Raw genomic sequence first — 57893 nt, forward strand, 5'->3', positions numbered from 1 at the left:
TCCCATCACTTCATGGGAAATAGATGGGGAAACAGTTGAAACAGTGTCAGACTTTATTTTGGGGGACTCCAAAATCACTGCAGATGGTGATTGCAGCCATGAAATTAAAAGACGCTTAGTCCTTGGAAGAAAAGTTATGACCAACCTAGATAGCATATTCAAAAGCAGAGACATTACTTTGCCAACTAAGATCCATCTAGTCAAGGCTAGTGGTTTTTCCAGTGGTCATGTATGGACTGTGAGAGTTGGACTGTGAAGAAGGCTGAGCACTGAAGAATTGATGCTTTTGAACTGTGGTTTGGAGAAGACTCTTGAGAGTCCCTTGGACTGCAAGGAGATCCAACCAGTCCATTCTGAAGGAGATCAGTCCTGGGATTTCTTTGGAAGGAATGATGGTAAAGCTGAAACTCATGCACCACCTCATGCGAAAGAGTTGACTCATTGGAAAAGACTCTGATGCTGGGAGGGATTGGGGGCAGGAGGAGAAGGGGATGACCGAAGATGAGATGGCTGGATGACATCACTGACTCGGTGGACATGAGTCTGAGTGAACTCCTGGAGTTGGTGATGGACCGGGAGGCCTGGCAGTCGAACACGACTGAGCGACTGAACTGAACTGAACTGAATCACTGTGCTGTGATTATATACATATATGCTTTATATATGTGTGTATATATATAATTGAATCATTGTTTATACATATATAAATATATCATTATTATGTTTATATCACATATAAATATATATTCACATCCATATATAAGTAATCATATATATGGGCTTTCATGGTGACTCAGCAGTAAAGAATCCCCTGCAATGCAGTAGCTTCAGGAGATATGGATTTGATCCCTGGGTGGGGAACATTCCCTGGAGGGGGGCATGGGAACCCAATTTAGTATTCTTGCCTGGAGAATCCCATGGACAGAGTAGCTTGGCAGGCTATAATCCATAGGGTTGCAAAGAGTCGGACATGACTGAAGCAACTTAGCACACACATACAATCATATATATATTCGTATTTTTATATATTCATATATATGTAAATTCTTTAGGTGATGGTGTCATTGTTCAGTCACTCAGTTACGTCTATTTGTGACCCCATGTGATATAGCACGTCAGGCTTCCTTGTCCTTCACCATCTCCCAGAGCTTGCTCAAACTCATGTCCATTGAGTCAGTGATGCCATTCAACCATCTCATCCTCTGTTGTCCCCTTCTCCTCCTGCCTTCAATCTTTTCAGCATCAGGGTCTTTTCTAAGGAGTTGGCTCTTTGCATCAGGTACTGGAGCTTCAGCTTCAGCATCAGTCCTTCCAGTGAATATTCAGGACTGATTTCATTTAGGATGGACTGGTTTGATCTCTTTGCAGTCCAAGGGACTCTTAAGAGTCTTCTCCAACACCACAGTTCAAAAGCATCAATTCTTTGGCGCTCAGCCTTCTTTATGGTCCAGCTCTCACATCCATACATGACTGCTGGAAAAACCATAGCTTTGACTAGACAGACTTTTGTTGGCAAAGTAATGTCTCTGCTTTTTAATACACAGTCTAGGTTTGTCATAGCTTTTCTTCCAAGGAGCAAGCGTCTTTTGATTTCATGGCTTCAGTCACCATCTGCAGTGATTTGGGAGCCCAAAAAAATACAGTCTGTCACTGTTTCCATTGTTTTCCCATCTGTTTGCCATAAAGTGATGGAACCAAATGCCATGATCTTTGTTTTTTGAAGGTTGAGTTTTAAACCAGCTTTTTCACTCTCCTCTTTCACCTTCATCAAGAGGCCCTTAGTTCCTCTTCATTTTCTGCCATAAGGGTGGTGTCATCTGCATACCTGAGGTTGTTTATATTTCTCTCTGCAATCTTGATTCTGGCTTGTGCTTCATCAAGCCTGACATTTCGTATGATGTACTCTGCATATAAGTTAAATAAGTAGGGTGACAATATACAGCTTTGACAAACTCTTTTCCTAATTTGGAACCAGTCCATTGTTCCATTTTCAGTTCTAACTGCTGCTTCTATTGTGGGTTATTTGAGGTTTTTCTTGTTCCCTGAGGTAGGTATATCACTATAAACTTCCTTATTATAAGTTTTTGTTTTTGCTATGTCCCATAGGTTCTGGATTTTTGCACTTTCGTTTCATTTTTTCATTTGTCTCCAGGTAGTTTTTTGTCTCCTCTTAGAGTTTTTAATTTTAATCCAACTTTTAACCCTTTTGGGTGGGATGTTTCTCTCCATGTTAAATTATAAAGATAGTTCTTTTGAAACACTAGATCATGATTTAGTTTCCTTACTCTATATAATAATGTCATGTTATATATATAATTACACAACTCTCTATATAATGTTGTAGTTTGAGGTTACCACATCTATTTGTGCTAGTTGTTGAGAAAGAGAACAGACTCTTCAAATTTGTTCTTTTTACAAAGGATTATTTTCTGACTTGTTTCCCTTTGGCCAGAATGAGGGAGCAGTAAGGCTGATGCGATTGGGCAGGGGCAGGGAATGGAGATACTGTAGGACAGGATAACCATGCTATGGAGAAGCTGACAATCAGGACTACAGTCGCACACACTCAATGTTAACAATAAAGAAAGAATATTGTGCTGGATGGACAATCCTGTTGGGACTTTTAGTTCTGACGTCAGTCATAAGTACCTTGTCTCCAAAACTCTTATGTACCAAGAACCTATAGTACTTCATTTCCACAAAGAATGCTTTCTGAGCATGACAATTGAGCACACACAACACTGTTAAAATAGTGTATTTTTAAAAGGACTCAATAATCCATTTTATGGCCTTCTTCAAATTAGTTTAGTTTTTAAAATCTAAGAGCATATAACAGTTAAAAAGGATTTAACTCTCTTAAATGGTTGTGCCTTTTATCTTACCTACTTTTGTTTTTCTTTAAGAATAATTTCCTTCAGGGAGGAAGAAATATAGGTTTTTCTGACGTGGGGAAAGGCAAGAGGATGGGAATAGAAATGCAAAGCAAGATTTCTATCTTAAAAAAAAATTTTGACCCCACTCTCACCCCCTGCAATGGAAGCGTGGAGTCTTAACCACTGGACTGCCAAGGAAGTCCCTCTATTTAAAAATTTTTAATTGAAAAAGTATTCTCAATGATTTTCTTATCAAGCAAATAGTCTTAGAAAAATGTGGTAAGCTTCACAAAAAGTTCATTGTTTCGTTGAGGGGTATGAGAAGGAATGGACAAGGAAATGGTAACCCACTCCAGTATTCACACCTGGGAAATCCCATGGACAGAGGAGCCTGGCAGGCTACACTCCATGGAGTCGCTAAAGAGTCAGACATGACTAGGCAACTACACAATAAACAACAGGAGAAGCAAACTCCATTTTGTAGGAAAAAAAAAAAAAAGAAAAAGACGGCTTTAGAGAATTCTAATTCGTCAAAGAAAAAATAAAGGGTATTTTATGTTATGTGAATTATATTTCAATAAAGCTATTTTAATGTAAATTATATCATCTTACTCTCCAGCTTATAAATAATCATTTCTCAGTTTTTAAATTAAAAATCAAATTCCTTACCAAAAAAAAAGGAGGTGGGGAGAAAAGATGAATCCAGAAACTCAGATTCTAGTCCAAGCTCCTCAACTAACAGATCAAGGGTCACTCAGGGTCTCTGTGCTCAGATTCCCCTGCTACCATGGGACATTTTATGAGTATGTGCTTCTCCAGTAGGCTTATCTGCTGGGGGGTGGAGGTGTTCAAAGAATACAGCCAGGGAATCATTTGTCACCCTGTTTCCCTGAGATCTGCTTCTAACATGAACTCCATTCTGAGCTGGGGTCCTTTTAAATCCACTCATTAAGCTGAAGCTGTCACAGGCTCAAATCCCTGCAAGCTAAGCCTATATGGTCACCACTGAGAACACAGCCAGGACCAATGACTGAACCATCAGCTCCTGTCATGCTCATTAGAAAGGAAGAGCCTTTGGACAGTTCTTGGAGTTTTCTCCTTTTTCCCATCAAATTGGCAAAGAATCCAGGACATTATTGCTTATCAATCTATGGTCCACTAATTCCACTCCTATCTTTCCACCATCCTGTCCATCAAAATCAGGTAGGAGAGAGAAGACTCACTTTTTCCGAGGCCTTGTCAAAGAGCTCACTTTGACTCTGGAACAATACAAGTAACTAGCCATCATGATTCCTTGAGCTGCATGACTGCGCAAATCCGTCCCCCATACAGACCTCACTATCCCCATCTGTGAAATGGGCAGCTATCAGACTAGATTTCTAAGGGTCCTCTTAGTTCTATTCCTTGAGGCTGAAGCTGGGAAACATCCATGAAAGGCCAGAGTAGAGGCTGAAGAACACATGGGAAAATGAGCAAACAGGGTAAGAGAAGGGGAAAGAAGAACAACACCCCCTGACAAATTCCTTCCCAGCCTGACTCTCCCAGGAAGCTCTCCCTGAACCCCACCTGCATGGCCTTCTTTCAGACTGCCATTTAGCCCTCAGCCCGGGCCCAGAGCAAGGCCTGGTCCTGGCTGCATGCATGTGATGAACTGAAGAAGCAAACTTCTGAGAGAGAATCTGTGAACAAAGTGAGCTGCCTCCCCTGCAGCGCCAGCAGGTGCTGGGAAAGCTCCGTGGAATCAAGCTGACATGGTGTGTGAATCAAAGACGTGTGAGTACATAAGCCAGTGCGTTGGTGAAAGAGGGACCAGGACTAGGCAGCTGCATCCCCAGAAGGGGGCTTGGGAAGGCACAGACCAACTGGTTAGTTCTGGGGGTAAGACCAGGGGCTGAGGTCCACAAGCAGTTTGCAGAAATGGAGTTTTGAACACACACTAAATGCCCCTGATGCCTGAGTCAGGAGCTGAGGTTTGGAGGGAGTCAGGAAGAAGGTGAAAAGTCAAAGAGTAGAGGAATTTATGAAGATGCTCCTGGACTCCCCAGCTCGGCACCTTGCTAACTCCTGTTCATCCTCCAATGGTCCGCTTACCAGCCTCTGACTGCCAGCACTAACTACATTCTCCCCTTACAAACTCCCAAACCCCCAGTGTGGCCCCTTGCCCTCCTTCCATCATAACTTTAGCTAAATAACTATTCAGCATCTGATTGATCTCTCCACAGGGTCTACTAGTTCTTTAAGGGCAGGGATGATGCCCTGTTCATCACTGAATGGACAGCGCCAGCCCTGGACCTGGCACTGGAGAGGTACTCAGGATATATTTGTTAAATGCAAGAATGAATGAAAGAGACGGGAGCTCCCTGTGTTAGGAGCTCTGCCCTCTCACTGCCAAGGGTCTGGGTTTGATACCTGACCAGGGAACTAAGATCCCACAAGCCACACAGCCAAAACAAAAACAAGAATAACAGAAAAAGGCAAAGAGAAAAGAATGAGTGCGAGAGATGGAGGAGGGGTGCAGGTCTGGAAGACCTCCAGAGACTAGGCAGTCCTCCCAGGGTCCCAGTGGGAGTCAGCCTGCTCAGGACAGATGGGTGAGGAGTAGCATGCAGGCTGGCACTCTCTGCCACACTGTCTGTGTAGTTTAGCCCCAGATCCTTTGAGAAAGGGAGAAACCAGGCTGATAGACAGCTGTCTGGAACAATTCCGTGTGTCACTGATTCTGTGCCCTGGCTTGAAGGCCACATTGAAGGAAGCTTGGGAAATTGTTTCAACCAGCTTGCCTTGCTGGGATCTGACATCATGCTGCCCTCTGCTGTGGTTTGGTGATTAAGGAGTTTGCCTGTGGCTCACTCTCCATCATACCAGCCCAAATGAGGCACATTCTTACTCCAGTTCACACATGGAACCAAAACATCCTGGCCCTGGTTTTACTTTCCCTCATAAGCCCTTGTGCTTCCCTGACTCAGGGTCCTTCTGAAATCCTAGAAGTTTGTTCCCAAGCGGTGTATTCCATACACAGCCTGCAGTGGGATTACAGTAGAGATAAATAAAAGATTAGTTTCCAAGTTTCGGGACTAAATAAAGGATCAGATTCTTAGTGATTGGGAGATAAAAGGAATTTTTGGGTTTGTTCATGGATGAACCAATTCAGAAGCAGTTTGGGGCAGTGGGTGGAACCTAGAGTTGTTTTCCCTGGGGTTTTTCTTTTGTGGGTCTCCCTCACTACCCACCCTGGCCATCTGGTTTCACTTCTGAGACAAGCTGAGCAAGCTGGGGCAGCAGTGAGCCCAGCGAGGAGGCTGAGTAGAGCCTCCGACTGGGCTGGGTGTTGCATGAGGAATGGAGGAACACAACTGGACCTTATGCTGGATTGGGAGGGTCTCTCCAGTCACACTGGAGCATCATGTCCAGGTAACACTTGGCTTCTCTGGAGAGCATTTTGCATGACAAGCATAACTCTCCAGAACATCACTAACAACCTATGATATTCCTCAGGCATTGGATATACTTATGCTTATCTGTCTTGCTTGTTCGTCTTTACGACCTGACAGATTTGGTACAGCAAGTTAGCGGGGAAAGTAGAATAATATTCCTGGAAGCAGAGAAAAATGAATATCTGAATGGGGAAGGGGCACCACAAAAAATGAAAGGAGAGAAAAAGGGCAACTTGTCGGGGACTGGAATGTAAAAGTAGGAAGTCAGGAAATACCTGGAGTAACAGGCAAATTTGGCCTTGGAGTACAACATGAAGCAGGGCAAAGGCTAACAGAGTTTTTCCAGAAGAACACACTGGTCATAGCAAACACCCTCTTCCAACAACAAAAGAGACGACTCTACACATGGACATCACCAGATGGACAATACCGAAATCAGATTGATTATATTCTTTGCAGCCAAAGGCGGAGAAGCTCTATCTAATCAGCAAAAACAAGACCGGGAGCTGACTGTGGCTCAGATCATGAACTCCTTATTGCCAAATTCAGACTTAAATTGAAGTAGGGAAAACCACTAGATCATTCAGGTATGACCTAAATCAAATCCCTCACGATTATACAGTGGAAATGAAAAACAGATTCAAGGGATTAGATCTGATAGAATTCCTGAAGAACTATGAACAGAGTTTCGTGACATTGTACAGAAGACAGTGATCAAGACCAACTCCAAGAAAAAGAAATAACAAAGGCAAAATGGCTGTCTGAGGAGGTCTTACAAATAGCTGTGAAAAGAAGAGAAATGAAAGGTAAAGGAGAAAATGAAAGATATACCCCATTTGAATGCAGACTTCCAAAGAATAGCAAGGAGATTTAAGAAAGGCTTCCTCAGTGATTGATGCAAAGAAATAGAGGAAAACAATGAAATGGGAAAGAAATCTCTTCAAGAAAATTAGAGATATCAAGGAAACATTTCATGCAAAGATAGGCACAATAAAGCACAGAAATGGTATGGACCTAACAGAAGCAGAAGATATTAAGAAGAGGTGGCAAGAATACACAGAAGAACTGTACAAAAAATATCTTCATGACCCAGATAATCACGATGGTGTGATCACTCACCTAGAGCCAGATATCCTGGAATGCAAAGTCAAGTGGTCCTTAGGAAGCATCACTACAAACCAAGCTAGTCGAGGTGATAGAATTCAAGTTGAGCTATTTCAAATCCTAAAAGATGATGCTGTGAAAGTGCTGCACTCAATATGCCAGTGAATTTGAAAAACTCAGCAGTGGCCATAGGACTGGAACAGGTCAGTTTTCATTCCAATTCCAAAGACACGCAATGCCAAAGAATGATCAAACAACTGCACAATTGCACTCATCTCACATACTAGCAAAGTAATGCTCAAAATTCTTCAAGCCAGGCTTCAACAGTACATGAACCACAAACTTCCAGATGTTCAAGCTGAATTTAGAAAAGGCAGAGGAACCAGAGATCAAATTGCCAACATCTGTTGGATCATGGAAAAAGCAAGAGAGTTCCAGGAAAAAACATCTACTTCTGCTTTATTGACTATGCCAAAGCTTTCAACTGTGTGGATCACAATAAACTGTGGGAAATTCCTAAGGAGATGGGAATGCCAGACCACCTGACCTGCCTCCTGAGAAATCTGTATGCAGGTCAAGAAGCAACAGTTAGAAATGGACATGGAACAACAGAATGGTCCCAAATAGGGAGAAGAGTACGTCAAGGCTGTATACTGTCACCCTGCTTATTTAACTTATATGCAGAATACATCATGAAAAATGCTGGGCTGGATGAAGCACAAGCTGGAATCAAGATTGCTGGGAGAAATATCAATAACCTCAGATATGCAGATGACACCACCCTTATGGCAGAAAGTGAAGAAGAACTAAATAGCCTCTTGATGAAAGTGAAAGAGGAGAGTGAAAAAGCTGGCTTAAAACTTAACATTCAGAAAACTAAGATCATGGCATCCAGTCCCATCACTTCATGGTAAATAGATGGGGAAACAATGGAAACAGAGACAGACTTTATTTTTTTGAGCTCCAAAATCACTGCAGATGGTAACTGAAGCCATGAAATTAAAAGACACTTGCTCCTTGGAAGAAAAGTTATGACCAACCTAGACAGCATACTAAAAAGCAGAGACATTACTTTGCCAAAAGGTCCATATAGTCAAAGCTATGGTTTTTCCAGTAGTCATGTATGGATGTGAGAGTTGGACTATAAAGAAAGCTGAGCACCAAAGAATTGATGCTTTTGAACTGTGGTGTTGGAGAAGACTCTTGAGAGTCCCTTGCACAGCAAGGAGATCCAACCAGTCCATCCTAAAGAAGATCAGTCCTGGGTGTTCACTGGAGGGCTAATGTTGAAGCTGAAACTCCAATACTTTGGCCACCTGATGCAAAGAGCTGACTCATCTGAAAAGACCCTGATGTTGGGAAAGATTGAGAGCAGGAGGAGAAGGGGACAACAGAGGATGAGACTGTTGGATGGCATCACTGACTCAGTGGACATGAGTTTGAATAAGTTCCGGGAGTTGGTGATAGGCACGGAAGCCTGGTGTAATGCAGTCCATGGGGTCACAAAGAGTTGGACATGCCTGAGCGACTGAACTGAACTGAACTGAAAAAGCACTTGCCCTGTGCCATGCTGTGTCCTAACAATCACTAGCTATTGTTCAGAACCCTGAGTCCAGGAGACCACAGGAAAAACAAGGACGTATCCACCAAATTTTATTTATAAAGACAAGGGAGTCCAGCATGACCTCCATGTTCCAATGGCTAAAGTTACCAAGATCTCCTCCTTTAAAGCATGAGAGTTCAGTTGGCTGAGAATTTAATGACTGTGGGACAAACAATTCCCCATTGGCTTGAAATAACTAAAGGTTGCTCTGGATGGATTTGTGTTAACAGGATACATCTAGAGTGGTAGTAGTAGTTGTTGTTGTTGTTTCTGTTTAGTCACTAAGTCGTGTCCAACTCTTTGTGACCCATGAACTGTAGCCTGTCAGGCTCCTCTATTCATGGGATTTCCCAGTCAAGAATACTGGAATGGCTGGCATTTCCTTCTTCAGGGAATCTTCCTGACCCAGGGATCAAACTCACATCCCATATAGTGACAGGCTGATTCTTTACCACTGAACCACCAGGGGAGCCATGTAGTAGCAGTAGTAGTAGTAATAACCAGTAGTAAAGAAAGAGGAACATCATTTTGTGAGAATTTATCAGGCAGAGTTGTAGGTACATTTCATGTGTTAACTTGTCTAATCCTTATAAGAAGCACACAAAGTTAGTAGATCTTGTTGACTGTGGGAAGAAGGCCCTGGGAGGAAGAGAAAAGGACCATCATTTTTTAACTGGATTTACTTTGAATCTTTAAGAAGAGCTCAAGGATGTCCCTGTTGGTCCAGTGCTTAAGAATCCACCTTGCAATGCAGGGGACATGTGTTTGATCCCTGGTTGGGAAGCTAATATGCCACATGCCACAGAGTAGCTAAGCTTGTGTGCCGCAACTAGAGAGTCCATGCACACAAAGGTCCCATGCACACGACACTGCGTGCCACAAGTAAGACCCAACAAAATCAAATCAGTAAGGGTTTTTAAAAAGGAGAACTCGAAAATCCTATCTAATTCATGAATTTGGCCTGAATGATGATGATGACAGTGATGAACTGTGACTGTGAAGTAAAGTAGGATGATCCAAAGATAAGTTGCAACCAATCATTTACTTGCAAGCTTCATTATCACATCCCAAAACATCAGGATGAAATATTTTAATTTCCATCTAATACATGAACATTTGCAAAGATCTCTATGTTTAGCAACATACAGAGAAAAATTCCAAACATTTGACAGTTCTTCACTTTCCACTCAGTTGTTTTGGGAACCATGTAGTGTCTCTCTCTCTTTCTCTTTCTCTCTCTCTCTCACACACACACCCACACACCCCACCACTATCTCAGCCAGAGTATCCTGCCTGAGCCCCAGCCAACCTGACTCCTGGTTGCCCTTCCTCAAAGATCCTGGCCTGAGGTTTATGGTAGAAGTTGGGCAAAGCGACTTAGAATCTGCACCAGGATAATTGGTGATGAGCAGCCTTGGCAACCTAGACTCCCCCAACATTCCCGTTATACTTGAGATGAAAGGGGAAATGCTCCTGACCTGGCTGCTTTCTACATTGGCCTCACAGGTCAGAGCATTGAAACCTAAGAGCATCAACCAGATGAGGACTGGGCCTCTCATCTGGTGCTGTTGTTCAGTCACTCAGTCATGCCTGACTCTGCAACCCCATGGACTGCAGCACTCCAGGCTTCCCTGTCCTTCACCAACTCCCAGAGCTTGCTCAGACTCAAACCCTTTGAGTCAGTGATGCCATCCAACAATCTCATCCTCTGTTGTCTCCTTCTTCTCCTGTCTTCAATCTTTCCTAGCATCAACATCTTTCCTAATGTGCTGGCTCTTTGCATCAGGTGGCCAAAGTATTGGAGCTTCAGCTTCAGCACCAGTCCTTCCAATGAGTATTCAGGACTGATTTCCTTTAGGATGGACTGGTTGGATCTCCTTCCAGTCCAAGGGACTCTCAAGAGTCTTCTCCAACACCACAGTTCAAAAGCATCAATTCTTTGGTGCTCAACTTTCTTTATAGTCAAACTCTCACATCCATACATGACTACTGCAAAACCATAGATTTGACTATATGGACTTTTGTCAGAAAAATAATGTCTGCTTTTTAATACACTGTCTAGGTTTGTCATAGCTTTCCTTCCAATAAGTAAATGTCTTTCAATTTCATGGCTGCAGTCACCATATGCAGTGATTTTGCAGACCAAAAAAATCTGTTTGTCACCATCTGTTTGTCATGAAGTGATGGGACCAGATGCCATGACCTTCATTTTTTGAATGTTGAGTTTTAAGCCAGCTTTTTCACTGTCCTCTTTCACCTTCATCAAGAGGCCTTTAGTTCCTCTTCACTTTCTGCCATAAGGGTGGTGTCATCTGCATATCTGAGGTTACTGATATTTCTCTCAGCAATCTTGATTCCAGCTTGTGCTCCATCCAGCCCAGCATTTTGCATGATGTACTCTACATATAAGTTAAATAAGCAGGGTGATAATATATAGCTTTAACTTCCCAATTTTGAACCAGTCCATTGTTTCATGTCTGGTTCTAACTGTTGCTTTTTGACCTGCATACAGGTTTCTCAAGAGGCAGGTAAAGTGGTCTGGTATTCTCTTTAAGAATTTCCCACAGTTTGTTGTGATCCACACAAAGGCTTTAGCATAGTCAATGAAGCAGAAGTAGATGTTTTTCTGGAATTCTCTTGCGTTTTCTATGATCCACTAGATGCTGGCAATTTGATCTCTGGTTTCTCTGCCTTTTCTAAATCCAGCTCGAACATATGGAAGTTCTCGGTTCACATACTGTTGAAGCCTAGCTTGGAGAATTTTGAACATTACTCTGCTAGTGAGCATAGAAACTTAAGAGGATCAACCAGATGAGGATTAGACCTCTCATGGTGGCAGCCAGTGAGGAGAGGAGGGACCTGTCCTTCCAGATGACCCCCCTCTGGGAACTCCAAAGTGGGAACTCAACTCCCAGAAAACAACTGGCAACAAGGTAAGGCCTCTTTATTTACTCTGAACTTCTCAATTCTGGAGCTATATTTCCCAGAGTAGGCGCTGGACCACCTGCAGCAGAATTCCCAGGAAAGCTTGTTGAACCTATGGATTCCTAAGCCCCATTTCAGACACCGTCGGTCAGCTCCCTGCACTAGGGTCCAGGAATCTGCATGTTGAAAGGGCTCCATAATCAGCCTTATGCTCCATTAAGACTGAGAACCACTTTTTTGGGGGGGCTGCCCTGGGTCTTCATTGCTACACCCAGGCTCTTTGTCACAGCACATAGGTTTTCTCTAGTTGCAGCACATGGAGGCTTCTCCAGTTGTGGAGTACCGGCTCTAGAGCACACTGTCTCAGTAGCTGCAGTGTGCAGGCTCTCCAGTTGGCAGCGCTCAAACTTAGCTGCTCCACGACATGTGAGAACATAGAGTTCCCCAACCTGGGATGGAACCTGCACCCCCTGCATTGGAAGGCAGATTCTTAACCACCAGACCACCAGGGAAGTCCCTGGAAACCACTTCTTCAGAGATGTATTTCACCAGGTTGTAGTTTCATCCATTTCTACAGGTTTCATGTTTCACTCTGCTTCAGTTCAACAAAAATTCATGGAGAGCCTGCTCCAGACCAGACGTTGTTCCAGGCACAGAGTGGGCAGCACTGTCAGGGACCCTTCCTGGGTCCTGCCTTCCTAGAGGATGCAGTGATTTCAGTCTCATGACAATGCCAACAGCCCCAGCACGCTAGGACTCTTTTTTTTTTTTAACAAATGAGAAAACAGCACTTAGAGTGTAAGCAACTTACACGGACTGCTAAGTGATGTTTCTAGAGCTAGAATCCACTGCCCTCATTTCAGACCCACATGCTTTGCACTGGCCCTCAGAGCATTAAAGGCTCAGCTGGTGGAGTGAGAGCTGCAAAGATCCTTAGCAGACAACCAACTGGAATATACAAGAGGTTTTAATTGTCATTTCAACTCTAACCAGTTGCCCCTACATGTAAGGGAAGGCTCTGCAACTATCCTAAGATCATGGCATCCAATCATGGACGAGCTGACTCATTAGAAAAGACTCTGATGCTGGGAAAGATTGAAAAAGGAGAAGAAGGGGACAACAGAGGACAAGATGGTTGGATGGCATCGCTGACTTGATGGACATGAGTTTAAGTAAGCTCCAGGAGTTGGTGATGGACAGAGAAGCCTGGCGTGCTGCAGTCCATGGGGTCACAGAGTCAGACACAACTGAGCGACTGAACAATAATAACTGAACTACCAATACAACCAGGATCAATGAAAAAGCTGCTGCAATTGGTTAATCATGTCTACAGGGGGTATAGAACCAGGGAGAGGCTGCACGGACTACATATGCACACTGGTCCTGTATATGCACAAACCCTCCATTCTTATGTATGTATGTACGTATTTATTTTTGGTTGAGCTGGGTCTTCATTGCTGTGCACAGGCTTTCTCAAGTTGTGGTGAGGCGGGCTACTCTCTAGTTGCAGTGTGCGGGCTTATTACAGTTGCTTCTCTTGCACAGCACAGGCCCTAGGCACTCACGCTTCAGCAGTTGCAGCACGCAGTCTCAGTAGTGGCGGCTCATGGGCTTAGTTGCTCTGAGGCATGTGGAATCTTCCCAGGCCAGGGATCCAACCCATGTCGCCTGCATTGGCAGGTGGACTCTCATCCACTGTACCACTGCTGCTGCTGCTAAGTCGCTTCAGTCGTGTCCTACTCTGTGCAACCCCATAGATGGCAGCCCACCAGGCTCCCCCGTCCCTGGGATTCTCCAGGCAAGAACACTGGAGTGGGTTGCCACTTCCTTCTCCAATGCATGAAAGTGAAAAGTGAAAGTGAAGTCACTCAGTCGTGTCCGACTCTTAGGGACCCCATGGACTGCCCACCAGGCTCCTCCATCCATGGGATTTTCCAGGCAAGAGTACTGGAGTGGGTAGGGAAGTCCAAATCCTCCATTTTATAGATAAGGAAACTAGGTCCAGAGAGAAATGTTATCCAGGTCTCAGACCTGGGACTGGACTTGAACCAAGGTCTCTAAAATTATAGTCATGGGCTCTTTATACTATCCAGTGCTGTCTTTCCCATGCAGCCAAGATAATTAAACTGAGAAATGGATCAAAGCGTCAGGAATCAAAGACTTTCTGGTACTGGTGCCAAGGGTCCTGTGGAGGCCCGAAGACGGACGAGGCTGAAATGGTAGGAGATCCCAACAGGACCAGCAGGGGGGCTGCTGCTGCTGCTGCAGCTCTTTAGTCGCTCAGTCGTGTCCGACTCTGTATGACCCCATGGACTGTAGCCCTCCAGGCTCCTCTTTCCATGGGATTCTCCAAGCAAGAATACCAGAGTGGGTTGCCATTTCCTTCCCCAGGGGATCTTCCTGACCCAGGAATTCAATCCGTGCCCTCTGCTTGGCAGGTGGATTCTTTATTGCTGAGCCACCTGGGAAGCCTAACTAGGGAGGCAGTCCCTCCCACTTCTGCCCTCCCAGCGAGGGAAGGAAGAAACCCACATTACTGAGCCCTCACCTGTGCGAAGCGCTGTGCTAACTACATCATCCCCTTTAATCCTTTGAATCACCACATGAGGAAGCTCCAGTCAGAGGAGGAAACAGAGTTGCTTGGGGGGCGGGGGGGGGGGGTGGTTAAGTGACTGAGCCAAGCTCACATAACCCAAACCAGGGCAGGCTGCCAGGTATTGGTGGCTCTACACCCCACCTATGACCACACGGGGGCTTAGAGCTTTGGGTCCAAAAGACCTTATTTTGAGTCCCAGCTCTACCACACGCTGGCTCTGTAACTTTGGCAATGCCTTGACCTCTCAGTCTTTGCATCTGTCAAATGGAGAGATAGCAAGCCTTAGCTCAGAAGGTTGCTACTATGGTATTAAAAGAAAGCATATAGGAAGCACTAAGCCATAGAATATAGTAAATGCTCATTAAACGCTAGCCCTTGCTGTTGCCCTCACCACTGCCTTGGGCAGGCCACCTGAACACCTGGCACCCAGTGCTGGCCTGGATGTCTTTCTGGAGAAGGTCTCATCTTAAGATCATCTTGTTCCTACAGCTGGAGTTAGCAGCCCTGCTTGCAAATGTATTCAAGTATCATACAAATCACAAGGGAGTGAGTATGTGGAGAAATTGCTGCTGCTGCTGCTGCTGCTAAGTCACTTCAGTCTTGTCCGATTCTGTGCGACCCCACAGATCGCAGCCCACCAGGCTCCACCGTCCCTGGGATTCTCTAGGCAAGAACACTGGAGTGGGTTGCCATTTCCTTCTCCAATACATGAAAGTGAAAAGTGAAAGGGAAGTTGCTCAGTAAGTGTCCGACTGTTTGTGACCCCGTGGACTATAGCCTACCAGGCTCCTCCGCCCATGGGATTTTCCAGGCAAGAGTACTGGAGTGGGGTGCCATCGCCTTCTCCGCTGTGGAGAAGTTAGGAAGCCCATTACGCACAGACAGACTCACCTCAGAACAGCTGCCACAAGATGGCAGCCTGAGAAGTGGCCGTAAGTCAGCAGAGCTCTTCCAAGTCAGGCCACACCCTGTCAGACGGGGTCTCCCCCAGCTCTGTTCACACTCACTGTGATGAGCAAGGACCTCTTCAGGGTACTTCCTGAGGTGGTCACTGCTTTCCTGACCTCACTAGGGACTATTAGGACATCAAAGAAGGGTGTTTGGGGTTTTAACCTAAGATAGTGAAGCGTGGTGCTTCTATTTACTAAGAGTAAATAAAAGTGATATGTTTCTTTCAGATGACTCTTTGATAAACGTATGGTTACCATGGGAGAAAGCGGGATGGGGTGAGGGGTAAACTGGGAGATTGGGATTGACATATACACACTACTACGTATAAAATAGATAATTAATAAGGAACTACTGTACAGCAAAGGGAAATCGACTCAACCTGTAACGGCCTATATGGAACAAGAAGTTACACATATGTATATGTATATGTGTAACTGATTCACTTTTCTGTACACCTGAAACTAACACAACACTGTAAATCAATTATACTCCAATGTAAAATTTTTAAGAAATAAACAATAAAATGCATTTTTTCAATTAAGGTCCCCAAAACTGTGGTGTTGGAGAAGACTCTTGAGAGTCCCTTGGACTGCAAGGAGATCCAACCAATCCATTCTGAAGGAGATCAGCCCTGGGATTTCTTTGGAAGGAATGATGCTAAAGCTGAAACTCCAGTACTTTGGCCACCTCATGCGAAGAGTTGACTCATTGGAAAAGACTCTGATGCTGGGAGGGATTGGGGGCAGGAGGAGAAGGGGACGACAGAGGATGAGATGGCTGAATGGCATCACTGACTCGATGGATGTGAATCTGAGTGAACTCCGGGAGTTGGTGATGGACAGGGATGCCTGGCATGCTGCGATTCATGGGGTTGCAAAGAGTCAGACACAACTGAGCAACTGAACTGAACTGAACTGAATAATATACCTAAGTAAAAAGTGTTACTAAAAGGCAGTAGTTTCCATTTTGTTTTTGGAAATCAGACCCAAAGAAGTCATGAACTTAGAAGGCCTGAGATGCACCCCCCTACACACACACACACACACACACACACACACACACACACACACACACACACACACACAGTTGGTCCCAGTATGTGCCGTACCTCCTCTGATCCCCTGATTCAAGGAGGAGGAGCACCCTCAGCCTCATTCATTGCACAAACTAACGTTTATTGTGTTTTATATGCATTATCTCATTGACTCCTCCTCACAAAACCTTATACAAGTAAGATTGCATCATTATGGTCCCCATGTTAGAGGCTCAGTGATGTTAAGTAACTTGCACACAAAGTTCTCAGTCACGAGTGGCAGGTCCAGAAGGCAGGCGTAGTTCCTCCTACTCCAGTACTTGACTTCTAACACCTCCAAGATCAGACATCTCCTGCTGCTCAAAGAATTCCTCAGTCAGTTCAGTCACTCAGTCATGTACGACTCTTTGTGACTCCATGGACTGCAGCACTCCAGGCTTCCTTATCCATCACCACCTCCCGGAGCTTACTCAACCTCACGTCCATTGAGTCGGTGATGCCATCCAACCATCTCATCCTCTGTCATCCCCTTCTCCTCCCACTTTCAATCTTTCCCAGCATCAGGGTCTTTTCAAATAAGTCAGTTCTTCACATCAGGTGGCCAAAGTATTGGAGTTTCAGCTTCAGCATCAGTCCTTCCAATGAATATTCAGGACTGACTTCCTTTAGGATGGACTTGTTGATCTCCTTGCTGTCCAAGGGACTCTCAAGAGTCTTCTCCAACACCACAGTTCAAAAGCATCAATTCTTCTGTGCTCAGCTTTCTTTTTAGACAGACTCTCACATCCATACATGACCACTGGAAAAACCATAGCTTTGACTAGACAGACCTTTGTTGGCAAAGTAATGTCTCTGCTTTTGAATATGCTGTCTAGGTTGGTCATAAATTTTCTTCCAAGGAGCAAGGATCTTTTAATTTCATGGCTGCAGTCACCATCTGCAGTGATTTTGGAGCCCCCCAAAATAAAGTCTGTCACTGTTTCCCCATCTATTTGCCATGAAGTGATGGGACCAGATGCCATGATCTTCGTTTTCTGAACGCTGAGTTTTAAGCCAACTTTTTCACTCTCCTCTTTCACTTTCATCAAGAGGTTTTTTAGTTCCTCTTCACCTTCTGCCATAAGGGTAGTGTCATCTGCATATCTTAAGCATGCATAAAGCCCTAGACAATGAAGGTAGGAAGTGGAAAAATGCATGGTCTCAGACCTTGCGTGCTAAGTCACTTCAGTAGTGCGGAACTTTTTGTGACCCTATGGGCTGGAGCCCACCAGGCTCCTGTGTCCATGGGATTTTCCAAGCAATAATCCTGGAGTGGGTTGCTATTCCCTTCTCCAGAGGATCTTCCTGACCCAGGGATCAAACCCAGGTCTCCCACATTGCAGGTGGATTCTTTACCATCTGAGCCATCAAGGAAGCCCCTCTCTGCCCTCAAGGGCCTTCAATCTACTGAAGGCAAGAACAACAGTCAGAATTGCCACCATGTGGCTGGGATAGTTTTCTTAGAGAAGAATCTTAGGAGAAAAAGTTCTGAAACAAAAGCTTTCACCAAAACCCCGGGGCCTAGGGTTTCTTCACATGGCCCACTTCCTCCAGAATCCCAGAAATCCTTCATTTTGGCTTGTGCTTAACTGGAATAGGCAATGGGGGAAGGCTGGGCCATGCTCTGATGACCAAGCTGTCATGATGTAACCTTGACTTGACCTTGCTGTCTACCCACAGATGTCCTGGTCTGGAGGAAACACAATCTGTCATTTAGGCAGGAGCCGATACCAAGAATGGGGCTGGAATCATCGTGTTTACCCCTGTGAACTGCAGTCACATAGAAGCACTTTCAAAGGGCAGCTGATAAAATTGCTGTTTTGACCCTCCTTTTAGCTGAAAACCAGACACCGTCAAAATAGCTTTTCTTTTTATTAGCTACATTATTGGAGAAATGGTGAGGGATTGATTTCATAATTGATTCTCCAAATAAAGATAATGTCTGTAGAGCAAACAGGCAAGAGCTGACCAAGGATGGATACACGTGTGTGTGTGTGTGTGTGTGTGTGTATCTGCCTAATGTGCAGCTATGTCTCATCTCAGCACATGTGGTCTGCTCAGACTCTGTTCATCCTCCACAGATAAGACCTCTTTGCCCCCAGACCTCATGGAGTGCAGTCAACCAGGCTGCCTGGAACCATCCCTGATTTCAGTTTGAAAAGTAGCAAGCTCTAATGGAACAGCCCTTATATCAACAGTCTCTAGAATGAATTAAACACTTAAAATAAAGTTATTCATTTAAGTATTCAACCAATATTCACTGAGGCCAAGGTGCAGGGAATACAAAAGTCATCAAAAAAGCTAGTTCCTGCCCCTGGATAAGCTAGTAAGGGAGGCAGACATAAAACAAATAGTTATGTAAGCAAATATAAAGTGCCATTAAATTACAAATAAAAAGAATAAATTATCAGAGATGATAGTAGCTTGGCTGAAGGGGTGGCAACAGAGATGGACAGGATGGACAGGCCCATAGAAGCTGAGACTGAGTGCTGACTGTAAAGATAGTTCTCCCCTGTCCCTGACCTAGAACTGCAATATTCTGTGGTTTACATCTTGTCAGTCCGTTGTTTATTCAGATTATTTTAAAATCATAGAATCTTAAAGACCTGCAATCTTTAAAGTCATGGAATCTTAGTTTTTTTTTGTTTGGGTTGTTTCTTTTTTTCTTGTGGGATCTTAGTTTCCTGACCAGGGATGGAACCCAGACCCTGGCAGTGAAAGCACCAACTCCTAACCACTGGACTGTCAGGGAATTCCCAAGGAATCTTAACTGTTAAACTGTGGTCCCTAGGGCCTCAGGTTTCTATGGGACACCCTGATATGCTCTGGGAATCTGAGACCTGTAGTCCTCACTTTTAACCAGTGCAGTCCCTCTCATTTATTGGAAAATCACCAGTTTTACAGATGAGAAAACTTCCAGTTCCTTGGGGGCTGAAACCTCCTCTCTTCCTAGAAGGCACATTACTTTTCCAGTTCAGGGCACACTCCATCTTCCTAAGCCACCATTTTGCATCCGCAGGGCCCTTCCTCTGCCTGGTGGGCTGCCATTAGGACCTGGGGGGCAAGCCCACCCCACAGGCCATGAGGCCTCATGTGCCGTTTGTAGTCGCTTCTCAGGTCATCCCTGTCAAGCCTGTGGTGTCAGAAAGCACAGACCTGCACTGAGAGCCAGGTCACCCTGAGCTGTAGGGCCGCCGGCCAGAGGCCCCTGTTTATTTTCCTTCCTGGACACACCGGTGACGCAGTGTTTGAAAAGCTCCAATGAGGCTGGAATGAGAGTCCACAGGAGAATGGACAGTCACCTCACAGAGGCCTGCTGGTGATTTGGAATGTCCTTCAGAAGGCTTTTTAATAAACTTTGTTTGTGGTCTGCCTTGATGAGGAACACATTTGCCTGGGATCGGCAGGGATGTTTGGTTTCTAGGCTTCCCTTTCTTGGCCTTAGAAGTTCTTGGTGGCAGTGGCTGCCTGCAGGCCCTGGGGACTCCCCTGTGGAGGGCTGACCTGCCTCCAGCTTTGTCCCCGTAACTTTAGTCCTGCTACACTCCTGGCCCCTGGTGTCCCTGATAAACTCCAGAGCTCAAAGTGCAGGGTCAGAAAGGTTTGAAAGTTCAACAGGAAAAAAAGGTCCCATTACCTTTTCTAAGAACCTTCCAGGCTCAGCACTGGAATTTGTTTTTTTTTAATCCATCAAATAATGTCTCTTTTCCTCCTGGCTCTCCCTGTTCCCTGCTTTCCCAGCCTACATCAACTGTGAGAATTAGTTTCAGTAGCTTACACACATAATAGTTCCTGGCCAAGAATCCCCACTAGAAAGAGGAAAACATTTACAGGCCTGCTCCTCCAACTGGGTTTATCTGCCAGGCAGGAGTAGGCAACAACCAGCTGCTTTCCTAGACACCCCATGTGTGCTAAGTGCCCTGAAACTCTGTGCTGAACTGTTCTATTTGGCCAAAAAGGGATGAGCACTCAGCCCATGTGCTCTGTGGCCTGAGATACATGCACATAGATGAACCTCCTGGAGAAGGGGTACTTCTTATTCCCATTTGACTCAGCGGTGCACAAAGCAAAAAGTGGTCCAGGGAAGACAGGTTTGCAGTAATCTGAGGTCAGGGGACAGGAAGGAGGCAGCAGGGCCATGATCCTGCTCCATTTATTCAGGGTGACCTCCACACAGCCCAATGGAGCATATGCCCACACTGACTGAAACATTTGCCAAAAACAGTAACAGCATGGAGGAGGGGCAACAAGAAAGCAAGCTGTAAGAAGCACACTACAATTGACTAACAGCAAAGTCTGTGACCTGCTAGGGGTCAGGGCGGTGCCCAGGATAAGGGTTTCCTGCTGCTCCCTGGAATCACACAAACTGCCTACAGTGGATTTAAAACCCAGCTCTGCTGTGTGCCCTGGAGCAAGTTGCTTAGCCTCTCGTCTTCAGTTTTCTCCTCTGTGCAATGGGGATGACAGTACTTTCCTTGAAGAGCTGTTTTTGTTCATTTTTTTAATTTGGCTGCTCCGGGTCTCAGTTGCAGTATGTGAGATCATCAGTCTTCACTGTGACATGTGGGATTTGTAGTTGCAGCATGCGAACTCTTAGCTGTGGCATGCGGGATCTGGTTCCCTGACCAGGAATTGATACCAGACCCCCTGCATTGGGAGCGCAAAGTTTTAGCCACTGGACCACCAGGGAGGTCCCAAAGAGCTGTTTTTATGGTTAGAAAATAATATATGATGTATATATGTATACAAACGCATAGAAAGAAAACTGAAAGGATAAATCCCTAAGTTGGGAGACAGGCAAGAGAGTGGGGAGGGAACTGAAGGTGGGAGAGAAGGAGGGGCTTCAGCTTTCTTTCACCAGGCAGATAAAGACAGCGTGGGGGGAGAGAGAGAGAGAAAAAAAACGGTGATTCATTTAATAATACGCTTAGCGCATTGCACACAGTAAATCCTTAATAAACAGTAACTCTTGGTACTCACCTTTTTCTCTAGAGTCTTAGATCCTTATGTGGTAAAGGACCTGTCACCATGAAAAGTCCCTTGTAGTAGTCCCTTTGGATTCTGACCTGGGGCAGAGGAAGGAGTGGTGGTCAAAGGGCCCCTGATCCTTTCTTTATTTTGGTTCAAAACCACCAACAGGAGAGGAAGCTGGATGTGTGGACACCCCGTGGGTTACTTTCTTGTTATGAAATCCGAGCGAGAGCAGTTCCCGCCTGGCTAGAAAATGTGCGGCCTCCCTTCCGGCCTCGGCTGGAGCCCCTCTCAGGCTGTGCTCTTGCCAAACCCAGGCGGCCCCCCTCACAATACCATCCTGGAGGGGCAGCCCAGATATGCAGTACAAAAACACCCCCGCAGCAGCCCATTTCATAACATCACGTGTCCAAATAAATGGAGCTGTTGACTCAGGCTAATTCAATGAGGGGCCTTTCCTAAAGAGCAATCTGTGTGAAGCTAAGAAAAACAGGATTCTTGGTGGACTTAGGCTCCTAATCCCCAGCTTCCCCAGCAGAGCCATGGCCTGGAAGAGCTGGGGGGCCTCCCAGAGATGCCCTGTGATGAGCAGGCCAGAAGGCTGCATTCTTGTTCTGCTGCCTGCCTCCAGGCTTGCTCATCCCTACAGGCTAGTTCATTCTGCCAGGGCAGGAGGATGGGGGCCTCAAGGCTGCAGTGGGGCCAGGACCCAAGCTGAGGGCTTCCCTGGGGCTGCACACCTGAGCTGTGGGCAACTGGGGCTGGTGAAGGCACCCCACAAGCCCCTCACTGTTACCTCACATGGGCTTACTTTAACCCTAAGAGTTGGGTACCATTCAAGCTGTGATTACCCAGGCTTACTTTCCAAGGGGAAATTAAAGGGAGAGATGGGTTTATGGGGAACCCCCCCTCCACACACACACACACACCAACACACAAAAGAAAAAGGAGGAAAACAAGAGGGTATGTGTTATAAGCATCTGCAAAGGGGCTGGCCCCCTGGCCAGGCCCACACTATCTTGCATCCACATCTCTTCTGTGAGTGCCTGTGAGCGGGGACCCTGTTCAAGACCTCTTTCCAAGTCACCTGGGGGTCAGTCAAGATCCAGGGCTTGTTGTGAGGAATAAATCTTGAAACTTGTGCCAAGGGCTTGGCCCCTCGCCCAGCCTGCAGCAAATGCTTCATCAGTGGTCTAGCCCTGCCCATGAGTCTTACAGGGCCGGCAAAGAGTGGGTTGGAGCTGTGGCTCCTGCCAGAACATGGGGAGTTTATAAACAGGGTAAACAAGACAGACATTAGAAAAGGGCCTGGGACCCTCAGCTAAGAACTAGGAGAACTGGAGTTCAGAGCATAGAGCAAGATTACAGAAAGGGCCAGAGAGGGCTTCCTGAAGGAGCTGAAATTCCCAGAGGGGCGATGTAGGGACAGGCAGGATTTGGGCCCATAGAGAGGACAGAGGATGACATTCAAGTGCGGAAACAGCCAACACAAAGGTGGGAAACCAGAAAGGAGTCCAGCAGGAGCAGAATGTCTGCAGGGGGCCAGTGGGAGAAGAGGTTAACATTTCAGAGGAGACGCTGGACCTCAAGTGGCCAAACAAGACCCTTAATGCAGGGATGGGGCCCAAACAGGAAGTGCTGCAGATAAAACAGGAAGCTTCACCTTACTGACTGCCCTGTACAGCCAGCCAGGCCTGCCCCCTCGCCTCTACTCATGCAGTTCCCTCACCTCTCTCACCTCCTGGACTTATCCTCCCATCTGCCCTCATACACACTCAAAACTCGCCCTCCCCAAGAAGCCTTCTGTAAGGGTTTGGGAGTCAGACTGGGGTTGAGCAAGTCACTCAACTTCAACAGACCTCCTCTTTATACTCACACTTGCTTAGCTGTGACATGGGAAAAGTACCTACTTCTGTGGCTATACTGAGATGAAATTAGATAACATACGTAAAGTGCCTCATAAGTGTCTGACACATAGTAAGGAGGTTCTCAGTAAACACTGGTGTTCTGAATGGGTTTCAAGCCATGTAAACTCCAACCTTTCCACCCTGTGAAGCCCTCTAATCTTTCCTTTTCTCCTCACACTTGTTGGCATAGCCCCCCACCCAGAACACCTTCCCTACTCTCAGCCTAACACAGTGCCCCACAGAGGCCCAGCTCAGCATCCTCAGGCCTGACATCACATGGTCCTAATTATGCACACCACATTATTGACTGTTCCCTCAGAGGTCAGACCTAGTTGTCCACTCCTTGGAGGCAGAGAACAGTCCACCTTCCTTCCACAGTAACCAGGATAAAGCTGGGTACATGCTGTGTGCTGGGCAGGGACTGCAGCTCAAATATCTTCAAAGACCAGGCAGGTCACACAAATGAGGGATGCAAGCCTGGTGACATACTATAGGGCATGGTGGGGCCTGTGGCAACCTGGCCAGCCTTGCTGTGTGTTGATTGGTTGACCAAGTTGCACAGGGAAGAGGCTCTTTAGAGACAGAAGTCCTGGATCTGTTGGTGGACAGGTGACTATAAGCCAAGTGGCTTCCCTCTCTCTGGACCACAGGGACACTATCTGTCCAGAGAAGCCAATAAATCCTTTCAGGAAGTTCCTAAGCTATGAAAAAGATCAAATGAGTTGGTGTTTCTGAGAACACTTTGAAAGCCTGAGGCCCCATGGGATCTGAGGGACCATGTGCCGAAGTCTTAACATTTTCCCCAAACCAGGCCCCATATCTCAGATGATCAGGAACGGGTGTACTGTTAGCAGAGCTTAAAAGGCCCCTGCTGCCCAGCTGGGAGCCGCCTCCTATCTCCCCAAGATCTCTGGTGGCCCTGGCTCCACAAGAGGGTGGTAATTGGGTCCCTCTGGAAAACAGCAGAAGCGGCTTAAGGCAGCTGGAGGCGGCAGAAACCCTATCCCCTCCAGAGCCCTGACATTCTCATCAGCTCCCTTCCCACCCACCAGCCATGGCTGCAGCTTCCTGGGACCACCTGGCTTCCTGCCTGCCTCTGTTCCCATGGCTCCCTACAGCTCCTCTCCACTGCCTTGGCTGAGGCCAGTGACTGGAGCTGCTCCAGGGCTGTCTTCACTCCAAGGTCTTGGTGGCAGCTGCCAAATGGCACAGTGACCTCCTCAACCCCAGTTCCAATGTCGCTCACTTTCTGAGGCAGGGGGACACTGAGCCCCAATCTTCAGCCCAGCCTGACCCCAGAGGCCAGCTGTCACTGGCCACAAGGAGCACAAGCTGCCCATGAACAAGTGCATTCCTGGCTTTGTATCAGAGATGTACTATGATATTAGGTTGGTGCAACCTTAATTACAGTTTTGAACTGTGAATTTTAAATCATTATAACTAGGTACAAACACATCTTTATTTATCAAAACAGGAGCCATTACAATTAACATGTTTTTTATGAATAAGAAATAAGTTTGTTTATTCCTGTAGCATAAAAATCTGTGCTTCGGAATTTGAAAAACTCTTGGAAAGCATTCTCTGCCTCCTGCTGGTTGTGGAAGTGTTTTCCCTGCAAAAAGTTGTCAAGATGTTTGAAAAAGTGGTGTCGGTTGGCAAGAGGTCAGGCAGATGAGGCAAAACATCCAGCCCAATTCATTCAACTTCTGAAGTGTTGGTTGTGTGATGTGGTTGGGCATTGTTGTAGAGAAGAACTGGGCCCGTTCTGTTGATCAATACTGGCTGCAGGCATTGCAGTTTTTGGTACATCTCATCGATCTGCTGAGCATACTTCTCAGATGTGATGGTTTCTCCAGGATTCAGAAAGCTATAATGGATCAGATGGGCAGCAGACCACCAAACAGTGATCACGACATTTTTCTGGTGCAAGCTTAGCTTTAGGAAATGCTTTGGAGCTTCTTCTCGGTCCAATCACTGAGTTGGTCTTTGCCAGTGGTCATATAAAATCACTTTTCATTGCACGTCACAATCCAATTGAGAAACGGTTCACTGTTGTTGCATAGAATAGAAGACAACACTTCAAAACAATGATTTTTTTTCCAGTCAGCTCATGAGGCACCCACTTACCAAGCTTTTTCATCTTTCCATTTGCTTCAAATGCCGAATCACCATAGAATGGTCAATGCTGAGTTCTTCAGCAACTTCTTCTGTAGTTGTAAGAGGATCAGCTTCAATGATGGCTCTCAATTGTCACTGTCAACTTCTGATGGCTGACCACTCCACTCCTCATCTTCAATGCTCTAATCTCCTTTGCAAAATTTCTTGAACCACTACTGTACTATTTCTTCATTAGCAATTCCTGGGCCAAATGCATTGTTGATGTTGCTAGTCTTTTCCACTGATTTACAACCCATTTTGAACTCAAATAAGAAAATTGCTCAAATTTGCTTTCTAACACCAATTCCATAATCTAAATATAAAATAAACAGTAATAAATCATTAGCCAAAAAAGAACATAAAGCAAGAAATGTACCTTAAAATGATGTATAACATAACCACATTTATTTAGAATGTACTCCAATACTGAATGGCAAATTTCAACAGTGCAAAAACTGTGATTATTTTTACACAAACCCAGTAGTTTCCAGGGCTCGTGCATGCATGCTAAGTCACTTCAGTCGTGTCCAACTCTTTGTGACCCTATGGACGGTAACCTGCCAGGCTCCTCTGTCCACGGGGTTCTCCAAGCAAGAATGCTGGAGTGGGTTGCCATGCCCTCCTCCTCCAAGGGATCTTCCTGACCCAGGGATTGAACCTGCATCTCTTCCGTCTCCTGAATTGGCAGGCAGGTTCTTTACCACTAACGCTACCTGGGAAGCCCTTCCAGGCCTCAAGCACCAGCTATTTACCCAGCACTTCCCATGTCCTTTCAACAGCTCCAAGAGGCGGTATTATTATACCCATTTTTCAAAAGGGAGAACTTCAGCTTGGAGAGGTTAGGTAACTTGACAAGATACAGATATAGAATTTACCCCCAGTTCTCACTAAAAGCTATTGTGTGTGTGTGTGTGTGTGTGGTGTGTGTATACATATACATATACACACACATTATCCCTCACCCATGAACATCCCCCTAGTTACTGCTCTTTCTCTCCCCACTTTTTATCTACTCATCTTAAGAAAATAATCTGGGGAATGCCCTAGTGATCCAGTTGTTAGGACTTGGTGCTTTCACTGCCATGGCCTGGGTTCAATCCCTAGTTAGGAACTAAGATCCTGCAAGCCACACAGTGTGACCAAGACAAAGAAAATTTTCTTTGCTCATTTTCTGCACTTCTTCACCTCCCTCAACTAACTTCAATCTGGCTGCTACACTATTTGCCTCACTCTCGTGTCATAAAATAATATTTGTAAAACGTTCCTAGCAGGAGCAATATAAGGATAGGGGATTCAGACGTAAAAACTATTATATATAAAATAAGCTACAAGGATATATTATACAACACACAGTATATAACCAGTATTTTATATAATAACTGTAAATGGGGTACATGGGCTTCCCAGGTGGCTCAGTTGGTAAAGAATCCACCTGCTGATGCAGACAGAGAAGGCAATGGCAACCCACTCCAGTACTCTTGCCTGGAAAATCCCATGGACGGAGGAGCCTGGTAGGCTGCTGTCCATGGGGTTGCACAGAGTTGGACACGACAGAAGTGACTTAGCAGCAGCAGCAGCTGATGCAGAAGACACCGAGTTCAATCCCTGGGTCAGGAAGATCCCCTAGAGAAGGAAATAGAAACCCACTCCAATATTGTTGCCTGGGAAATCCCATGGACGGAGGAGCCTGGTGGGCTACAGTCCACAGGGTTGCAAAAAGTCAGACATGACTGAGTGAGTAAGCATAGCATGTAAGTGGAGTACAAACTTTAAAAATTGTGAATCACTCTAATGTACACCTGTAACTTATATAATAGTGTGTATCAGCTATACTTCAAAAATAATAAGTAAATAAATAAATATAATCATTTTTAAATGTTCATATTAGTTTTATTAGGGCTTACCAGGTGGCTCAGTGGTAAAGAATCCACCTGCCAAGCAGGAACCCCACATTCGATCCCTGGATAAGGAAGATCCCCTGGAGACGGAAATGGCAACCCACTTCAGTATTCTTGTCTGGAAAATCCCAGACAGAGGAGCCTGGAGGGCTACAGTCCACGGGGTCACAAGAGTCAGACACGACTGAGTGGGAAAACAACAACAAACTCATCAGCTTTATTATGATATCTAAAAACTGTATGCAGCTCAGGTGTCTAACAATAGGAGAATGGATAAAGTAACTGTGTTATAGTCAAACAATTAAATATTACTCAGCAATAAAAATGAACAAAATATGATACACATACCCATACAATATGAGTGAATCTCAAGATTCTTTTCCTGAATGAAAGAATAATTACCCGAAAAAATACACCTGGTAAGAATTTCTGAAGGAAACAACAAAAGAGTCCCCTCTGGGCGAGGGCAGGGACTGACTGCGAGTGGGCAGGAGGGAACTTTCCTACAGAGACGATGATACTCTGTATCTTCATATTATACAGGTGGATACATCAGTCAAGACTCATGTGTGGTACATGGAGGGAAGAACCATAAATAAATATTCAACTCTATTTAATCATATGTATGGGCTTCCCTGCTAGCTCAGATGGTAAAGAATCCACCTGCAATGCAGGAGACGGGTTCAATCCCTGGGTTGGGAAGATTCCCTGGAAAAGGGAATGGCCACCCACTCCTGTATTCCTGCCTGGAGAATTCCACGGACAGAGGAGCCTGGCGGGGTATAGTCATGGGGTTGCAAAGAGTTGGACACAACTGAGCAACTAACATTTTTCCTTTCAATAATATGTATGCCAGGTAATTCCCTGGTGGTCCAGAGGCTAGGACTCAGCATTCTCACTGCCAGGGGCCCAGGTTCCATCCCTGGTTGAGGAACTAAGATCCCAGAAGCAACAAGGCACAGACAAAAAAAAATATATATATATATATATATATATATATATATATATATATATATATGATGAACAGGCTTCCCTGGTGGCTCAGACTGTAAAGAACCCACCTGCAATGTGGAAGACCTAGGTTTGATTCCTGGGTTGGGAAGATCCCCTGGAGGAGGCCATGGCAACCCACTCCAGTGTTCTGGCCTGTAGAATCCCCATGGACAGAGGAGCCTGGTGGGTTACAGTCCATGGGGTCGCAAAGAGTCAGACATGACAGAGCGACTAAGCACAGCACATGCATGCTGAACTGTTTAGAGATGATGTATATTGATGCCTGCAACTTATTTTGAAACTTATCAAAATACAAAAGGAATAGATGGATGACTAGAAGGATGGGTAAATGGACAGACACGTAATAAAGCAAATACAGCAAAACAACAATTGTAAACTCTGGGTAGATAGCATGTATACGTATTATGTTTGAAGATTTTTATAACGAAGTTGAAGATTTTTATAATGGGGGAAGGAGATCATTACCAATAACTTCCTAAAGGCTACATTAAATGAAATCAGAAAAACTGGGTTCAAATCTTGACAAAGCCATTTCCTACCTGTCTGATCTAGGACAAGACTTAAATTTGCCAAGTCTCAACACGGTAGTGCATAAAAAGAAGTTGATAAATAAGGTCTGTGTCACACAGTACTCGTGAGGATGACATGAGAGAACATATATGAAGATACTGGAAAGGTTCATCGTGACCTGAAGCTATAAGAGGAAGAAGGAGGAGAAGGAGGGAGGGGAGGGGGGAGGGAAAAAGAGAAAAAGGAGAGTCTTCTACTACAAATTCACAGAAACCCTAGATTTTAAAATAACTAATAAAAAAATAAAATAACTAATAAAAAAGATCCATTTTTTTCAACTTCTTGCTCTCAAGAAAGAAAAATCCCTAGACACCAGAAATAGAGGGAACTGAAATCCAGAAGAGCAGCACAAGAGAAGACACTGAAGGAGCCCCAGACAAGGGGCAGAGGGCTTGCAGACTGCAAAATCTCCTTAAAGGCGGGGTGCTGCAGTTTGAACCTTCTTATGGACACAAGAGACAGAGCTTTGGTATCACTCAAGGTAAATTAGGAGTGAAAGTCCTACAGAAAGTCAGGACTTGTGAAGAGCTGCACCCTTAGTATAAAGAAGCTTAGAAAAACTTCCCCACCAGCCCAGAGACATAGCAATAAAACTTGTCTCTTCCTGATCGCCCATAAGAAATCAAAACACCATCCTTTCACTACGTGATGGTTTAGAGGTGGACTTCTACCACCCGCATTGTATAGCAATCCCAACTCAAAAAATTAACAAATAAATTAAAAATAGATTCCAAGCTGCTGATGCCTCCAGGGTACCTGGCAAAACCAAAATAAAACCTCTTTTTGAGGTCATTCCTACAACTCAGGCAGTGAGTACAGGATTCTCACTGATAGAGAAATCACCAGTGAAAATGGCAGACAGTACAAAGAAAAGCTTACCATGAGCAAGTTTTTAGACACAAAAAAGCAGGATAAATAGCATCCCAAGAGCGTCTCATAGATGAACATTCTGAAAGACTATAAAATAAGTATGTTTAAAATAATAAAAGAGAAAAAGAGAAGAAACCAGAAACTATAATGAAATACCAGGCAGTTGTTTAAAGAACCAAACAAAATTTGTATAAATGAAAAAATAGTCATCAAAATTAAAATTTATTGGATGAGTAAAATCATATTTTAGATGGAGGTGAAAAGAAAATTACTGACTTAGAAAATAGCTATGAGGAGGTCACCCATAATATTGTACAAAGAGATAAAGCAATGGAAAGATAAAAGATAATTATATGAAAAAGAGAAGAAAATGAAAAAAATCCACAAATTTATAATAGAAAAGAACAAATAATGGGAGAAAAGATAATATTAATAGATATAACAGCCAGAATTCTCAAAAATGATGAATAATATGAATCTTCATAAAGAAGAAGCACTCCAATCCTCAAACAGAATATACAAAAATAATTCCATGCCTAGACATACCATATTAAAACTGCAAAACATCAAGATAAAATCTTAAAAACTGCTAGAGAGAACAGACACATTACCCACCAAGGAACAATTAGGCTTAACTCAACTCAGCAGACACCACAGACGCCAGAAAGTAATGGAACATTCCAAGTATCTTCCGTGTGCTGAGGAAAAGTAACTATCACCTTCAGTGGTCTATATCCAGTGATATTAACATTTAAGAGGGAGAATGAAATTTCTTAATTTCACCAGGATTTTCTACTCACAAACTTTTGGTGAAAGCACCATGAAACTATATACATCAGGAAGAAGGAAATCAAACTCAAAAGGAAGAAATGGGTGAACAAAGAAAATGCAAACAAGTAAGTGACTCTAAAATAAGCATTAACTGTAAAAACACACAGATAATTGTGACAGTCTTAGCACATAACAAGTGCTTGACTGATGTTTACTGGTTGGTGGTGATTCTTGACCGCATATACCTCTTCTGAGACATAATGCTACATATGTTTTGGGCACAAAACACTCAGAAGCACTTCAGCTTATGGTTGTCATATCCTATTCACTTCTTCATTCCAGGAGTATTTTATCACTTCTGATCTGCATTTATTTTTTTTTTCCATCTTCTGTTGATGAGAAAGGGAATTCCAGTTTGAGTTCACTCTAGTATTTTGAAACTCCACTCGTTAAATTTTTAATGAACTGAAAAAATTATTCCCACCCCTCTGATACTGCACCCAACAAGAAAAATCCTCACTGCCTGCCAAACTTCAGAAGAGTTAGATTCTTACATGGCGACTTGGGGCTCCAAGTACAGGTCTTTCTTTACTTACAATGGAGTTACCTCTCAATAAACCCATCATAAGTTGAAAATATCATCAGTCAAAAATGCATTTCATATACCTAATCTACTAAATATCATAGCTTAGCCTAGCCTGCCTTAAACACACTCAGAAGACTATAGTTGGGCAAAGCCTGTTTTATAATAAAGAGTTGAATATCCCATGCAGTTTATTGAACACTATATAGAAATTGAAAAACAGAATGGCTGTATGGGTACAGAATGGTCGTTAGTATATCAGTTAGTTAATCTCATGGTCCCGTAGCTGACTGAGAGCTGCAGCTTGCTACCACTGCCCAGTATCACGAGAGTGTTATACCACATTATCACCAGGAAAAGATCAAAATTCCAACTGTGAAGTTCCAGTTTCTACTGAATTTGTATCACTTCCACACCACTGTAAAGGCTAAAAACCAGAATTCAGGGACCATCTGTACAAGTGCTCCAGCAACCAAAACAAAGTCACACAATATCACTTCCACTGTACCATACTGGTCAGGGAAATCACACGAATCCCCAGATTCAAGGGGAGGGGACACAGACCCTACCACTTAAAGCGAGGAATGCCGCCGAATTTGGAGCTCTTATTTTAAAACTATCACCTGCAATCAGAACACAGCTGAAATTCGGTGCAATTAAAAGTAGGAGGCAGGCTTTACAGGTAGCTCTAGTGGTAAAGAACCCACCTGCCAACACAGGAGACGTAAGAGGCACGGGTTTGATCCCTGGGTTGCAAAGATCTCCTGGAGAAGGGCTTGGCAACCCCTTCCAGTATTCTTGCCTGGAGAATCCCATGCACAGAAGAGCCTGGCAGGCTACAGTCCATAGGGTCACAGAGTTGGACGCAAATGAAGCGACTTAGCGGGCAGTCACACAAAAGTGAAAGGTAAATAACCAGTAACAACAATGAGATCTGTAAGTTACTGAGCATATCCCATGTTCCAGACACTTCCATATTTCACTTACCTTTATGCTGAACCTGTGATATAGGTAGGACTAATACACCCCATCCTACAGAGGAGGATGTGCACTCATAGGGTCAATGCGAATGCCCAAGGTCCTAGAGCTAAAGAGTAGCCAGATTCAAATCCAGGACAGCCACAGGGCAAGGCCATCCTTTTACCCACCCTGCTATGCTAATTCTTAAAGTAATTGAGCAGGGATAGCATACTCCAGTCCTGGCTGCCTATGAGGAATCTGAGCTTGGAGCCAGCCATCAGGAGAGGGAGGTGGCACCCCAGAGCAGGGGCTTCCTGTATAAACAGGAGGTGCATGGGAAGCGGCACTGTGGTGCAGGGACAATGGGCAGTGAGCAGGCAGGGCCTCCTGTCTCCGGTGGGCGCTCAGGGCTGCGGGCGGCCGGGCAGGAACAGCTGGGGCCCTGACTCCCTGACGCCTGGCCCAGGAGAGGAACTGCCCCTCTCATGGCTTTCCCAGGAGGAAGTTCCCCACTGATTCTCGGGAAGCCCTTCCCATCCCAGGCCTCGGCTGTGCCTAGACCTCCTCTTTCTTCTTCAGGAGCATGTTGTCTTTAGGGCTAATCTGGGATACAGGCCTCCTCTGAAGTCCCCGTGGGCTGGAGGCTTGGAGGGTGTGGGCAAGCCAGGCCAGGTTCAGATGCCAATCTAGGAGGCAGCCACCTGTGAAACGTGTGCTAAGGGAAAGAGCATAGGGCAATTAAAGGGGAAAAAAATGGAATATGTAAAGCAAAAAGATCTGACTCCATATCGCAGCTACAGTTCTTACAGCTGTGTGACCCTGGGCAAGACACTTAACCTCTCTGAGCCAGTTTCCTCACTTGTCAACTCTGAAAAGAGTCATTTGAAACTTAAATAAGATAATTTGTGTAAGGTTACCAACACATAGTGAGAGTTACATAAACAGTATCTATGAGTATTTAAAGCACACAGAAAATGGTAAAGCTAAAAAAAAATAAATAAAAAATAAATTGACATATATTGTAAAAAAATAAAATAAAATAAAGCACACAGAAGCTCCTCCAACCTCTGCCCAACAACCAGTTTACTGTAGCATCTAAACTTTCACCATCAGAGAGACTGTGTCACCACTAAAATCACCTCATAGGAGGCAAGGCACCCCAAGTCTGGGAAGCCAGAGGAAGTGGGCTTGAGGGAGGGTCCCAAGCAGCCCCTCACCACTGCCTTCCCAAGGCTCCCCTTACACCACATTCCCCTGGTCACCCCCTCTTCTCTGTCAACTCCTGCTTTTCACTAGCTCCTCAACTCTACCCATCTCTTTTTTTTTTCCTCTCTCTCTCTCCACCCTCCTTGGGTGTATTCATCCTGTCCCATCTATAGGTTAGTGACTCCCAAACCTCTCTCCTGAGTCCACACCTTCACGTCCAACTGCCTCCCAAACACCTCTAGCTGGATGCCCCTTGGGCAGCTCAAATGCAACTTGCTCCTCACAGATAATCATCTCACCCAAGAAACCAGTGGGCCCTTCTCACCATCTTCCTGCTCCTTCCTTAGCAAACCTATCACCTCTCCCCTGTGTGCCTGTCACATCCTTCCATCCTCTAAGCCACAGTCAAAATAGGCTTTCTAACAGACAAACCCTCCCTTTCACTCCCATTTGACAGCCAAATGGCCTCAGGATAAAGTCCAAGTCCCTCAGGAAGGCACCCTTGGCCCTCAGTGATGTGTCAATGGGTAGAGCCTCATGGTCCACTGCCTGCCACCTCCCCCCCACACTGGGCACTGCCAAACCCAGCCGCTGGTGGTTCCCTGAGAACATCATTCCCTCCCTCAGCTCTGGGCCTTTACACACATGCTTCTTACTGGAATGCCTTCCCTACATCTTTCCTTAAGACTTAACCCCAGTATCACCTCCTCCAAGAAGACTCCCTCCTCCTTCCCCTATCAGAACTTATTACACTATACTGTATTTGCCTGTTTGCTTACACAACTCACCACGAAACTGTACTTCCTAAGGGCGAGAACAAGGCCTTCCTCTCTAGATCCCCAGATCCAGCACAGGACCAGCATGAAGCAGTGTCTGGATAAGTTCATTTGAATGCGTGAATGAATGACAAATTCTGCCCAACAATGAATGGTACCTAAAGGCAATCTCTGTGGGACAGCCAGTCTCAAGCAAACCCACATATGTCACAGAAGGCTCCCGGATGACTCATGTAGTTTACTTTAATTTTTGGCCACGCAGTGTGGCATGCAAGATCTTAGTTTCCGGACCAAGAATGGAACCCACGGCCCTTGCAGTGGAATGGGAGCGTGGAGTCTTAACCACTGGACCACCAGGAAGTCCCAACTCATGTAGTTTAAAGCTTGAAAACAATTTTGAGCCACAGCCCCAGAAGTCACGGGAATGATAAACATTCTGTAATGGAACTTTTTTAAAGACTCAAACTGGAGAGAAAACGGGTGGGTGTGGGGGAATGTGCGTGTTTGCACACACACGTGAACAACTGCATGTGAATGTGTGGGCACACTTGCGCAGAATGTATGTGCAATGGTGGGCACACACTCACCATTTGTGATTTGCTCTCCATTCATATACGCTACAGATGAAAGAAGGACCGCCCCGTGACATAGAAATAATGCCCCGGAACTTGCGAGCACCCATTTCTCAGAGAAAATGAGAGCGAAGGCAGCCGCGTCCGTCCCGCATGAAGCTCCAGCTTCCTCGCACAGGGGTTCCCTCGTCTGGACTTTACCTCGTCTCTAGTGTCGCCCCTGCCTAGAGACCGTCTTAGCTACGCCTTCTTGCGGCCACAGGAAGCTGCAGTGGGTCCCGCCGTCTCGGACGGATCCTCTCTTCCCTTCCCGGACGGGCCTCCGAGGCAGGGCTTAGCAGAGGCAGACAGTGAGGGGCCAGAGTCTCCAAGGACTCGAGGAGACAGGGAGATGGCGGGGCGACCGCAGGGCAGGCCCCAGCCGGCCCGGCCGCTCTGGGCGGGCGCGTCTGCGCTGAGAGCCCAGGGCCACGCACCACGCCCGGCGGAGGCCCCGCGCCCCAGGCGCCGGTGCGCTCCACACGGGCTTCCTGCGCCGCCGCGGGCAAGGATGACATGGTAGGAACGGCCCCGGCCCCCACCGCCGCCGGCCGCCGCTTCCGGCGCTGCAAAGCGAGGAAGCCCCCCGGCGGCGTCGGGCCAGCCGGCTTCCGGCCCGCGGGGCGCGCAACGCGGGGTCAGCGTCCTGCACCCTCGGCACGCGGCGTGCCTGGCACACCCGGAAGCTGCGCCTTCCTTCCTCCACCCGAGGGCCTGGGGAGACTGCCCACACAGCATTTGCCTTCTAGTCCTCCGGGACCCTCTCCCATCCAGCATTCCCTCCGCTTCATCCTGGCATCTCACCATCCATGAACAGACACGTTCGGACCCCAACTGTTGGCCTAGAGTCCCTCCCATTCCCAGTCTCTACCTCTCAGAACTATCATGAAATCCTGGATTGATTCATACTACAGTGTCAGTGACGAGAAACATTTGAAGGCCTCATCTTTCCCCAGACTAAATCTGCACCTAAGAGAAAGCAGCGCTAAACTTGGAATCTTAGACATTCATTCAACAAACATTTTCGGCACTTCAGGAACATCAGTAACTAAGAATACAAAGATAAGAACGCAGTCACCACCCTCAGGGAGTTCACACTCTAGGAGATAAACAAATTAAGAAATAATTGACAGCAGAGGGTAATAATTGCTGAGATAGAAGGAAGCACCAACAAAGTGCCATAGAAGCCCAAACACCCAGCCCAGCCTGCTGATGTAGATTATTGCAGTGGTTCCCAGCCTTTCTGGAACCAGAGACGGATTTTGTGGAAGACAGCTTTGCATGGACCAGGAGTGGTGGGGATGGTTTCGGGACAATTCAAGCACATTACATTTATTGTGCACTGTACTTCTAGTCTAACGCCTGCACTGATCTGACAGAAGGTACCAGTTTGCGGCCTGGAGGTTGCGTACCCCTGGATTACTGAGCCAGGGAATACCTCCCAAGAGAAGCCTATGCTTGAGCACACTTGAAGGATGAAGAGCAAGCAACTGAGAGGATGAGCAAGTCACTTTTACCAAGACCCACATGACCCAGGATGCACACCTCGTTTGGAGTGAGAGGAGGGGTGGACAGAAACACAGAGCACCCAAAACGTGGACATGCTGAGAAGGCCACACAGCCTGTTGAAGGCAGGGGGCATGTCCAACTCACCTTCAGTGCCCTCTTTCTGGCATAACATAAACACTTAAGAAACGTTTGTTGAATTACAACCAACAAGCTGATCTATTGTAGAGTCAGTGTGTGTTGTCTTTCTTCCCAATCAGACTGAAGAAAACTCTTCATGCGTAGAAACTAGGTCTTTTCCATGTCCACCATACCACTTGGCACATACCTTGGCACCTGACAGGCACAAAGCTGAAAAGCACCCCTTGATTAAGGCAGTAACATGCTGTTTTCTGCCCCCCCCCCCCCCCCGCACCAGCAGTGGCAGGGGGTGGGGAGGGCAACACAGCCTCTCCTGGGGGCATGACCTTTACCTGCCAGGCCTGCTCAGATTACCCAGCCAGAAATCTCTCCTTTCTTCCTCTTGTCACCTATGGCATTTGCATCTTGGGCTGGGGGGATGTGTACAGGCTGTGTACCTGTCACTTGGAACTCCCTGTGGGCAGAGAACACACATGGCTCTTCTCTGCATCCCCACACCTGGAACAGCCACTGCACAGAAAAGGGTCCAACACATGTGTGTGAAGAAGCAAATTAAGTGATTGCGGAGTTTGTGAATTTGTTCAATCTTTTTTTTTCTTCCTTTCTTCTTTTGGGTGGAATACACTCCTGATATCATCCAAGATGCACAAAAGCAGCTATTTCCCAAACGATCACTTAGCGTCCCATTGTCATTGTCATTAAATATAAGAAAAATCCATTATTCATCCTGCCTGTCCTTCACAGACGCTACCTCAGGGCAACCAAGTGGTTGATAAGGGGTTTCTCTTTATGGAAGAGCCCAGTTAATTAATGAAAAGGAACGACAAGATTAGAATATCACCATTTTGCAAATGAACCCTAAGGAATAAAGCCTCTAGACAGTGATCATCAATGGCTGTTAAAATCCAAAAGAGGAAAAACTAAACATTAGTGTGTCCTGATTGAACTATGGACTTCCCTGGCAGTTCAGACCGTGAAGAATCTGCCTGTAATGTGGGAAAACTGGGTTCAATCCCTGGGTTGGAAAGACCCCCAGAGAAGGAAATGGCAACCCATTCCAGTATTCTTGTCTGGAAAATCTCATGGAGAGGGGAATCTGGCGGGCTATGAACTATGCAACACTATCGGTGAAGTGTTCTTGCCAAAATATCAAACCTGATCTAACCAAGCCTCTAGATCTACTTGCACACAGGAAATACAGAGGACAGAGGAGCATGTTAAAGGATGCCACAGGGATGCAATCAGCAAAATCCAGGCTGTGAGAAGCCCTGTCCTAGAGGACGAGTGGTCCACTATTGTAGAGAAATAATGCATGGAGAAAGAAGAGATGTGATATCTATGGACAAAAAGACTTAGAGACATATTAAACAAATGCAGTAGTCCGTCTAGTCAAAGCTATGGTTTTTTTCAGTAGTCACATATGAATGTGAGATTTGGACTATAAAGAAAGCTGAGCGCTGAAGAATTGATGCTTTTGAACTGTGGTGTTGGAGAAGACTCTTGACAGTCCCTTGGACTGCAAGGAGATCCAACCAATCCATCCTAAAGGAAATCAGTCCTGAATATTCATTGGAAGGACTGATGCTAAAGCTGAAACTCCAATACTTTGGCCAGCTGACTCAAAGAACTGACTAACTGGAAAAGACCCTGATGCTGGGAAAGACTGAAGGCAGGAGAAGAAGGGGACTACAGAGGATGAGATAGTTTATGACATCACCAACTCAATGAACATGAGTTTGAGTAAGCTTTGAGAGTTGGTGATAGACAGGGAAGCTTGGCATGCTGCAGTCCATGGGGTTGCAAAGAGTCGGACACAACTGAACTGAATATATGGATAGGGCTTCCCTGATGGCTCAGCAAGTAAAAAATCTGCCTGCCAATGCAGGAAATACAGGAGACCCAGGTTCAATCCCTGGGACGTGAAGATTCCCTGGAGGAGGAAAATGGCGACCCACTCCAATATTATTGCCTGAAAAATCACATGAACAGAGGAGCCTGGTGGCCTGCAGTCCAAAATGTCACAGAGTCGAATACAACTGAGTGATTAAGAACACACACAAAAAAATATGGATATATGGACCTTATTTGGGTCTTGGCTCACACCAACTGTAAAATCCTTTTGAGATATTTAAGAAAATTTGAACATTAACTGTGTGTTTGATATACTAAAAACATCACCCTCAATTTTTAGACATGATGATGGCAGTGTGGCTATTTTTTAAGTGCTAATATTTTAGGGATATTGACTCTCATATATACAAGTAAAGTAATAGATACAATGTCTCTATTTGGCTTCAAAAGAATGGTGCTGCTGCTAAGTCACTTCAGTCGTGTCCGACTCTGTGCGACCCCATACACGGCAGCCCACCAGGCTCCCCCATCCCTGGGATTCTCTAGGCAAGAATACTGGAGTGGGTTGCCATTTCCTTCTCCAATGCATGAAAGTGAAAAGTCAAAGTGAAGTCCCTCAGTCATGTCCGACTCTTCACGACCCCACAGACTGCAGCCTACCAGGCTCCTCCGTCCATGGGATTTTCCAGGCAAGAGTACTGGAGTGGGGTGCCATTGCCTTCTCCAAAAAGAATGGTGGGGAAAGGGTAAAGAAATGGGTGGGGATATAGAGAAAACCAGATGGAGGTTCACTGTACTATTCTCTCTTCTATTTTATAGACTTGAAATGTGCCACAATAACAGGCTAAAAAGAGATCAGAGACATTGTTATAATCAGTATTATTACTATTACTACTGTATATTGTCACTCTGCTTATTTAACTTCTATGCAGAGTACATCATGAGAAATGCTGGGCTGGAAGAAGCACAAGCTGGAATCAAGATTGCCAGGAGAAATATCAATAACCTCAGATATGCAGATGACACCACCTTTGTGGCAGAGAGTGAAGAGGAACTAAAAAGCCTCTTGATGAAAGTGAAAGAGGAGAGCAAAAAAGTTGGCTTAAAGCTCAAAATTCAGAAAACGAAGATCATGGCATCTGGTCCCATCACTTCATGGGAAATAGATGGGGAAACAGTGGAAACAGTGCCAGACTTTATTTTTCTGGGCTCCAAAATCAATGCACATGGTGACTGCAGCCATGATTACTCCTTGGAAAGAAAGTTATGACCAACCTAGATAGCATATTCAAAAGCAGAGACATTACTTTGCCAACTAAGGTCCATCTAGTCAAGGCTATGGTTTTTCCAGTAGTCATGTATGGATGTGAGAGTTGGGCTGTGAAGAAGGCTGAGTGCCAACGAACTGATGCTTTTGAACTGTGGTGTTGGAGAAGACTCTTGAGAGTCTCTTGGACTGCAAGGAGATCCAACCAGTCCATCCTAAAGGAGATCAGTCCTGGGTGTTCATTGGAAGGACTGATGCTAAAGCTGAAACTCCATTACTTTGGCCACCTCATGCGATGAGTTGACTCATTGGAAAAGACTCTGATGCTGAGAGGGATTGGGGGCAGGAGGAAAAGGAGACGACAGAGGATGAGATGGCTGGATGGATTAGGGGCAGGAGGAAAAGGGGACGATAGAGGATGAGATGGCTGGATGGCATCACCGACTCGATGGATGTGAGTTTGAGTGAACTCCAGGAGTTGGTGATGGACAGGGAGGCCTGGCATGCTGCAATTCATAGGGTCACAAAGAGTTGGACACGACTGAGTGACTGAACTGGCTGACTGACTACTACTACTATTATTATTACTGGGTTTTTTAGTGCTTCTTCTTTAACAGATCCTGTGCTAAATACTTTTCACACAGTATATTATTTAATCTTCTCAAGAAGACTATCAGTTCAGTTCAGTTCAGTCGCTCAGTCGTGTCTGACTCTTTGCAACCCTGTGAATCGCAGCACGCCAGGCATCCCTGTCCATCACCATCTCCCGGAGTTCACTCAGACTCACGTCCATCGAGTCCGTGATGCCATCCAGCCATCTCATCCTGGGTCATCCCCTTCTCCTCCTGCCCCCAATCTCTCCCAGCATCAGAGTCTTTTCCAATGAGTCAACTCTTCGCATGAGGTGGCCAAAGTACTGGAGCTTCAGCTTCAGCATCATTCCTTCCAAAGAAATCCCAGGGTTGATCTCCTTCAGAATGGACTGGTTGGATCTCCTTGCAGTCCAAGGGACCCTCAAGAGTCTTCCCCAACACCAGTTCCAACGCATCAATTCTTCGGCACTCAGCCTTCTTCACAGCCCAACTCTCACATCCATACATGACTACTGGAAAAACCATAGCCTTGACTAAACGGACCTTAGTCGGCAAAGTAATGTCTCTGCTTTTGAATATAGTATCTAGGTTGGTCATAACTTTTCTTCCAAGGACTAAGCGTCTTTTAATTTCATGGCTGCAATCACCATCTGCAGTGATTTTGGAGCCCCCAAAAATAAAGTCTGACACTGTTTCTACTGTTTCCCCATCTATTTCCCATGAAGTGATGGGACCAGATGCCATGATCTTCGTTTTCTGAATTTTGAGCTTTAAGCCAACTTTTTCGCTCTCCTCTTTCACTTTCATCAAGAGGCTTTTTAGCTCTTCACTCTCTGCCATAAGGGTAGTGTCATCTGCATATCTGAGGTTATTGATATTTCTCCCGGCAATCTTGATTCCAGCTTGTGTTTCTTCCAGTCCACCTGAATACTATTATTTCTGTTCGCAGATAAGGGAACTGAAGCACAGAGAGATTGGGTAATAGTCCAAAGTCACACAGCAAGTAGATCCTGGAGCCAAGATTTAAGTATATATCTACTGAGATCCAAGCCCACTCTCTCCCATTCCACCATCTCACTTACCGACACTGGCTTCCCAGAGACCAGGCATCACTCTCTCTGTTTGACAGATGAAGAAGCTGACCCTCTGTTCAGTAATAACTAGCAAAGTTGAAGACACCTGAATCCTTTGATCCAGCAGTCTCACTTCTTGGTAAACTGTAGCACATGAGCACTGGCAGACATATACATGGACATCCATAGCAGACTAGTTGGTAACCTTAAAGAATAGGAAATTACCCAATGTCCCTCAACAAGAACATGGATAAATAAACTGTGCTGTGTCCGTACAATGGAATGGTGCAACCCAGTGAAAATAAATGGAGTTTGTCTTGTATCAACCAGGAACTTTTCTCAAACATAAAGGTGAATGAAAAAGCAAGCAGGCATCTTTCTGCAACAGCAGGATACTATTTAAATAAAGTTAGGAAACAGAGCAATACTAAGTATCGCTTAGAAATGGATACATGTCAAACAAGTATTAAAATAGCGGTGGGAATATTTAGCACCAAATTTACTGTAATCACTTCAGGAGAGAGGGACAGAGAAGGATCAGAGAGGATTCAGGGGAGTCCTTGACTATATCTTCAAGATTTCTTGAAAAAGTTTGTGGAGAAGCAGGAATCCCATTTGGGAGTGCACACTGCTTCATTCTATAAGGAGGGTAATTTGGCAACATCTAACAAGGTTACAAATGCACATACCCTTGGACACAACTCTGCATATTTAGAAATTTTTGTACAGATATATGCACACATCTACAAAATTAGATATATACAAGATTTCACATTACAGTAATTTTTTTCCTTTAATGAACCATCATAGGCTTTTGGTATTTTGTTTTTCATTTTTATTGGAACATAGTTGCTTTACAATGTTGTTAGTATCTATTGTACGGCAAATTGAGTCAGTCATACTTTTATATATGCGTTTGTATGTGTGTGTGCATGCTCAGTTCTGTCCAGCTCTCTGTGATCCCATGGACTGTAGCCTACCAGGCTAGTCTCTCTGTGGGATTTCCCAAGCAAGAATACTGGAGTGGAGTACCATTTCCTACTACAGGGGATCTTCCCAACCGAGCAATCAAACCACGTCTCCTGCATTGGCAGGCAAATTCTTTACCTGCTGAGCCATAGAGGAAGCCCATATTTACATATATCTATTCTTTCTCGGATTTCCTTCCTATTTATGTCACCATAGAGCACTAAGTAGAGTTCCCTGAGCTATACCGTATGTTCTTATCAGTTACCTACTTTATGCCGTGCTGTGCCTAATTACACAGCCATGTCCAGCTCTTTGTGACCCCATGTAGCTTGCCAGGTTCCTCTGTCCATGGGGATTCTTCAGGCAAGAATACTGGAGTGGGTTGCCATGCCCTCCTCTAGGGGATCATTCCAACCCAGGGATCAAACCCAGGTCTCCCACATTGCAGGCAGATTCTTTACCAGCTGAGCTACCAGGGAAGCCCTACCTAGTTTATACACAGTATCAGTAGTGTATATATATTCAATCCCAATCTCCCAGTTCATCCCATCTCCCTTTTCCCCCTTGGTATCTATATGTTTGTTCTCTACATCTATGTCTCTATTTCTGCTTTGTAAATGAGATCGTCTATACCAACTTTTCTCAGATTTCACATATATGTGCTATATACAGTATGGTTTATAAAAGCAAAGTATTTGAAACAAGCTAATATTATGCGGCTCTAAAAAGGGAATGCATTGATACGGAAAGATTTCTAAAGTGCAGAACACTGTGCACTCAATGCTTCCATGTGCAAACAAGTGAGGGAGGACTGGAGAATGCATGTTCAGTTCAGTTCAGTTCAGTCACTCAGTCGTGTCTGACTCTTTGCGACCCCATGAATCGCAGCACGCCAGGCCTCCCTGTCCATCACCAACTCCCGGAGTTCACTCAGACTCACGTCCATCGAGTCGGTGATGTCATCCAGCCATCTCATCCTCTGTCATCCCCTTTTCCTCCTGCCCCCAATCCCTCCCAGCAACAGAATCTTTTCCAATGAGTCAACTCTTTGCATAAGGTGGCCAAAGTATTGGAGTTTCAGCTTTAGCATCATTCCTTCCAAAGAACACCCAGGTAGTATGTTGCATATGCCCCAGAAGGCTACACCCTAAACTAGGTCACTTGCTGCCTGTGAGATGGGCGACAGGGAAAGAATTGAGAGACTTTTCATTGTAAGCCTTCTATTTTTTTTTTTTTAAATTTTGGTATATGTAAAGATATTGCCTGTTCAAAGAACAATAAAAATGTTAAAACTCTGAACCTAAGCAAGGTTTCATAATCTCCAAGGCTGATGTCAATAAGAATTAGGACAGAGGGGAATTCCCTGGTGGTCCAGTAGCTAAGACTCCTGGCTCCCGATGCAGGACCCCAGTTCAATCCCTGGTCAGGGAACTAGATCCCACATATCGCAACTAAGACCCAGCATAGCCAAATAAATAAATAAATAAACCATTTTTTTTTTTTAAAGAATTAGTGCAGAGGTCTGTGTTAACCACTCCACTACCGTGCCTCCCAGCCTGCAGTGGGAGGTGCAGCCTGCCATAGGTGACAGCACCATGCTCCAGGACCTTCCTTCCATCTACACTATTCCTGGGGCCTACATTGTGTATTTCTAGACCTTTGTTCCCATCACCCTTTTGAGGGGGGCCCCTGTTGTTCAGACATGCTACCAGTTCCCATTCCTCAGAAGTACTGCTTCCTAGCAAAAGGTTAAGGCCAAGAGGTACCTGGATAGAGCACACAAGAATCCTGACTGTTCCCACCCAAAGCCCCAAATTCCTGACCACAGTTTCCCCCAACAAAAGCCTCTTGTAGCACCACCACAGCAGCCTGCCAGCAATTACCCCCAATTACAAACCCAGAGCCCAGGAAGGCCTCAATTAGTCTAAAAAGGGGCCTGAGGAGGGGCCAGCCACACAGTGTAGTGCCCACGTATCACCTCCACCCACAGGGCAGCACATTCCTTTCAGTGAAGCCCGGGGCCTTGGTTACTTGGTAAACAAGTCCTCAGGATATGATCCTGAGAAGGCATTCAGCTCTTCTCCGAGTGACCATTCCCTGCAGGCCTCAGTCAAGCACTCTGTCCTGAAGTGCAGCCCCTCTCTGCACAGACTGCACACATCCTTCCCACTCCCCACTATCCCAGGCAGGGTTTGACATTTCCAGGTTATCATCCTCATCAACCCCAGATGAACATCCCTGGATGAACCTGCAGACAGAGGGATGCCCAGGGCTGATGCCTCTAAATCACCATGGTTAGGGACTTGGCTCAATGTGTTGGGAGGAGGACCAAATGCCCATCTCTTCCCAAGAAAGGATGGCCTCTGAATTCTTCTCAGGAGCATCCAGAAACAAACTTGTCCCTGGTCTAATCTTTTCCTGCAAATTCCCTGAGAGGAACACCATCAGGTTGCAGAGCCCTGGGCTTGGCAAACTTTGAGGGTTTCATGAATTAGCCCCCATGCCCGTCTTCTTTCAGAGGGTGTGCATGGCTATGAGAGTGTGTGCATATGTGTGTATACACAGATCTCAAGCTTAAGTGTGACTATGTATTCGGGGAGGACCAGAGGTTACAGGAAATAGGTCTCATAAATAATAGCTAGATTTGGTCAGATGGAAGGAAGGACTGCCTGACCTGGCAGCGACAGAGGCACACACAGAGCTCCCAAGTCAAACTGCCACTTAGTGACTGGGGGCCTCCAGCAACTTACTTAACTTCTCTGAGCTTCAGTTTCTTCATCTATCAAATGGGAATAGTACCAACATTTCAGTTTGTCACAAAAATGACATGAGAGAGACACAGTTTGGGAAAGATTCCTGCTATTCTCCTACTTGCTGCAAGTAATAAATCCTTCCTTATCTGGGAAAAAAAAATTAAATGAGAAAATGCATGTCAAGTCCCTGGTTCAAAATAAGTGTTTAATAAAAGACAGCCACTTTAACCCTTTATTATGAGGACAATAATAGCTGGAGGTACAAAGAGGTCTTCAGAGAATGCTTTCTAGAAGGAAATGTTTTCTAGAAGGCCCTGTTACAGCATGTCTGTCTGTCTATATAACACTGTAATTTGTTCTTCCACTTTGGAAAACTGGCAATTTCTACTAAAACTAAATAGATGCCCACTCTCCTACATAAGCATTCAAGAGTGACTATGAAATGCCCCTCACAAAAAGACATGTAAAAAAACATTGACAGCAGCTTTATTTATGATATCCCAAGACTGGAAATAACACCATCAATAGGTGAATGGATAAGCAAATTGTGGAATATTACACAGCAATAAAGAGAATGAATGTCTGATACATGCAACAAGATGAGTGAATAGCAAAAATATTTTATGCAGAAGAAATCAGACCCAAAGAGTACGTATTATGTACCCCACTTATGAAGCGGAAAGTTAATTTATGGTGATAGAAATCAGAATACATGTTACCTTTGTGAGTAGGTATTGATGAGGCTGGAATTTCTAAGAAAGGGACTACACGTGAAGAAGAGTGGCTCAGATCTTGAGCTGGCCCTGTGTGGTCCAGCCACCCTTCTTCACCTATAGTCCCTTTCTTAGAAATTCCAGTTATTCCCTCATAACTAGGGAAATGGCATCTCTCAATTCTCTGTGGAGCACAGCCATGTTCCAATTCCACTATGATACATTAAACCCATGCTGGTGGGAAACGCTGAGTGAGAAGTAGAGGACAGAGTTTCTGTCCATCAAGGTTTACAGTTTGGACACGGACAAAAGCAACTTTGGGTTTCCCTGGTAGCTCACTCAGTAAACAATCTGCCTGCATTGCAGGAGATGGGGATCAATGCCTGGGGTCAGGAAGATGCCCTAGAGAAGGAAATGGCAACCCACTCCGGTATTCCTGCCTGGAGAATTCCACGAACAGAGGAGCCTGGTGGGCTACAGTCCATGGGGGCCAAGAGCTGAACTTAGTGACGCAAGAGTTGAACTTAGTGACTAAACCACCACCACCACCAAAAGCAACTTTAAACAACACATCAGCTCCCTCCACCCTAGACTTCTCTCTTTGGGGAGCATTCCAGAGGACTTTGGAAGAGAGAAGTCCTGACATGGCCCAGGAACCAGCCCTCTCTGCCTTTTCAACCCTGACCTAGGCTCAACCAGGGAAAAGGTCTACAACTGCTCTGCAGTCTGCCTGGTACAGGGGAGGGCATACACTCCTTGGGACAAAGAGGGGCTGGTGGACTTGAGGCTCAACATCAGTAAGGTAAGGAGGGACCCAGAACTCTGGCCTGCTGCCTCCCAGCTCAGCTATCCACAGGGTAGGGTGGGCAGGGAGGTGGAGGTGGGGGAGATTCAGCAAGACACTTACCAACTGGAAACAACTCTCAGCTCTGTTTGTAAGTTCTTCCCCAGAATGGGTAATGGCTTCTCTCTCTCTCTTTCTTTCTCTCTCTCTCTCTCCATATCCTTACTCTTTCTCGCTCACTCTCCCAAGCACTTATTTGGATAAGTGACTCTGCTAATCCTAACCAGGCAGAATAATACCAGCTGGCCTGGAGCCTGGTGCTGGGTGAATGTGTGCACAAGAGAGAACCACGCAACCTCCTCTGCAGCCTGTCGAAGTTCAGCTACAGGACAGAGATGAAGCCTGTGTGAGGAGCCTGCATGTATTAAAGCGCGTCAGGGGTCTGTTCTGTACCTGAGCTTCTCTAAAGAACTCTAAACAGCGATCTTGCCATGGGAACATCCAGGTGGCAACCCAGTCACATGAAACACAGGCCAAGGACATCAGAGAATCAGCAGGCTTCTGGGAGTGTCAGACTTGCAGACACGGAGCCAAGAGATCAGCCATGGGATAGCTGGGTGTGGGAGTGTGTGAAGAGGCTTAAGGTGCCAGCCTCAGACTGGCAGGTTTTCCACCAAAATGTGCAAGATCCGAGCTAGTATATGTGACAGGTGAGTGTGAGAGAGTAGTGGGGAAAAGGGGAACTGAGCGGGCGCAGGGAGGATACAGGAGCTGACAGACAGATGGATAGAGGAATGTGAGCTGGGGAGAGGGCCCTGGAGTCCGCTGGGCGGGAGGGACCTGGGCGGCTCTAACAGCTGCTGAGGCGTAGAGTCGCGTGGGGATGTGTTAATCAACACGGATACTCAGGCTTCCCTTTTCCCGCCGGCGAAGCACAGCAGAGAGCTCCCTCTTGTCCCGCAGGAGTGGGGAGCGGAGGGTGTTGGAGAGCCCCGCTGGCTGTGGCGCGGGACCCGCTGAGCGGCGCGGGGTTAGCTCTGCCGCCTCGGGCCGCCGCGCCGCTCGCGCGACTGTGGCAGGACTCCCTGCCGCGGGGAGAGGAGCGCCTCGCCGCATGAGAGCCGAGGGCGCCGCTCGCGCTGCCTGTCGGGGCCTCCACCGCGCCGCGCGGGCGCGGGGCCCGCAGCCGTGTTTGGTCAGCGGTCTCATTACCGCTGCTCCGGCGGGAAGACCGGCGCGCAGCGGCGGGCCCCTAGGAAAACCGGACAGGAGAGGTTGGGAGCTCCGCCCGGCCCCTGGACGTGGGCACCGCCCCAGGGTCACTGAGCCGCAGCCCTGCGTCGCCGCGACGCCCTGGGCCCCACACAAGCCTCGGCGCGGTCCACCCTGCAGGCGGGATCCCGACCTCGCTCGGAAGTGGGGCCCTCCCCAGCCTGGCCAAGAGGGTCAGAAGGGAACGAAGGCGCGCCCCACGGCTTCCTGGAGAGATCAATACCTGCAGGCAGGACTCCTCTTCCTGCCACTCAGAAAATCCTTTAGAGCAACCCCTTCCTTTAACCCCAGCCCCTACACACACATACACACACACACACACACACACACACACCACACACACACACACACACACCACACACACACACACACACTCCTCAAAGGCTGAAAGAGAGCTGAGCTTGGAATTCGGGGAAGTGATGACACACACAACAATGCTGTCACACCTGGCTGCTGCAGGCCAGCAGCGGAAATGCCTGCAAGGGGGAGAGAGGCAGAGAAAGAGGACACCAGCCTGGGTGGTCACAAAGAAATAGAGGACAGAGCACCCACCCCCAGGTAGGGACAGACCCAGCTGCTTTTGCCTCTGTCAAAGCCCTGGGGGAGGATGGGCAGTGGGGTCCATCTGTAGCAGCCCTAAGCCCAACTCACACCATTCCTACCCAGAGCCTGGCCATAAATGGGGTAAGCAAGAAAAAAAACACCTTCACTCCAGCTCAGGAAACAACAGCAAAAGTTCTGAAGAAGACCCACTTGCCTCCGTGTATGCTGGAATCAGTGAAAAAAACAAGACACCTTGGGATCTTTTCAGTGGCGGGTGGAGAATGGTATTTAGTGAGGTGAGTTTAGGAGAGCCCTGCTTCCTCTTACTGTGGTGCTCAGGCCACACTGCCCTGCTGACCTCTCTGGAGTCGTCTTCAAGGTGCTGAATTCCAGAGAGCCCGATCACCATGTCCTCTGTTCTTTTCATTGCAGAATGCAGATCAGGAGCCTAAGCGGGAAGAAGCACCTCGTGAGGGTGGCCCGTGGATGCTGGGGAAAAGGCCCAGAGGCCACCAATGGCTCTTCCCCAGAGATTGGGCAGCTTGGGAGGAAGAGGTAGCAACAGGCATTGGGCCAGTCAATCCAGACATGCCAACCAGTACACACAAAATTGCATGCCATCCATTCAGTTCACCTTCCTGCACAAAGGACCCTGGCTCTGAGTGGGACAGGGAGTTTGGGGCATGAGGACTCAAAACACCGGCCATCTCTCTCACACTTTATGTGACTGCAGACTTTTTGTTAAGGCCAAGTTAACCATTAAAAGGCACACTTGAGTATTTTTCCAGCACTGATTTCCCCCAAGACAACCTCCATGCATGCAACTGGGTCCCAGTCAGATTTATGCTGAACATAGATGAGAACTCACCCCCCAACACTGGAGAAAGATCAGCACAAAGGTCTTGTCCAGAGAGAGATTTGAACAAATGCCTCCCTCACAGCCTGTTGTTTTTCTTTCTAGGCTGTGACAGAATCTGTACACTGGCAGGCAGGCCGGGAAGGAAGAATTGAGAAAGAAAAGAAAAGGAGGGAAGAGGGAAGGAGTGAAGAAATAAAGGAGGAGAGGAGAAAAGAGAAGATGAAAAAGAAGATACAATATTCATGAGTCACATTTACTCTGATACATGATATTCAAATGTCATTATGCATCTATAAAGCATAAACGTGTTTTACCCCATAAATATAAATCTCACATCTTATATCTGTGCATACCTGTTTCTGCACACGCACATCCGAACAGCTATCTCACGTGTCACAAGGACAGACCCTGCCCATGACTTCTATTTGTGATACGAAGCACAGACGTAAACTGTCCCCCAAAGCCCCACGACAACTTTCGCGCCTGTGTCGGAGTAGAAGCAGAGTGGGGTCTACTTGGTGTTTTAAAGCGTACGTCCAACCCGTAGGATTAAGACGCGGATACTGAGTAGGTATCATAGGTCCAGGAGCAGCGCGAGGAAGAGCGGGAGCTTCAGGCGGAGCCCCTGGGCTTCTTCTCCCAGCGATCCTCTTCTCCGGCTCCGTCCCGGCCCAGACAGGCCAGGCCGAGGTTTCTTCGTTCAGTGACACGCGTTTCTGGGCTGATTTTTCCAAAGCCACCGCTCAGCCCTCTCTACCCCACCCCCGTCCGGCCCCCTCGCCGTTCCGCCCCTCCCCCGGGCCCGAGCTAGTTTAGCCCCGAGCCAGCGGCGAAGGGCAGAGCAAAGGAGCCGTTTTCTTTCACCTGGACGCTGCGAGGAGGCTTGGCACGCCTCTCCGCGCTAGGGCCCGAGTTCCTCGCGCGCGCGGGCCGAGGGCGGACGGACCTCGCCGGGGCCCTCGGCATCTCCCGGCCCAGTCCGCAGAGCGATTCAAGGGCTTGTGAAAGCGTGAGCGCGGCTGTCCGCCGGGCTCCCTAAGCTCGCTGGGAGGGGGCAAGCCGGTCCGGGCTGTACAGGGCGTTTACAAAAAAGTGACTTGGAGATGAACTCTCCCGTGCGCGACTGGCCGCCCCGCTATAGGGGCGAAGGCGCCTGACGCAAGCGGAACTCGGCGGAGCCCATACGAATCAGAACAGAGCGAGGCTCCTGGCGCTCTGGAAACTCCAGGAGGCAGCTCCGCCAGAGACGCGGGTCGTGTCTCGGGAAACCGGAGGGTGGGGGGAGGGGAAGAGCGCAGAAAAGAAAACCCACCGAGGCGGGGACTGGCCTGGGCGGGGAGGGGCGGCGGAGCTGGAGCCCCTCTCTGTTGGGCGGACTCCCCATGGCCAGAGGCTAAGCTCCACTCCCGCCGGCCGCTCCCTTGGGGAAGGGAAAGAAGAGGAGAGAGGAGCGAGAGGCCGCCAGCAAGAGCGCGGGCGGCATCCGCGAGTCTGCAGAAGTTTGAGACTCGGCCGTGAACGGACTTGTGCGCCCGGATTCTTTGCGGCGCCAGCGGAAAAGAGCAGGGACTGCCCGGCCGCGGCGCGCCGGCTTTGTCATGATGGCCAGCTACCCCGAGCCCGAGGACGCCTCGGGGGCCCTGCTGGCCCCGGAGACCGGCCGCGCAGCCAAGGAGCCCGAGGCGCCGGCGCCGCCCAGCCCGGGCAAGGGCGGCGGCGGCGGTGCGGGGGCAGCCCCGGAGAAGCCGGACCCGGCGCAGAAGCCCCCATACTCTTATGTGGCGCTCATCGCCATGGCGATCCGCGAGAGCGCCGAGAAGAGGCTCACGCTGTCCGGCATCTACCAGTACATTATAGCCAAGTTCCCGTTCTACGAGAAGAACAAGAAGGGCTGGCAGAATAGCATCCGCCACAACCTCAGCCTCAACGAGTGCTTCATCAAGGTGCCGCGCGAGGGCGGCGGCGAGCGCAAGGGCAACTACTGGACGCTGGACCCGGCCTGCGAGGACATGTTCGAGAAGGGCAACTACCGGCGCCGCCGCCGCATGAAGCGGCCCTTCCGGCCACCGCCCGCGCACTTCCAGCCCGGCAAGGGGCTCTTTGGGGCAGGAGGCGCTGCGGGTGGCTGCGGCGTGGCGGGAGCAGGGGCAGACGGCTACGGCTACCTGGCGCCCCCCAAGTACCTGCAGTCCGGCTTCCTCAACAACTCGTGGCCGCTACCGCAGCCGCCTTCGCCCATGCCCTACGCCTCCTGCCAGATGGCGGCCGCCGCCGCGGCGGCTGCGGCGGCCGCGGCAGCCGCGGGCCCGGGCAGCCCTGGCGCGGCCGCGGTGGTCAAGGGGCTGGCGGGCCCGGCCGCCTCGTACGGGCCGTACTCGCGCGTGCAAAGCATGGCGCTGCCTCCCGGCGTAGTGAACTCGTACAACGGTCTGGGAGGCCCTCCCGCCGCGCCTCCGCCGCCGCCGCACCCCCACTCACACCCGCACGCACACCATCTGCACGCGGCCGCCGCTCCCCCGCCGGCCCCTCCGCACCACGGGGCCGCCGCGCCGCCCCCGGGCCAGCTCAGCCCAGCCAGTCCGGCCACTGCCGCGCCCCCGGCGCCCGCGCCCACCAACGCACCCGGCCTGCAGTTCGCCTGCGCCCGGCAGCCCGAGCTCGCCATGATGCATTGCTCTTACTGGGACCACGACAGCAAGACCGGCGCGCTGCACTCGCGCCTCGATCTCTGAGAGTGCAGCGCATGAAGGCTGCGAGGATGCAGGGACCCGCGACGCCCGCCTTGGCCGCAGCAGCCGGCCAGACCGCGCGCCCGCTGGGGCCCCCTGAGCCAGCGCCCACCGCCCCTCTGCGCCTCCTCGCACTCCTCGGCTCCTCTTGCTCCTCTTTGTCTCCGCTTCTCCCCGTGTTCGCCTCCCTGCCCTCTTTGCCCTTTCGCTCCTCTGGCCTGCAGGCCGCCTCTCCACGCGTTTTCCGCAGGCCTAGCCTTCTCCGGGCACCTCAGCGTCGGGGCTAGACACCCGTCGCCAAAATTCACGGCGGAGAGGAAGTGCCCGGGGCCGAGGTGCAGCCGGGCTTCGGCTGCGCAGACCTCCTGGCCTTTTCTCACAGGTCGGTGCACTCGCACTCGGCCCTCCGCCGGGCTGCCGCGCCATCCTTGGCTAGAAGCGCCGGCATGGGCCGGCAACAAGACCCGCGCCGCCCGAGAAAGGGACAAACGGATGTTTGCTCCGCGTACCCTTTTGGAGCTATTCAGAAGCCCCTTCCTGGGGCCCACTGGGCAGGGCGGGGATTGGGCTGGATCAGGGAGCCGGGTCTGCCTCGCTCGGCGGCCTGTACCCGGGTTTACAATAGCATCCCGGCTCGGAGAGAGACTGCGTTTCCTCCGCTCTCCATCCCGGCGCTTGGGGCCCCTTCAGGCACGGGCGGCTGGCTCATGTTTTGCTAAAAAGATCACGAGGGCTATTTTAGATAATATAAAAAAATATATTTTTTAAAGGAAAAAAATTCACCGGAAAACCGGCGAAGTATTGTGGCCTTGGAGTTTGCTAAAGCAAAACATGAAAATCTTTTGCAGGAGATTTGAAGAATTCCTGTCGGGCCTTCAGAAAGCTATGTTCAGAGAGGTAGGAGTATATGCCCAGTATCAGATGGTTTCCTTTACAAATTAGAGCATTTCACCCCTCAACCTATCTTTTTTTTAAAAGTCGAAAACAAATTTCCCCCTATCTTCCGATGCCAGCCCTGAGCGGGGAGATCACTGTCTGCCTGGCCGAAGCTGCAGGGTCGTCTCATTCCCTCCCTGATTTTTGTTTTTCAAACGTCTTGCTTCTCCCACTTTGGACAAGAGAAATGTGAAACCCGGCAGCAGTCGGACCAGGCGGGCTTGTGGCTCCGAGCCTACCGGCCCACGACTCTAGACCTGGTTGTTTTGTAGTGTGTCGTTCGGAGGACCAAATTTTTCTAGAAAGAACTAGAGCACTTTTGTTCTTTTGTTGTTTGTTTGTTGTTGTTGTTTTGTCTTGTCAATTCTCGAATAAATTTTTTGTTCTTTCTTTTAACACGGACTTACATTATTTACATGGCGCCTAACTTTGTTCTGCAGCTAGTTAAAACAGGGAGATTTTCAGCAAAAAATGTATCCTTTCTCAGATAAAGGAGGGTTGAGGACGGCCAGAGTGGGGGGCCTTTGTGGTTGTTGCTGCCGCTTTGTTTTCCCGGAATTGTTTGTTTTGTGTGTCATCGCTGACTTGTTGCGGCTGTTTCACGTCATGGGAGAGGCTTTATCTGCCGTGGTTCTTTCACAAGGCCCACTGTAGGTAGGATTTGTTCTATTTTTGCATCCATGCAAGTTTGAACTTTACCTCTTACATAGCCATGCTAGGTGTATGGGTCATGTTTGTATTATATTGTCTTTATGCTATTCAGTTTTTCCAGCTATATCTAACAGAATTTATTCCAAATAGATAAAATCTTCGTTGTGGTCATGCTCTGTAAGCTGCAAACCTCTGTACAAGTGCAACGAGTGACTGGTTGCCTTATTTTTAATAGTCGGAATTCATTTACCTTGACATATGTGTAAGAGATTTGGGGATATCAGAGAGAGGTGGCTATAGAAATTTAATCTTTTCTCTCTTTTTCTTTACTGAGACTCTTCAACGAATTAAGACTGGCGCTTCTGTGCAGGCACACAGGCAGGCATTTGACTGGATTGCAGGCTGCTGGAGGGATTATGCACTGGAGAAGGCAATGGCAACCCACTCCAGTGTTCTTGCCTGGAGAATCCCAGGGACAGGGGAGCCTGGTGGGCTGCCATCTGTGGGGTCGCACAGAGTCAGACACGATTGAAGTGACTTAGCAGCAGCAGGGGGATTAGAGGTGGTCAGCATTGAGTCCTCTGGTAAGATGACAATATTATCCAGCTCTCACCCCCTCTTCGGTTCAGCTTGAGCAGGACCCGGTACCCAGCCACGTGTTGCTCTCTGCCCCTCACCTAGCCTGTACAGCAGTGACCACAGGTCTAGGCCAACCAGTAACCTGGGAGGGGCTGCTGGCATCTTCTTTGGGCATCCTGGGGAGGCTAGAAGGTGGAGGATGAAGCTGTGCGGCTTCTGAAAGGCATCACACTGAGACCAGGACTGGAGCCTGCCAGGGCCAGGAAAACCAGAGCACACTGCAAATACGACTCAGCCAGCCGGGGCAGGCAAGAAGCCCAAGAAGCTGATCAGGCTTGGTGTCTGAGGGTTTCTGGCAACCTGTTGCAATTTTGTCTGGCTGACTAAGGTGAGTAGCAGAAAAGAAAGTGGACTGCTGCATACTTGTCTTTGCTTTCCGTGGTGTGAACAACTATCTCATGGGCAGTCATATAGTCTATACCTCCTGTAAATGAGTGTGTGTACGGTGTAAGTTGTGTCCTGGTTACCGGGAGGGCAGTGTCTATGTCTGTCACTCACCTTCGGAGAAGGCATGTATTTTAGGCATTGTACTAATCGTATCACTAATTCAGGGAATTCTTCCTGGGACCACAGTGTGTGTTGCATTCAAAAGTCATTGGTAACATGTGCAGTTATGTTCTGGGTATGTAATCTTGGTTTGCTGAATGAAAACAGAGTACACACAGAGCCTTTGCTTCAGCTGGTTGAGGCTCTGTTCCAAGGCTAACTCCCAGCACCCTATAACTGCTATTCCAAGCAGAGAAAACAGAGGAGGGAAATCTGGGTAGAGGCCCTGGTGAGGTGGGAAAGTGTCCTAGGCCTGCACTAGAGGACAGACCCTCTCTCGGTTCCCCAAGAACTGAGAGGCGAGAGGCACCCATGACTGGAGAAAGAGCAGTAGCCTCTCCCAGTTTGGAGGATGAGATGAAGGAATCTGGGAGGGATTCGGGGTCTACACAGGGATTGGAGGAGTTGAGAGAAAGAAGCCAAATCATACCCCACTTCCCCATGGATGCCCACAGGAAGACATCTGTCTCTAATTCCAGCCCCAGGAGTTTCTGCAAAACTCTATAGTTTGGTCATTTCCCCCCAGTGTTACAAGTTCGGGGCAATGGTTGACTTTCTTCATCTCTCATTTCCTTTCTTTCCTCTCCCTCTTTGAACTTTTGAGTTTCTGTTAGAGAAGATGATCTAAGGAATTCTCTAAGCAAGGACAAAAGTATTTAAGAGAGTTCTTGGTACGTAGCAATTATGCCTTAGCATATACAGTCTGGTCTAGATGGCCAGACCACGTGGGTATATGTATATAAGTCTGCTAGAGTATATTGTAAATACTACGTAAATAGTTTGATACAAATACACTGCCAATTTCAGCATGTCCTGGATAATGAGTTGCTACACATGGCATTGAATGAGGAGTACGTGTGTACTTATATGCATGTAAATATCCTCACACTCAGCACTGACAAGATGAGCACCCCCCTCACATTTACACACAAATTCTTGGTCAACCCCACACCCTAGAAGTGCTCAGCCAGAGTACTTGGGTTCTGGTGGGGAGCATCCTGCTCTCAGAGGGAACTGGGAGAAATCTTTCCCAGTGCAGTATATGTACCAAGGGACTGTAAGGTGAGGACCTAGGGGGTTCCCTGAGATGGCCCTGCATCCTACTTTAGAGGCTGTTCTGGACCTGTTTCCTCCTTTCCTAAATAAAACATTCACTGCTGTGCATCCTGGGTTTAGGTGGGCAGGAGGCCCAAGACCTTTCACCTTAGGGTTAGGTGCCCTCCGGTCCTTGTCTGGGCTGCTCACCTTGGGAGGCTGGAGCTACAGATTGGGAAGAGCCCCCTGGTGGTGGGTGGAAACCAGGGGCAGACCAGGGCTTCTTGCACCCACAGGGGCAGGAGAGGATGGGCCAGGAAATTGGGTCAGACCCAACACCATCTGCCTGTGAATAAGCTCTTCCCTTAATGGAGCTTTGGAGCACTGGAACTGCTGAGCCAGGCTCGTGGTCTCCAGGAGCAGGTCAGGGGCCAGGAAGTGGCCTGGTCAGGCTCAGGAGTCCTGCAGTGCTCCCACTCTGTAAGCCAATGTCTTGCTGCCTCCACAGGTCAGCCCCTACTTCTGGGTGTAGCCTGTGGAACCTGTAGGAAGAGATGGGCCCAGGAGCCCTCACCTCTCTTCTGTGGTGGGGACCAGAGGCCTGGAGTGGTTGGAAATGGTCTTCATGCCCCAAGTCTGTGTTAGGGAGTACCAGAAGTGAAGGATTCTTAAAACCAAGTGGTCTGATTGGCTTTCTGCTTTCTGGAGAGATGGCTCCACTGTGTCACAAGAGTGTCTGGGCCCCAGAAACCCCAAATCTTGTTTACATTTAAGGAATCTGGGGTCCTGAGAAGAGAAGGGGCCAGCCAGAGGTCACCCAGCTGTCTGTGGGACAAACAGCCTCGGAAATTTTAAGGAGACCTGAGAGTTTTGAGCCCAGTTCAGCCCTGCTGACTGTGTTGGAGAGCTAAGTGGGTAAAGGGGAAGCCAGCCAGAGGAGAAGGAAGCACAGGGTTGGATCTGAGCCGTGGACTGACTGTACTCTGGAAACTTCTGTTGTGCCAGCTGTCTGCTGCCCAGGCTCCAGCTTGGTGGTAAGCTCTCACAAACCTGTCCTGGGACCAGGTCACCCGACAGAGGCTGTTCAGCCTGGAAGGACTAGTGTGGAGGCCACTGACCTTTAATAACTGTAGGATGTTGGTTAAAAAAAATAATAATAATTCTGAATTTCAGTTTTATCATCTGTAAAATAGAATATATATATACCTTGCAGGGTTATTGAAATAATTAAATGTTCTACTGTCAAAATGCCCAGTTTACAGTAGATGGTCAATATGGTTTTCCTTCCCCTATTGAAAGAGGAATGTAAGAAACAGAATGGATGGAGAAAAGGAAGAAAAGGGGAGGGGAGGAGGCGGAAGGGAGGAAGAAAGGAAAAGCCTTAGGTAGTAACTCTGTGGGGTCTGACCTTCAAAAGCAGCGGCTATGGCCACCCAAACGTGCCCCAAGAGCCCGGGCCACCGATGACCTTCCCGCGGCGGGGCTCGCCGACTGCTTCCACCCTGACCCAGCCCTGGGGCTGAGCCGCGTGCTGTTACAGGAATACCCGAGTCTTGAGGGCACAGACCGAGAGCCCAGTTCGGGGCTCCCCCAACCGCCCTCTCTTTTCTCCTAAGGCGCTCTTCGATACATGAGGTTTTCTCTGAGAAAGGCCCGCTGACCTGCGAAATGTCACTGACTCAGGCGCTTGGGTCCGGACACAGCCGCCACTCTCAAGCTCTGGGGCAGACCCCTCCCGCCTTCAGGCACCTCCCTCTAGAACGCGAGGCTGTTAGAAATTTTCTCCTTTTTTTCAGAAAAACAATAGGTAGCCACCTGGCGGGAGCTGGCGAAGATCAGCTTGCAGCAGAGGCTGCCCTCGGTCTTTGCGGAGACACGGGAAACCTGAGGGTAAACGCAGGAAGCGGGTTGGTCGAGCTTCGGCGGGCAGACACGCTGCCCGCAGGTGGCAGCGAGGACCGCATGGTGCCGCGGATCCGCAGACCAGCCCCGGCGCCGGAGCCTCCTGTTTGCGGGCCTGGTGGCGGCGCTGCAGGCGCGGATAGTCAGGAGAGAATTCGGCTCCATCTAGCAGTTTTAAACCAAATTCGGGGAGAAGGGCTAGGCCCGTCCGACCTCAGGGTGCTACCGACGGCAGAGCCGTCAGGGGAAGCCCAGAAGGCCCTGATGGTCCCCGGAGGT

General features: G+C 47.5%; 2 protein-coding genes across 3 annotated transcripts; one reads left to right on the forward strand and one right to left on the reverse strand.

The window, feature by feature from the left end:
• LOC100861210 (PFOXic) lies at positions 24878-49741 on the reverse strand. Of its 2 annotated transcripts, NM_001285573.1 has the most exon segments (5): positions 24878-25906; positions 27498-27675; positions 48570-48765; positions 49186-49291; positions 49530-49741. In NM_001285573.1, coding segments are annotated over 4 exon segments (492 nt in total). In that variant the 5' UTR covers positions 49550-49741; the 3' UTR covers positions 24878-25906; positions 27498-27505.
• FOXL2 (forkhead box L2) lies at positions 50468-51932 on the forward strand. Its single transcript, XM_018049897.1, has one exon. The coding sequence runs from the start codon at positions 50775-50777 to the stop codon at positions 51906-51908; it is 1134 nt and encodes a 377-aa protein (XP_017905386.1). The 5' UTR covers positions 50468-50774; the 3' UTR covers positions 51909-51932.

Source organism: Capra hircus, chromosome 1, assembly GCF_001704415.2.
Source record: "Capra hircus breed San Clemente chromosome 1, ASM170441v1, whole genome shotgun sequence".
Taxonomy (NCBI): domain Eukaryota; kingdom Metazoa; phylum Chordata; class Mammalia; order Artiodactyla; family Bovidae; genus Capra; species Capra hircus.

Bases quoted from the DNA above. Each gene is read 5' to 3' on its own strand.
- LOC100861210 (XM_018049898.1), bottom strand. From the start codon at position 49,549: ATGTGCGTGTGCAGAAACAG. The intron at 49,292-49,529 runs GTATGCACAGAT...GCCAGTGTACAG, and splicing joins ATGTGCGTGTGCAGAAACAG to ATTCTGTCACAGCCTAGAAA. The intron at 48,766-49,185 runs GTGAGTTCTCAT...CTTCCCGCTTAG, and splicing joins TCTTTCTCCAGTGTTGGGGG to GCTCCTGATCTGCATTCTGC.
- FOXL2 (XM_018049897.1), top strand. From the start codon at position 50,775: ATGATGGCCAGCTACCCCGAGCCCGAGGACGCCTCGGGGGCCCTGCTG.